Source organism: Lactuca serriola, chromosome 8, assembly GCF_051521515.1.
Source record: "Lactuca serriola cultivar US96UC23 chromosome 8, Lser_US96UC23_V15, whole genome shotgun sequence".
In the NCBI taxonomy this organism is placed as follows: Eukaryota; Viridiplantae; Streptophyta; class Magnoliopsida; order Asterales; family Asteraceae; genus Lactuca; species Lactuca serriola.
In genome coordinates this window covers 83,482,239-83,554,327 of record NC_136415.1, presented here as the reverse complement: position 1 = coordinate 83,554,327, position 72,089 = coordinate 83,482,239, and the positions used below count along the sequence as shown (strand labels likewise).

Below are 72,089 nucleotides of genomic sequence, written 5' to 3'. Positions count from 1 at the left end.
CTGACAAACTCGTCGAGTCCCAAAGTGAACTCGTCGAGTAGGATGAACTCGGCGAGTCCCTATGGGAACTCGGCAAGTCATGCTGTCAGAAAGAGGGATTCTCGGGATTTCATGCCTATTTTGCTGTGGGATCATTGCCAAATCGTTTTTAATTGATAAATTATGAATTTTATTGATATTGGATGATTATCCTTACCAAAATAAAAGATAATTTCAAATCAATCAAATGTTTACTTCCTTATATGATAAATGTTAATTTTTTGGATTATTTGATCATTATCTTGCATGAAATTGAATTAGGTCATAATTAGATAATTACCAATTAAATGTTTAATTGCCTTATTTGTATTTTGATCTAATAGTTTTGAAATGTTTCAAAACTTGCCCTCAAGTTTTGGAATTTAAATTTTTAATTAAAAGTTTAATTTTAAATTGTTAAATTCTAAAACCCAAATTTTTGAAAAAGTTCAAATTGTACCTTTATGGTTTTATTAAATTAATTAAGTGTATAATTAAAAGAGAGTTAATAAATCCATAGTGATATGGTTTACATTTAATTAAATTAAAAGTGTAATTTATTAAATTAGACCACCTAGTATTTTAAAAGTGTAAAATACACCCTTATACAATATATAACATTAAAGGTCTAATATTATATTTGTATAACTTAAACTGCTAGTCTTACCATTAGTAGGCATTCATTCACGAAGTCGGTCTATAAGAGGGTATAAGGTTATGGCCTATAAAATGGTCGTTTAATGGGTGTCCACTCTCACCCACCGCTTCCTTGATTGGTGGAGGGTCGTTAGCCGAACGGGTAGGATAAGGCAAAAGCTTTCCATTAAAAGTATAATGAAGTATAAAGTAACTAAATGTATTTACAAAATTCCTAATCTTAGTTACTTTAGGAAAAAGTGAATTTGATGCAATTCCATGAAATTAAACTTTGTACCCTTGCGAAGACGTTAGTGGAGCGTGTGAGGTTAACCGACACACTAAATGGTTCTAAGCAAAGGTAGCAAAGGGTGACTCAATGTTTGTCATAGTTTGGTGGAGCGTGTGTGGTTAACCGACACATCGAATAGGTGACTGTAACATTGGGGGCACCATGTAAATTTACATGGTTATTCACACCCTGTTTTGTGATCCTCGGCATCCTAGTCACAAATTGATGGGCATATCGAGATTTAAACATGCCATTGAAAAGTTCAATGAATCTCAAAGGATCTAGGAGTTTTTCAATACACTTAAAACCTAATCTCTTTTTCGTTTTTCATGGTGGAAAATTAGTGAATCGTCATTCACTTACCTTCAAATGTTCTGCAATTTGGGTTACGGCATCCCTCTCCCAAGTTGTAGAGTATTGTGTTGGGTCCTAGCCTTAATATCTGATTTTGGTGATTTATTAAGGACTCAATCAATCAACTAACTTGATTTTTCTCCCATTTTGTAGATGTCTGAATCTAACCGTGGTCTTCCCAAATCCCATGGAAAAGGTTTTCCTACTCAAATTGAAAGTTTGTTACACAATGAAGGTGAAAGATCGATCCCTACATTGTGGACCAGCTTGGTTTCACTTCCTCCACCTCCTCTTGTTGTTAACCCAAACCCACAAGATCGAAGAATTGAAAAGTTCAAAATCACTTAAGCCCTGTTGGCAATGAAACATGAAGATGGAAAATCCATGTGTGCTCACGTCCTAGGGATGAAATCACACATCGATAGGTTGACAATGTTGGGTGCATCATTTCCAAAGAAGTTGGCTGTAGACTGGGTTCTTCAGTCACTCCCTAAATCATATGATAAGTTCATAAGAGAGTATTATATGATGGATCTTGACGCGACCCTCATTGACCTAACTTACATGTTTATTACTATTGAATCAGAAATGATTTGGCAAAGTAATGGAGCTTATTTGTATGGTAATTCAACCAACCATGCTTCCGTGGTCGCTCCAGGAGAAGCAACCTATTTCTGTTGCCAAGAGAAGGGGCGTTGGATACGAAGCTGCCCAAAGGACCTGAAGAATCTAAGAGATGGGGGAGTCAAGAAGTATGGCTCTACTTCAAGTAAAATCCACTATCTAACTCCATTAAGTTCCCATTCATTGATTCTTAATACATAATGTGATAAGATTACATTTGAATGTTTTGCAGGATCAGGGAAAAGAGAGGAAGCTTGATGGAAGAGCAAGATGAGTCTGATCACGAAGAAATGGATCATGATCGCATGGATTCGAAGATCAGATTTTGAGCTTAGAAAGTTATGATAGAGTTGTTAGGAATATTTGATTACATAGTTTTTCAGTTGATTTTGCATTGTAAGGACTTGTTTTCCGCTACTTTTATGAATAAAATAAATTTTTGATTTGTCTTATATATATATATATATATATATATATATATATATATATATATATATATATATATATATATCCTTGCAATGAAATCGTTGTGAAAAATTGATGTTTGTGTATTTCTATAAATTGATGTGATTCTTAGTTATGTTATTTATGGTAGTGTCAAAAAATTTCTAAGTAAGGAAAGATTCCCATCACCCAAGATTCAATTGGAAAGAAACTTGGAATCATATGATTCAAATCATGTGATGTATGGAAATCTTGGTACTTAAGAAATTAAGACTAATTCCTTGATCACAAGTATGTGAGTCAATTGAAGGACTAAAGGACTAGAACACAATGTTGTGCACTAGTCAAGTCCACCACAGAAAACAATGAGACTATTTGTCATGATTTACTAAAAGGTCTAGTAAATGTAGTTATACTTACAAGATTGATTGTAATTCTGAATCATTGAAAAGTTTCAATGAATGACAGAACGAATAAGAAGAATCAATGACGGCCGAAAGATAAAAAGTTTCTCAAATTTAAGAAGAAGGGAGAGTACTTTTATATCAGTTGTATGTTCATCTTAATGATTAAGAAGCATATCACAATTAATCCTCTATGGACATCTTAGTGCACTAGTATGGCTAAGAGGAGGAATCGTAAATTGTTGAAATGGTTAAATCAAAAGGATGAGTCATACTTCGTTCCAAAATCAAGTCTTAGAGTTATACTCCAAGATTGTGACTTGAGTGACATAATCTTAAGTAGGAATGTTCTTACACCTGCACATATTGGTAAGTTGTGATGTCTTGAATAAGACAAAGACCAACTAATACCAAATTGCGTGTAGGTTTTGTCTTGATATAGACACACTAACTCTTGGATATTTGCTTTGTCAAGAAATGTTTCTTGATAAGAGAATCTAATATGTCAAGAGGTCAGTGGGAGTCTAAAGATCTTGAAAAAATTTCAAGAACGAATCAAGAAGTAAACCGATTAAACACTAGCACACGACTTGAGGAATGTAACCTATCGTGTTGACAAAATTTTATTTCTGTGCCAATCCAGTTGAGTGATTACGTATATGAGTTCTACGAGTTCTCTATAGGTTGCATAAACGCAAACACCTTGTTCAATGAAAGTACATTGACTGGCATAGGTGAGCTGCTAGATAACTTGGAAGCAATGGTAGGACCCTTTACGACAAGAAATTAAGAATGAACAAGTTCTGCCCATAAGAGTTTGAATTTGTCACAAACATTATCTTTCGATTATGGTTATGGAAAATTCACATGGATAGGAACACATACACCATAAAATCTAAGTTTCATAAGGTTTCTCTCCTTCATGAAAATGATTGTGATGAAACGCTTTCACTAAGAGAGATTTTAAGGAGATAACGATTATGTAAATTGCATTCTCAAATTCGATTATGATTACGGCATCCCTCTTCATAGTTCGAATTGTGAGATTTGGCAATTAGTCTGAACATTTGGGACTTAGTAAAATAAGTCATGAATTAGTATAGACACACATGTGAGCTGTCAAAGGAAAGGTGTGTGATTTTGAGAAGCTTAGATAAAGGCTTATCGAAGCATATCATATTAGAAACAATGAAGTTTGGAAGTCAATAAGTATTGTTTCCTAGAAGTTTAGTTGATTTCTAAATACGTGTCAAAGCTAGTGGGAGCATAAATGTTATGCTGGAATGCATATAATCATCATGTTAGTGAGAGCATGATTATTATTTAAGTATTTCAAGTTGGCAATATTAATTATAGAAAAACAAAAGTCTCACTTTGCAAAGTTGCATAGGTAGAAAAGTTGTTTTTGCTATAATTAAGGAAGAGAATGTTATACTTCGTTTCCAATCTAAAAGCTTAGATCGAGAAATTTTAATTGAATTTAGTCAAGGGTATATTTAATATTTGCATTCTCAGAGTTCGATTATGATTACGGCATCCCTCTTCGTAGTTTGAATTTTGAGAACACGACAAATAGAAATATTATTACGATATTATAGTAAGAAATTGGTAAAGTATCATGTTTTCATTATGAATTGTATCACATACGCTTCAGGTATAGAATGAATTGCATATGTTGTAATATTCGACCGTTCTAAAATTTTCCAAATGCCTAGGGCATTTAAAAAAAGGAAATGGAACCGGTTTTGACTAAAATAATTAAACAACTGCCAAGGACAATCTAAGGTTCGCCAAGGATTGGTCGCTTGTGGACAGTTGAAAGTATAGTCATGGATGGACCATATTGACATTATTATGTAAATAAATAAGATTCTATTTAGGATGAGTTGTCATATGGAAAATATGGAAATGTTTCCATATTGGGAGTTGGATATCGAGAATAAAAGTCTAGATTAGAAACTTTTATGCAAGAAGGATGTTCAAAGGAATGTACTTTGAATATAAGACTTCATGACTATGGAATTGTCTTGTAACAATCTCCAATAGAGTATTTTGTAATTTCATTGGTCGAGTCTTGGTGACTTTTGTGCCATGACATTACGAAAGTACTGTTGCATAAAATGTTAGAATCTAACATATTCTAGTAGTGGCGAGAATTTTGTATTCTTACGCTAATGGATTAGGAATTATGAAATGAGTGTGATTTAAAATGTTATTCAATTATACTATTTCACAAAGTAAGGACCATAGGTAAACATAGTGTGCATGCTGAGAGCATGAGACAATGGTTGTTATAATTCAAGTAATAAGTTGATTACCCGAAACATTATACAATGAATAATGTGTAATCAATATGGTGATTAAATAAAATGAGTTTTATTTATACTCAAAGGTTTGGGGCCATATTGGGTTCAATTATTTTTGTATTTCACTTTGCATGTTTTGACTTCCCGAATAATAAAATTATTCAAATCCTCCACAGTCGCTCATTATTTGGAAGTAGGAATGAAAGAAGATTGTCATGAATCTGATTGTAGATTGTCTATAGTGTTTTAGATATACGTAGTGTCTAAGTCCATAACTATTTTGGTATGTACTTGACCCGATAGTGCATGGTCCTTTTGGGTTGCCTTCACCAAAGCAACTTGATAGGATGAATTATGGAGAGAGAGGATTAATTATGATTTATTAATATATTATGAGAATAATATATTAAAGGAGAAATCATATTGTTTAATTAATATTAGTCAATAATTAATCAAGAATTAATATTGTGGTTAAAAGAGATTAATTAAAATTAAGGGACTAGAACTATCAATTGTGTGATAGTTGAATATTGGGCTAATGGACTCCATATTAGAGGAGTGGACGAATTCTATGGGGAAACCCATTAGAAATCATACAAGGCCTCTAAGGAGGGAGTCCATGGGCTGCTTAGGGCCTAAGCAGTCACATTAGGGTTTCCTTGTTAGATAACCCTAATAGCCTCACTATTTAAGGACCCCTAGGGCACAAAAAACATAGCTAACTGATTCCTTAGGGTTTGTAGACGTTTTTGGGTGCTTCTTCTCTTTTCTTTCTTCATCCTCTTGCTCTTGGTGTTTGTGAGCCATTAGAGGTGTGACATTTGTGACACTAAGCTTTCTAAAGCAAATTACAAGAAGGAATAGAATGTTATTACTACATAACAATCAAACGTAATTTCTAAACCCTTAATTCGGTTCGTAGTATGATAGATCTAGGGTTTAAAGTTTTGGATGAATGCATGTATAATAGAGAAACCTAGATCTAAGCATTAGGGTTTGCATGAGCACATAGGATGTTCTAATGGCCAAAACCCATCACTCATGAACCGGGTTTTCAGGCCAATGTTGGATCGGTATGTGATTATTTTCATTGGTGATATTTTAGTCTACTTTAAGTCCAAGGAGCAACACGAGCAACATTTGTGAGAGGTGTTGGAGACCTTGAGGAAGGAGAGGCTTTATGCCAAGCTTTCCAAATGTGAGTTTTGGTTGCGTGAGGTGCGGTTTTTAGGGCACATCATCAACCAGGACGATATCTTGGTGGACCCGGCCAAGATTGAGACTTTGATGCATTGGGAAGTTCCGAAGAACGCATCTGAGATCCGGAGTTTCTTGGGTCTTGAAGGGTATTATCAGAGGTTTATTCAAGACTTCTCCAAGATTGCAGTGCCTTTGACCCACCTGATCAAGAAGAATGTGACCTTTCGGGGGGGGGGGGGGGTCCAGATCAGCAGTTGGCCTTCGAGACTCTAAGGCAGAGGTTGTGCGAGGCCCCGATTCTTGCGTTACCCGAGGGATTAGATGATTATGTGGTGTATTGTGATTCTTCTATTTTGGGTTTGGAAGTTGTCCTTATGCAGATAGGGCATGTGATTGACTACGCCTCGAGGCAACTGAAGCCTTATGAGTCAAATTACCCGACACATGATTTGGAATTGGGGGTTGTGGCGTTTGCACTCATGATCTGGAGGCATTACTTATGCGGCAGTGGGGTGGTTAGATGTGGTGAAAGACTACAACTGCGAGATTTTGTGTCACCCCGGGAAGGCTAATGTGGTAGCCGATGCTTTGAGTTGTAAGGAGGTGTGCTCACCGCTCCAGGATATTTGTTTGAGGATGAATGTTACTTCACCCTTGATGGACTTGATCAAGGAGGATCAGGTAGAAGGATTGAAGAAGGAAAGTTAGAAGATTGAGCGGATTAAAGGGCAGATTTCATTGTTTGTTAGAGACATTCGGGGATTATTAACTCGGTGTGGCAGGGTTTGGGTTCCGAAATTAGGTGGGGTGAGATAGACAATTTTAGAGAAGGCACACAAGTCTAAGTTTTCTATCCATCCGGCAGCCAAAAAGATGTACCAGGACTTGAGATGAGTTACTGGTGGCCCTGCATGAAGAGACAAGTTGCTTGGTTTGTTGAGCAGTGTTTGACATGTAGGAAGGTCAAAGCTGAACATCAGATACCTCACGACAAGGTCCAGTCGTTACCCATCCCCATGTGGAAATGGGAGGAGATCACTATGGATTTTATCATGAAGTTTCCAGGACGGCGTGAGGTGTTGATTTTATTTGGGTCATTGTGGACAGGTTGACAAAGAGTGCACACTTTATTCCAATTACCGAGAGTATATCCGTCAAGAAGTTAGCAGATATCTATGTTCTGGAGGTGGTAGTCAGGCACAGGGTGCCAATACATGTGGTCTCAGACCGCGATGTTCATTTCACCTCAAGGTTTTAGAGGAAGTTCCATGAGGAGTTAGGCACTCAATTGCATTTTAGTACAACGTATCACCCCCATACCGACGGTCAGAGTAAGCGGACAATCCGAAAACTCAAGGATATGCTTAGGGATTGTGTGCTGGATTTTGGAGGGAGTTAGGATACTTACCTTCCACTAATAGAGTTATCCTACAACAACAGTTATCATGCTAGTATTGATCGATCACCGTTCGAGATGTTGTATGGAAAAATGTGTAGGACCCCGTTTGTTGGGGTGAGCTTGGACATCGGGTCATAGGAAGCACTAAGTTAGGGCTTAAGACCACTGAGTTGATTCAGTAGGTACGCGATAGGTTGCAGGTCGCGCAGAGTCATCAGAAGAGTTATGCTGACCGAAGCCGTTTGGATCTTGAGTTTCAGGTGGGAGATTTTTGTTGCTAAAGGTGTCATCCGGTTTCGAAAGAGGGGCAAGCAGGGTCCCGGATTCATTGGTCCATTCAGGATTTATGCCCGTGTTAGCAGGGTTGCATACCGGTTGGATCTCCCTGATGAACTTAGTCAGGTCCATAACACTTTCCATGTATCTCAGTTGTGAAAATGTGTAGCCGATGATTATGCAGTGATCTTGTTAAATGATATTCAGGTGAACGAACATCTAAGCTATGTTGAGAAACCCATTGTGATCCTTGACAAAAAGACTAAAACTCTGTGTGATAAGGTGGTGAATTTGGTAAAGGTGCAATCGCAGCACCGAATAGGCTCCGAGTGGACCTGGGAGCCAGAGGATGAGATGATAGAGCACTATCCAGACTTATTCGCATCAGCGGACTCCGGGGACGAAGTCTAGTTCAAGTGGGGGTGAGTTGTGATATCCGAATCCATGTATGTCCATTTCTAAGTCTTTGATATAATTAAAGTTGGCAAGGAGACCCTCTGTACGTTGGGCGTACGTGCATGTACGCTTAGCATACATGGGCACGTTTGAGCGGGCAGCTGAGCCTCGTACGCGGGGCATATGTGGCCTGAGACTAAAACCCTAATATTTGGATTTGTCCCTATTGAAACCCATTTATGGCCTTTAAACCCTCACCTTTATCAGCCTCCTCACGTTTAAACGTCCCTAAAAACCCTAAGTTGCCATTAGAGGTGATTTTGATCTTGAAGTAACAAAAATGAGCCATTTTTGGTGTGTTTTCAACAAGAAGAACTTGTGGTGCAAGCCTTGGACATGGTTGAGCTTCTAGATCCAACATCCACATCATCTTAAGGAGCATTTGGAGGTATAAAGTTCATACCTTGCTTATCTATTGCTTAAATCTCTTCTTAAGCTTGTTTTGGTCTTTTTTGGTTGGTCTTGAAGAGTTAAGACCATTTGTGATGCCAATCTTGTAGATCTGGATGTTTAGTGGACTCCTTAAGCTTAAAGGTACAAACTTTGGTGTTTGTGACCTCCATGCAAGTACTAAGTCATTTATTAGGCTCTATTGATCTTTAGGATCTCATTAAGCCTTGCATGCACGTAAAGTTGGCAACTTTACGTGATAAACCACTTCAAGAAGATCAGATCTGAGTCTTGGGGCTAATGTCTTAACTGATTAAGAGCTAAAAAGAAAAGTTGGCACATCAGAGGAGTACGTTGGGCATACAAGCTTGTACGTGCAACGTACATGACCTTAAGCGGATACGCTTAGTGTACAAGTTGAGTACGCCCTGCATACTCAGCAGTGGGCTGTGGTGTTTGGGCCTTCAATATTGGGCCTCGTTTTGGACAATGGGAGTTTAAGGATGCACGTTGGGCCACTAGAATATTGTATTGGGACTTAGCTAGCTCTGGGCCTTGGCCTGTTTAGGATCAGGGCAATCTTCTTTTATGGGCCTTATGTGTCATGATTTAGGCCTTGTGGTCCATAAAACCTGTTGTTATGAATGGGTTTGTTTTGATTAGGCCCATTAAAGGAGAAAGGCTTTGGGCCTTATTTTAGGAGTTTGGAATTAGGGACTTTGGACCCATAATTTGGGTTTTTGACCTAATTATGATTAAGGTAATTGTGTTCAGTCAGTGTGAGATTCTCGGAGCGGTAGCTAAGCAGTTATTATTTATCAGCAGATCGAGGTGAGTTTTCTCACTATATCAATGGGTCGAAGGCACCAATGTCGGCCCATTACTTGATATATGATATGTTAGTTCTGTATGTGTTTGATTGTCTGAAGACCTCGGGGGTACCCATGGCACTTACATGGAAGACCATGGGGGTAGCCCATGGCATTCCAGGGAAAAGACCACGAGGGTAGCCCTTGGCAATTATATGCATGTTGCATGGTAATTTATGATTATATGTTATGTGGTATTTTGTATCTCACTAAGCTTTTGCTTACAGTTTGTATTGTGGTTTTAGGGACTAAATGGAAGGATCCGGCTTGATAGCGCAACATTCACTCTCCACCATTTTTCGTATTTACTGATGTTGTTACTTTGATAATTTGACGTGTTTATGATGTAATGTATTATGGAAACTAATTATGATTGTAATTCCTATTTTTAAAAATGAAAAATTTTATCTAGTTTTTGGGCTATTACATACCTCATGTCATTAGGACAGTTTTGAAAAAACTTTCATGGTTTGTTACCTATAAATGTAGTAAAATGTGTTAATTAATGTTTTAGAGACATTTGGAATAGCTTGTTGGCTAAATTTGATTTTTAATGTAAGTTTATTTGTCAAATTTATAAATAAATAAATAAAAGAAAGTGTCTAAATGTGTACAATTGCAAAAGTTAATTACCCTTATAATTTTATTGGTCGCTAGAGAAGTTGTCGAAAACTAGGGATGAGCTTTAGAACTAGACCGATTCGGAACCGGAACCAGTTTTCCTATATTATAAGAACCAGGAATCGGACCGCCGGTTCTAGCGTCGGTTCCGGCTCCGGTCTCGTTTTTTTGGTTATTTTTCAGACTATAACCGATTGAAATATTATAGATGATATGTTATCTTCTGGAGCTTGTAAATGATTCAATATTTAACCAAATTATGACTTTTTACATTCTAAATTGATGTACAAACACTAAATTACATGATGAAAAAAGAATCAAATAGTTCCGACTTCATATTAGTGATTTATGTGCATTTTAAAAGCGGGACAAATTCCAAAAAAAAATGTTGAAACAAAAAATATGCAACTTTGATATGTTGTCTTCCGAGGTGTATAACTGATTCAATATCTAATAAAAATATGTGTTTTTATAGTCTAAAATGAAGTACAAACACCAAATTACATGCTGGAAAAAATTAAATAATTCTAACATCATATGAATGAGTTATGCATATTTAAAAAAATGGGACAGATTCAAAAAAACAAAAAAAAAATGTTGAAATAGAAAAAACGCAACATCGATATTGTTTCTTTTGGGGCATGTGTCTGATTCAATATCTAACCAAAATATATTTTAGTACAGTAAAAACTGAATTACAAACTCCAAATTATATGTTGGAAAAAAATCAAATAATTCCGACTTTATATAAGTGGGTTATGTACATTTTAAAAAACGGAAAAATTGTCAAATCGGTTCCGTTTTTTAGAATCAGGACCGGTTTTCATAAAAATGAAGAACCGGTAACCGGACCTAGTTATCGGTTCCGGTTCCGTTCCGACGGTCCTAATGCTCATCCTTATTGAAAACCATAAAAACATTTAGTCGTCGATCATAATAACATTTTTCCAAACATTTATATAAATTTGTTGGTCATATGTGTATAATTTTTGAACCTTTATTTTAACACTAATTGTCATCCCTATTTAAAATGAACCTTTATTCGTCTTACTATTTGGATTCATCCGTAGACAAAATTACAACCAAAATAACCTAATAAGTGGATGGAAAAAGACTAATTGAACAAGTCAAATTATGCATCTTTGTTCCCAAATAACTTAATGAACGAAAAAAAAAATAGTAGCGAAAAGAAAGTAAAAAAAGTTTAATGTTTATGGATTTCGTTAAAAGAAAGAAATGAACACTCAACAGGACTTGAACTATGAGATGAACTTTAACACTTATATCCATTTATGTCCACAACGGAATCTGAACCCTCAATCCCAAAGAAGGAGGGCAACACCCGATATTGCTGATCTAGAAACACTTAGGTAAAAATTGAAATAAATGAAAGGAAAACTTTTCCACTAAACTTTTCTTCTAAGTTAAAAAGATTCGAAGAGAAATGAATAAAACGTTTTAATATTTATTTTAATTCGTTCTAATTGGGAAACACAACATTCAATTTTCTTATACTTCTTTTTTATCTTTCCTTCATATTTTTTTCTTTCTTTGCTAAAACTCAAGAAGTAGATGTAGCCGTGTAAAATGGCCTATTTGTGTATTAGTTATTTTATTTTTTTCATTTTCTTTATTTTTAAACTATATATTTTTCTATATTAAAATCCCACTCGACCTAAGATTTAGTTTTATGGAATATAATGTAAAAATGATATATGAAGATCCTATCACAAAAAGCTTTAAAAAATTCAACATGCTTCGTACTAAACGGTAATTTCATAGTTCAACTTTTGAATATTTTCAAAAATAACATTGTTTTTCGAATTGTCGAATTGGACAAATTGGATTGGACTATCTGGTTCGGATTTTTGGATTATTGAATTGGTTTTTAACAAAACCGAATTACTATTTTAGATTTCGGATTGGTTTTGGTTTATAAAATATGAACCGAATAATCCAAAAAAACCGAATAACAATTTATTATTTATTTATTTTTAATATAACTATAACTATTTATTAATTTTATAATTTATTTTATCAAATAAGTTCAAAAAGTTTCATCTAATAAAAAACATTAATATGCATTTTCTCTTAAAAGTCCCTTATCTATTAAATATTACTCCCTCCGTCCCATTTTTATTGTCTACCTTCCTATTTCTAGTTGTCCCAAAATTATTGTCATTGCTAAAATAAATGTGCACTTTTACAATTTTACCCTTTATTTGAGTCATCTATCATATCTTTAATATTCTAATTTTTGAGAAGGAAAATAAGAATAAATTAGAATATGTACTTTACGAAAACAAAAGATAAAGTGGCAATAAATTGGTGAGCTTCAATTCCAAAAGAGAAATATCTTTACGTTTTCATTACAACAAAATCAAAACACAGTGAAGTGTTTTTTACAAAAACTTTTGATAAGCAATTTTTTAATGGTTCAAAAACATTATAACATCATCTATTAAACTCTGATCACACTCAATTTGGAATGACAAGTTACCTTGTCGTTCTAACCTATTTTTACCAATATGCGGTACATGATAGTTGTTGCCACCTTGAATCTTCATGATCTCTTTCATGCATGTTTGTAGAGTTAAAAAAACATTGTTAAGTTGTTGCGATTGCATTCTTTCAAAAGATGTTTGAACCGCATCAACCAATTCATCAATTGTACGCAAAGCCTCTTGTTCTTGAAGTGATTGTATTGCCCGATAAAATCCAAGGTCTAACACATTCAAATCCGGGCTATTTGGGGGCTGAAAACAAAGTCGAATATCAAACCCATCTCGAGATGCCGCTTCAAGAAACTCGCTATCATTAACATCAACATGGGGCTTTGCGTTGTCTTGTTGAATAAATATGGGACCCGTATGACCTCACGGCCATTTAGCTCTAATATCCGGTAGAACTTTTTCTATCAACCATGACTTTGTTATCTCTTTGTTTACCGATAGAATAGGCTTTGTCTCCAATGTTCCCGCAACACGGTTTTTGCTTGAACGTTTAGCGGGTTCCAATGTTGTAAATGGATAGATACCTATTTTTCCCGAAAAAACTTCATTGCCCGATGAATCAAATCTCGGTCTTGCTACCGCCGCTAGAAACATAACCTTTGTGATAAATTTTTTGCTTTTGCATGTTCTTAATGGTTCATCCTCACCGGGGACTAGATAGTAACGTTTTGATGGTTTTGACATGTAAAACCATTTCTCATCAATATGGACAACGTTAAACATATCATAGAATGTAGGAAGTGGACTAAATAATGATGACAACGTAATCTTTGATAAACAAAATTCTAACCTTGCTCTTTTATTCTCATGAGTTAGAGTCGGCTTGATGGCATTTGTATGCGGTCGAAGCACACCTTCCTTAATCCGTCTATGCATAGTTGATTTTGAAACATTTAAAGATTTTGCAAGAGATCGTATATTGGATCGACGACGTAACGAAATTTCTGAAACTTGATTCAAATTTATTTGTATCCTTTTCCGCCCGACAACCATTGACATGTTTGAAGATAAATCAACCGGTAATCCTTGGTCAACTTGATTTTACCTTGACGCCAAATACGACTAACGGTCCGTTTAGAAACCGAGAATAGTGAAGTTACTTCACTTGCGGAACCTTTCTTTAACCGTTCATCCAAACTTTCTTGCAATAAGACTTGGAATATAGCTTGACGTTGTGCAATGGTAGTGTTTTTTTTAGTGAGTGGATTTGTGGAATGCTCCATATGAAATTTAAGTGTGAAATGAAAATAAACTTGAATATGGTGTATTAGGAACTGTTAGATGCAAATAAATACAGCCAAATTTATTGTTATGTACGTAGTTATGGCGGCATATTTGCCACCAAAAGAATATGAAATTTAAAAGTGATTGAAAAAAAGTTGACGATTAAAATTCTTATACGGAATAGTCAAAAATTTAGATCATTTTGACATTAAAACATGGCGGCACTTTTACCTCCATTTGTTTACCAAAAGAAAACAAAATTTTTAAAATAGGAATATTACTTTTGTTGAGTAAATATTTTACCGCAAAGTTTTTATTGTATATAGAGTAATTAAAAATCTAGAATTTTAAAAGAAAGTAATGTAAGATTTAAAAAAAAAGGGTATAAATGTCATTTTACTGATTAAAGTAATCAGTAATTATTGTTTTCTTAAACTTTGTATTTTTTGTCTGTGGATAATAAAAATGGGACGGATGGAGTAAATAATAATATAGTTTATAAGTTTTAAATCACAATTAAGTATTTGTTTTGCTTCTTCTATAAAAATTGAATAATATTATAATTATATGTCATTTTAAAATGTTTTAGTTTTTGAAAACCGAATTATAAAAACCGATCCAACCAAATTGTAATTGGATCGGATCAGACCTGATTTGAATTTAGTTAGGATTATTCGAATCCATATTTTGAAATCCGAAATTAATTTGGATTTACTTAATTGGATCGGATCGAACCGATCCATCCAAACGAACATCCCTAAGTCAACTTGTGAATTTTTTTACCATATTTTTGTAAAATCTCTTTTAACATAAGACTACGTTTTAAAAAACATAAAACTATATTTTGCTGTGAAAATAGTTTTTAAAGAATTTTATCACCAAAAAATATTTTTTTTGACTAAAAAATCTTGATTTTTGTAAAAATTCAAGCACAATAATTTAACAATGAACAATAATTTTGCAAGGTTAATCTATGAATTTTTTTTAAAGACTTTATTTTAGGCATTTTCGTTGGTCAACTTTAGATTTTTTATTAAATATCCAGAAACAACAACACTTAAACATTTCGCATGTTAAACGATTATTTCGCAGATCAACATTAAAAACTTATAGTTATTTATATAAAAACTTTAATTTTCATAAAAAAATGTTAATAAATTTAGCTAGATTTGTTATTTTCTTATACTTTCATCCTAAATCTGTATTTATGTCACCTATCATTCATTCAAAATCTTTTAGTTTCATTTCTTAAAATCTTACGTCTTAAAAGGTTATCAATACTATTTATCTGATTTTGTAAATAAATAACCGGTAAAGTAAGTCAATATCTTTATTGAAATTTGAAGTTTACATTTGAATTTAATCAATTTATCAATGTTGTATTCTCTATAATTGTATAATTTTTTCATATATATATAATCATAAATTAGTATTTCGTATTATGTGCATTTAATTGGTTAAAAAAAAGTTAGTAATTAAAAATATATATTAGGTCACATCATATGATACCTGACAAAAGTCACGCCACGAAAATTTAAAGTGATTGGGCCCTGCTTTTACATGATTCGAGTGTTCATCAATGTTGTAGGTCCCATTTGCTTTACTTTCTTATTTCTTGTTTGTGTTTATATTATTTTGATACATCATTAAAGATGGGGATTTTTTAACATATATAAAAAGTATTAATTAATTATAATTATTATCATAATTAAATGCGATATGCATTAACTATGGAGATTATTAATGAATTTTATATTTAATTATGATAATATTTCTTATAATTAATGTGTTTAACATTTAATTATGATAATAATTGTGTTTAATTAATACTTCTTATATGTGTCTTAGGACACATATTAGAAAATCCTTTAAAAAATAATCACATAAAAGCTCTAAAATAATAATTATATTACATAGGATTAATAATATAAAAGATCTTAAGTTTGCAAAAATATATGGACTTTTTTTTTTAGATTTTAGGTTTGTCAAAACAAATTGTTCGATTTTTTTTTTTAAATTTTCTCAATTTTTTAGATTTACATGGTAAACTGAACATTTATACAAAAATTAAGGGTCTTAATGAACCAAAAAAAATGATTTATGAACAAAAAAAAAAAGGAAAATAACTTATTAGGGTAACAAATTATTGTGTTTGTTTTCGTTTGGTCACTTTTTTTTTTGTATTATATTTACCATTCAACTTGTTTGTCATGTTCACAAAAACCATTATGACCGGCTATTATAGGTTTAGCCGGTCAAGTTGAATTTTCCGGCCAATACATGAACTTTCTGGTGGATATATGAACTTTTCGGCGAAAATTGAAGTTTTTTGAAGAACTTGAACTCAAAGCTGATGAAGGTTCATCCATGGAAGAAATGGGGCTGGTCTCATTTCTGGTTTTGTAGATCTGGAAAATAAAGAAGAAAATCAAGTACTCATTTCAAGGATTCTACCATGGATGTAAAAACATAAGCATGTGTGTGTCAGATCTAATAACCCAGATCTATTCTCATGTTCACCATCTTCCTAATCACCCATTACTTCCATCGTCACTTTCTCAGTCCACAAGACATCAAAACAAGAAGCACCGGTTGCCTTCCACTTTAAAACGAGCCAAACACCACCTCCTTTTTACTTGTTCATCATCTTCCTAATCACCCATTACTCGAACCACCACATGATACAAACCTAAACCCCTTTTCCAGTCAAGCAATAACCAACATAAATCGTTTGTTTCTGAAATCCTTGACATTGTGCTAATCGATTTGTGTGTGCAAGTCTAAGAGAAAATCCTTTGATTTCGTTAATGGGTTTTTAGATCTGGGATTGAAGGTTTATCTTCTTTTTCTTTTTTTGAAATGGTTTGAAGGTTTTCCATAGAAGAAACAAGTTCAAGATGTGCTAGTCGGTTTCTGATATGTATGTTTTTTTGGTTTACATCATTTCAGTAAAAGATTTAAACTCGCCGGAAAAGTAATGTTCGCCGGTGACCTGCCGGAGAAGATGACCGGAGAGTCGTCGGGATTACCTAGTTGCCGGAAACCTTCAATATCCGGTAACAAGGGTATTTTTTTCACTTCCAACAAGTTGAATGGTAAATAAGATACAAAAAAAAGTGACCAATCGAGAACAAAGCTAATAGTTTGTTACCTTCATAAGTCATTTTCCCCAAAAAAAAATTGAACATTTATGTCAAACGTAACGACTTTAAAGAATCAGATTTATACAAAATGGTAAAACTGAACAAAAAAAAAAGTTGCAAACATTCGATTTTAGTGAACCTAAAATCTACAAAAAGGTAAATCTATATATTTGTGTCAAACTTAAGGGTTTTATGTCATTATTCCTTTTATATATTATTTTGATATTGTTAGTTGCATTTTATGCACCTGTTTTACATGTTTAGTTATGTCATTTCATTGCATTTTAGTTATTAATTATTGCATTTAATTAATAATTTGGGCACTTGCATGTTTTATTCATAATGTCTGATACTTCATCATTTTTGAATGGTTTTGGTAGGAATTACGGGTATGCAGAGTAAAAGAGCTATGGAGCATGTAGCATGGAGAGAAGATGGACCGGCCGGGTCATGGAATAAAAACTTGAAGACATAGCCCAAGTCGTTGCATTTAAAACTCGGTCTGTGTTACACCGACACAGGCCGTGTTTGTCATTTTCATCATATATTTAAGCAACACGACTTTGGTTGAGTTAGAACGAAGACGAAGTTAAGATTGAAGGTCAATTGACGTTTCAGCAAAAAGTGTGGTTTGGTGCAAAAACTTATGGGCGTGAGTTCAAAACTAACGGTCTGATCCAAAACTCACAGTCTGAAAACAAAATCTGACAACAAAACTCACGTTCTGGTCCCAAAAGCTCATGACCGTATTTGTAACGACGTGAAAATTTAAAACAATTTTTCATTTCCAACCATAATAAATTTCATAAAATAATTTCAAAACTCATTGTATCAAATATTATCTCAAAAAAACATATCCCAGAATCTCAAACACATAAATCTTGATCAGTGTGTACAGATCATGTCGGCGCCTTCCCGCGATCCTCACTGGTACCTGAAACACATATCACACAACACGGTAAGCATAAATGCTTAGTGAGTTCCCCAAAATACCACATACGCACATACGCCACTCAAGGCTATAACTCTACAAGACCTTCTGGTCAATGTGTCTTAGAGGACTTACGTCCCATAATCCTAGTAGACCTTCCGGTCCATATCATCTTGACCTTCCGGCCCATACACTGTTGACCTTTCGGTCCATATCATACTACTCATAACATAATATAGCACAAACATATCATATAACAGCATACATCACATACTCATCATAGCACATAAGACCTTCCGGTCACACATAATTACCACTCTAGGTAAAGTATAGTGAGAAGACTCACCTCGTATGATGTCGGATAATCTCTCGTGCTCGATAACCCAACCTAGCCTCCTCCTATCAAAATGATAACATCTCTAATCAATACTTTCTCTAGTCCTCACCTCTAAAGAATGGGTAGAAGACCATTCTACCCTTCCCTGACCTCTCTTGAGTCAACTTGACCAAAACCTTCTGGTCAACCGAAGTCAACTATAGTCAACGGTCAAACTTTGACCAGACTCGTCAAGTGCACTCGGGTGACTCGGCGAGTCCATGCGTGTTCTCAAAATCCTCCTAAGGCCTCACTCGACTCGTCGAGTTAGCCTTTCACTTGACGGGTTATAACTGGTCACGAGTTGCGGGGCAACCCGACTCGACTCGTCGAGTCCTCTTATGGACTCGGCGAGTTTCCTCCATAGCAACACACAAACGATCTTCTGAGGTCAGATCTGTTTCTCTAACTTATAGATCTGACCTCCTAACACCCAAAAATCACGTAAAGGTCCAATCTTTAAGCTCATGCAACACTCATATATCCTTATTTGATGAAATAGCTCCTAAAATGGCAACCAATGTCCACAACTCCAAAGGGACTGCATAAAGCTGGAAGGTTGGGACCCTCTAGACCTCTTAAGGTCCAGATCTAATGCTTATTCCACATTGGGACTTCATATACACCATATTCCATTGAAGAAAAGGGTCAAGAAACCCTAGATTCATGCAATCTACACCATACAGCAAGAAAGGGCCGATTTGTTACCTCAAAGTGAAGCTCCTTGCTCCAGAGTCTCAGATTGACAACCTCCTTTGGTCCTCCTTATTGAATCCCTTCTATTCCTTTGCAAAATCACACCAATAAAGCTCAAAATAGCCCTTCTCTCACTCTCTATGCTCTCTAGTTCGTAGGGATCTCTCAAGGGTGAAGGTGGCTGCCAGTGAAGGCCATAAGGACCCTTAAATAGGGCACATGCCCAAAGATTTAGGGTTTCTGCCCACATCACGGACTCGTCGAGTCCATTCATTAATCCGAGTCATCAGTCGCGTTCCTACTCGACGAGTTTAGGCGTCAACTCGTCGAGTCCCTCTTCTTAACTCAAAAATCAATACTTAAATTATGATACCTGGAAATCCGGATGTTACGGTGTTTTTTTTCTGAGATTGGTTACCACTTATGTTAAAATAGAGAAAATGGGTTCATTATTGACACAGATGATTTTCGAAGCACCAGTGGGTATTTTTGAAGGCTTCTAATCATTGAAAACACTAGTAATTTCAGTTTGTAAATATTAAATGATTCCATTTCATTTCTTTGTTTGATTTGTTTTTAGCCATGTGTAGTTAAAAAACCGTAGTTTCTAGTTCTTGTTCAAAACATGTTGATCATTTGACTTGAACATATGAATTGATATTTGATTTATGATTCTATTCTAGTGATTGTGTTCTTGTTTTAACTAGAATCCTTGAATTTGACTTGTGTTTGATTGGTCACTTATATGAATTGAGTTCATGCGTATTTATTTGACTTTGTATGATACCTAATCGCCTTGTAAAGTTAATGTTAGGTAACAAGCAATAAGTTTTCTTATCGTAGAACATATGTCACATGTTTTCACACTTCTGAGCGTATAATAAGAAATGAACATTATTGGGAAGCTTATACAAATCTTAATGTAGTTTTCAATGCAATCTAAGGCCGTATTTAGGTTGAATTAGACAATTAGTAAAGCTAGGTATAATCAAATAGAGTGTTTTGATTAGATAAATTGGCAAGCGAGAGGTATATAGAGTGTTAATATCTTTCAATACCAACATAGAATAGTAATTATAAAGTTCCTTAAGGCATAATCAAGTTAAATAAAAACATTGAGAACTACAATTGTAACTGTCTCGAAAAATTGTTTACAAATCTATTTAATTTTGGCATGCTTTGAAAGTATATTGTTATTTATATTTTCAAACAAACCCCCTCCTTTGTGACCAAAGTACATTATGCAAAGAGGTATACATCATTGCCATGTGTCTCTGTGGTTCGACCTTGCTTATCATCTACTCCATTCAATGCATTAGACCGGTGAATTATAGTTTTTTTTGTACCCCTTTATTTGTTGGGTTTAACATCTTAATAAATTGTGTATGCCAAGATTTTTTTCCGCATAGGTACCCTTTTCCGGTCAATACGAAAATCAAGAAAACACTCAAAATGATTAAAAAGCAAGCCAAGCTTCGAAAGAAGCAACCGACTTCTGAGACTTCTTCTTCATCTACATCTTCGATGATCAACATTGGGAGGAAGTTCCTCTTTCAAGTGATTCAGATTTGTAAACCCAATCACTCTCACCTCAACCCTCTTCATCTAGAAACATCACTCCACCTTCCTCACTTACTCATAACATCACTGAACCCACACCTACCGAAACACTAATTCCTTCAAGCAACGTGGACGACAATCCACCCAAACAAACCCTTCGCCAATGGGGCGAGGCAAGAGGTTACTCAACAACCTCTTTGCATCACCTATACAGATGCAACCAACCTTAAACTTAAATCAGCGCTCACATACTAACTACCTACTTTCAGAGGACTCGAAAATGAAGATCATTATAAGTTCCTTATTGAGTTTCATGTTGTGTGTGTTCGGATGAATCCACATAATGTCACAGAGGACCAAATCAAGCTTATGGTATTCCTCTCCGTGGTGTAATATGCAACAAAATATTGACTTTATGACCTCCCAACAAGGACGATTACTACATGGGTAAATCTTCCACTGTTGCTTGTAGAGAAATGTTTCCCTAAAATGAAGGCTTCAGCTTTGCGCAGGGAAATTATAGGTATTAAGAAAAACAAGAATGATGCCTTGCACACCTACTGGGAGCAATTCAAGAACTTGTTCACCTGATGTTTTAAACATGGTATTTCCGGATATAACCTTCTTGAATACTTTTATAAAGACATGTTACCATGGGAAAGACGACTCCTCAATGCCTCAAGTGGAGGGTCAATCGTGGACAAAACTCCAATAGAAATCCAGGAACTAATAAAAAACATGGTTGGAGATTTCAAGCACACTTCTCATGGATATATTTGGTACATGGACCCACCACAGGAAGTAAAGGAAGTGAGCACTCCACATATCGAAGCTCAACTATTTGAGTAGACAAAGGCGGTCACGGTAGTCGCCAAAGATAAATATATTCAACCCACACCCCGTCCTTGTGGTATTTTCACTCAAGTGTGACATCCAATAGATATGTGCCCACAACTTCAAGAACATATGGTGTGAACTATGGAAGAATACTTATATACCCTAAAACATCAATTTATACTATTTTATATCACCCATAAACCATTAGAAGGGTAAAAGAAGACTATATGTGATTGGACTTAGTATGCAAAAGTTACAAAGTTTTAGTGACCATTACAAGGGGGGTCACATGTGAATTAACAAATAATTTTACCACGACCCATGTGAATGTCGTATGTTACAAGTTTGGACAAAAATGTTTTTAAAGCATTGTTAAGCCACTAGATTAGGTCCAAACCAATCATAACTTTGATCCAGCCAACTATAATGACTTATAATGGTCAAATAACATATAAAACATGTTGACACTCTAACGGAAATATAAATCCATACTTAAAACTAGAACTCACAAACTTAACATAAAAATCAAGAGTTCACGTTTCATTATTCTAAATATGCATTCATAGGTTCCACTTTAATGTTCAATGAATCAAAACACTCTTTTAAGTCATCATATATGAGTTCCACCTGATAATTTCAAGATTTTTTTAGTGCCATATATTAATTCTCCAAATGATCCAATCCATTGTAAAAGTAAAACTATATTTAATGCATCTAACTTGACATCTTTATATAAACATGAAATCATAATAACGATCACTTTGAAGTTATTAGCAAAATATTTTGGAGCAAAATATTTTGGTTACATAAACTTCATTTGAGATTAGAGAACATATTTCTAGCATAATATACTAACAAATTTGTGATCTAAAGTTTTCAATCAATGATTTAATTAATATAGGTTTCATGATTTCTCCAATTCACTCATATGATCAAAACAAAAACTAGATACTAAATCAAATTATGAAACATAAACTAGATACTCAATCAAACATCTATAACACCAAAGGATTTCATATTTGGGGTAAATCTAAATCCTAGGCTATAATTTATAAGAAAGCAACTAGAGTTTTAAAACAACTGTCGCTAGGATAGTTTTAAAAATCACTAACTTATAGAAAAAGATTTTCATCGAAATTTATATGGAAAATACAGTCTCAATATGTTTTAAAATACTGTAAGTATTAATAAACCAAATGGTGGAGTATTATGACTCAAATAACCTAAGGAAAAGGGTATATGTACCCATATTCAAATCCAATGATAAAATCAATAAATCAAAATAAAGAGTTTAGTAACTCAAAAATTGTATCGAGAGAAGGTAGTAACCAAATATAATGTCAAGGGCTTATTAACACATATACTATAACAACGAACATTGTATTCCATAATCCAAAACAAAAGAATTAAATAATAAGTATCTCAAACTAAATCAAATTAGGTTTCTAATGAGCCAAACCAATCCAAAAGGTATCATATGACTTATAGTTCCAAACATATCCAAAAGATTGAGTATTAATTATCAAATATTTACAAAATCATATCAAAATCCTAAAAGGGTAATTATGGATAAATACATAATAATATGTGATGCATGCAACTATTCTCAACCACTGTCATTCTCATAAAGTCTAAACTCCCGAAATGGATGTTTTGTTGGGGTTTATGTACTATAACACTCCTATGGTGCACATAAAACCCTAAAGCTTTGGATCTAAGTTTTCTAGAATTATACATGCAATATTCATTTCCAAAGCATGAAGCCTAACTAGAATACAACATTGATATTTAAAAACATAAAAAAAAAAAAAACTAGTTAGAAGATTACCATGAACAAGTGGAGGATAATGAGAGAGAGGCTAGGATCCCCAAAAACGGCTAGGTTTACACCTTGGAGTACTAGTTCCAATTTTTCAAGCTTAGGGACCCTATTTATAGTTTGGAATCTTTAGGGTTTAAACATGTAAACCTTAATTCACTTGGGCTTTTAATCCATTAACTCATTAGCCTTATGGACTAACTCTTCATGGACTCTCACAAAGATTTAGTCCAATCCCAATCAACATGGATCATTAGCCCAAACTATAAACATCACTGATTTACATAATTGGTCCCCGTAAATTTAATCAGTCTCTTTTGAACAGTGAATTAATTCCAAATTAATTATTGATCAATACCAATTAAATAATATGATTTCTCAATTAATATATTATTCTTATAATATATTAATAAATCACAAATAACTTCTTTCTCAAATATCCATCCTATCAAATTGTCCTGGTGAAGGCAACCCGAAATGGACCATGCTACTCTCAGGTCAAGTACATATCAATTATAGTTATCAGTTTGACACCTAATCCAACATGTTTAACTTGAGATTTACGAATGGTGAACTCTCATCTAAATTTTATCTCAAGCCTTAGACTCACGAGTGGTGAACTACCACCTGGATTTTGTCTAAGATCCAACAAGAACTGGGATGCCATAAACCGCAACTGACACAAGGGGTAGAGAGTTTATACTTTTACATGTCAGGAATATCTAGAACTTTATTGCTAAAAAAAGTATAATTGTAACATCCTAAAAATCTCAACAAATTTAAACTTTTCAAAACAACCCATTTACTAATAAAAGTGTTTACAAAACCATTATTTCCAAAACATGATTTAAAATCAGAGTCTCCCAAGATCCAGTCAGTTGTAAAACCAAGGATGTGTACGGTCACGCCTTTGCCTTGCCACCACCATTTGAAGCACCCGAAACAATAAACTGAAATTGTAAGCACAAAGCTTAGTGAGTTCCCCTAAAGTACCAACACACAAACAAATAACATATACAAATAACAGCGTGTACTAGGTCCACAACTAAATACCGGGTTATCCATGAGCCTATAGTATGGGTCTGGCTTGCCTATCAGGCCCACAACTCATATATGGATTGCTCCTGAGCCCAAAGCATAATTCTGGGTTGCCCTCGAGGCCCAAAAATTATGTCTGGCTTGCTCCCTGACCCAATTAGTCATCGGAATGGAATACCAATGTTCAACGCTCAATACGAATCTGGCAGACCAACCAGTCCTCAACTCGTATCTGGAATGATATTGAGCCCTCAGTATGAGACTGGTATGCCCTTCCCGACCCTTAACTCATATCTGGAATGCTCTAGGGTTTGTTGGATACATCATAAAGCAGCACAACCTCAACTCAACACAACAGGTAGACATACAACAGATAACGGACATATACAGATAATCAGGCAGACAAGATCACAGGTAGTCCTACAGATCTACCAGACTAACATATCGACAACTAGCATAATCATGTAGATATATTATATGCTTAGCATATCAATGTATAGCAGGATATCAATCTAATGGGTCAGCCTTGGTGCCTTCGACCCGTAAGTACAGTAAGGAAAACTCACCTGAAGCGGCTGAATATCTCAGACAAATGCTCGGAGCGTTGATCCAAAAATCCCCGCACACTAGCACCATCAAATATCACCCAATTAATAATTAAATCTAGACCCATACTCAAGAATGTGAATTGCTTGTCTAATGACTAGAGTAAAAGACCATTTTACCCTTTTTATTACTTTGCCTAAAACCAAGTCCCGATATGGCCCAACTTCCTAATTGGGCCCAAAAACCTTCATGAATCAAATCCCAAGAAATCTCATACTCAATCCAAGGCTCAAGGTTATAAGTCCAATGGTCCAACAAAGCCCAAACCAAAGGGTCAAAATTTTCACCTCCTGGGGAGTACGCCCTGCATACCAAAAGTGTACGCCTCGTGTACTCGCCCTCCATGCGCAATATACAAGTCCTTAAAGCATGAAATCCCATTTGCGATAAGCGTACATCTAAGTACGCCCATCGTACTCATCAGGGGAAAAAAATTCACATTAAGCTCTTATTTGGTTAAGTCAAAGGCATCCAACCATTTCTATTAACCGTGAATGATGTCTTAACCCATAAAGTCGAAACCTTTAAGACTTTGCATGGCTAAAGAGGGCTAAATATCCAAAATCCTTTCTTTCACAAGACTCAAAACCATTCAAATCTTGCATGGTGCTAGAGAAACAATCAAGTAACCATCTTTATGACTCATTACACTTTAAGACCTCAAAAAGGTCAGCTAAAATGCTTTGGATTGCTGCATACTTACAAAGATCCAAACTTTAGGACAAAATCTCATGAAAATATGCTACGAAAGGATCTAAGAATAGAGTCATAAATTTTGAAGCTTTATACCTTTAGAAGATAGATCATGATGCATTAAGCCTATATCCACAAGCTCCAAGCCATCCCACACTTCTCCAAGAAGCTCCTTCTTCTTCTATGAGCACCAAGATGCATGAAATAGCACCAAGAACTCAAAAACTACACCAATGGAGGCTAGAGATGCATTTCTAGGGCTAAAGAGGATGGAGGCTGAAGATATTAGGGTTTGGTGGGGAGTTAAGTGTTGGACAAGGTGTCTAAGTCTGTAGCTATATTTGGTATGAACTTGACCCGACCCGACATGGTCCATTTGAGTTGCACTTCACCTAACAATTTGTATGGATATATTTTTAAGAATAAGATATTTATGAGGTATTAATATATTATAAGTTATAATATATTAATATGAAATCATATTATTTAATTAGTATTGATCAAGAATTAATTTGGAATTACTTTAGTGATCAAAAGGAGCTAATTAAATATGGACTCTTACATAAATATGGATTGGGCTAAGATTTATTTAGGATGGGCTAAGAGTGTATGGAAGTCCATGGATAGTCCATGCAGCTTTTAACCCATGGATCCTATGTAAATTAAAAGTCATGGGTATTAAGGTTTACATGCATGTAACCCAAATCCCCCATACTATATAAAGATGTCCTTGGCACTTGTGTGTGTGAGAAAAAAGGATGGGCCAATTTCTAGAGTGCTTCATATTCTCTCAAAGCTTCCAACTTGTTTTTGGTGATTTGTGATTCCACTTGAGGCATCTACATTATTGGTGCTAGGCTCTAAAGACTCAAATCAATCAACCACAAGTAAATGTATGTTACTCTACTAAAGTTTTATATTACAAGTACCCCATAACATGCTAGTTAGGTTGAGAACCTTGGAAAATCAAATTTGCATGTATATTAGAGAAAACATAGATCTAAGGTTTCTAGAGTTGCATGTACATCATAGGAGTGTTAGAATGCTCAAAACCCATGAGTGGTATCAGAGCCTAGGCTAGTTTTCTTTATACTTGATGCAAAATGCTTGAAAAATCAGAAAATTGTTCACTGTTCGTGTGAACTCGCCGAATCCATGTGTAAATTCATCCTACTCGTCGAGTAGGATCATGCACTCGACGAGTAGAAGGCCTTATGTGCAGTTTTTCGAGTTTTGCTGCTGGAAATGGACTAGAATCATTGCCTTAAACTGTTTTGGACTTATAAAACCTGTTTTTGATGTAGTAATGATTATGTTAATCCATTTTCAATAGTTATTATCAGAATTTCAAGTTTTATATGTGTTTATATGATTCTTGAAATTATTGATATGAGTATTCATACTTATGAGTTTTAGTAGATCATAAGAATTATTTGTAACTTGTTTGTTAGTGTAATTCTTGATCTAAATCCATATTGATGGAGTCCATAATTTGTCCTCAAGTTATGGATTACCAAAAGTCATTTCTTTAAAAGAGTTATTAAAGAATCATAGGTTACATAAAATGAAGAGTCTTTATTTTAATAGACAATTAAACTCATAAGTTATGAAATTGAAAAGTCTTGAATAGTTTCAAAACTTGCCCTTGAGTCTTGGATTTTTTAAAGTCTCACACCTTATTGCTTTAATTCCAAATTGAATCTTAGAAGTTTAAAAGTTTAAAATTCAATCCTTATACTATTATTATATTAAAAGTTCAATTATATATATATATATATATATATATATATATATATATATATATATATATATGTGTGTGTGTGTGTGTGTATGTGTATGTGTATGTATAAGAATAAGTCAGTCTTACTGTAAGTAGGCCTCATTCACGAAGTCAGTCTATAAGAGGGGTATAAGGTTAATGCCTATAAAATGGCAATTTAATGGGTGTCGACTCTCACCCACCGCTTCCTTGACTGGTGGAGGGTCGTTAGCTGAACGGGTAGGATAGGACCTTAATCCTCATTAAAAGTATAATGAAACTATAAAGTAACTAAAACTTTAATAATTCCCAATCTTAGTTACTTTAGGAAATATGTGAAGTAGGTGCTAACCCATGAAATTACACATTGGACCTTACCAAGTCGTTAGTGGAGCGTGTGTGGTTAACCGACACACTAACAAGGACTAGTAAGAGTGACAAAGGGTAACTTGATGTTTATCATAGATCGGTGGAGCGAGTATGGTTAACCGGCACATCGATTAGGTGATAAAGTTAAGGGTACCAAGTCAATTTGCATGGTTATTCACACCTTGTTTGTGATCCTTGGCATCCTAGTCACAAACTTGAGTGGGCACAATCAAGTTTTAAACATGCCATTGAAAGTTCAATGAATCTCAAAAGATCTAGGAGTTTCAAATCCAATTAAAACTTAATAATTTATTCTGTTTTTCGTGTTTGAAATTGGTAAATCGTCATTTACCTACCTTCAAATATTTTATAGCTTGGATTACGGCATCCCTCTTTCAATTTATGAAATAATTTGTTGGGGCCTAGCCTTAATAATTCATTTGGGTGACTTATTAAGGATTCTTTATCTAATCTAAAATTGTCTTTCTTTCTTTTCAGATGGTTTCCAACACTGCTACTGGCTTAAACCCTACATGCTCCTTTTCCCACATGAACTTGTGTGGGAAATTCACTTTTCCCTCATGAATTGAGTACACTACCCATGAGAAAGATGCCACTAAGGTGTCTTGCATCATGTTGGCCACAATGATAGCAGAACTCCAGAAATCCTATGAATATTTCTACCCTTTTGAGATGCACCAGGACCTGAAGGAAAGGTACCATCAGAGTGCTCGTTAGGAGATGTATGAAATCATTTCCTCCATGATAGCAGCTAGGATGAAGTATGGTGAACCCATCACCGGCCACTTGCATAAAATGCAAAGGTTCGTGGACCGGTTGCTAAAGCTTAATGTGGCCTTTCCTGAGGACACGACGATTGATATCATTCTCCATTCCTTACCTCCAGGTTATGATCAGTTTCGCATGACTTATCATATGAAAAAAGAGGAAGTTATGCTTAGCAAACTTCAAGGACTTTTAAGGACCGCTGAAAGTGGCCTTAAAGGTAAATCGACTGTTACTCCTACTCCTACTACAACCCCTGTTCTGGCAATTGGGCAGGGAAAGGGGAAGAAGAGGAAGACCCCTTCGAATGGTACCAAGGGAAAGTCTCTTGATGGCTTCTCTTCAAGTGGAACCAAAAGTGGTTCCATTCCTCCTTCTTCAAGCCCAAAGGAAGCACAATGCTTCTACTGCCATGAAAAGGGGCACTAGAAGCGAAGCTGCCCCAAGTACTTCAAAGATGTTAGGGATGGGAAAGTAAAACCCACCCATGCAGGTATTCACATTTGTACTGATTTGCAGGGCCAAAGAAGAAGTGAAGAAGTGGAGCACGGGAAGATAAACTTAATCATGGGCAATAAGAAAGCATCACCTGTGACCAAGATTGGAGTTTATTCTTTATTTCTTAGAAATGGGTTAACTTTATATTTGAATAAATGTTGTTACTCGTCTGAAATGGCGAAAAATATTATTTCCTTTCATAGTTTGTACAAGAAAGGATTCACATTTTCATTTGATAATAAAATTGGTGCTATTAATGCTTTTTATAATGATGTGTTTTATTTTAAAGCATTACCTTGTGATGGTATATATGAAACTGTGTCGATTGTAGACAACCTAGGAAATAATGTATTACATATTGATTCTTCGATTAGATTGGATAAATCATCCTTGTGGCATTACCGTCTTGGACATGTTAACAAGAAGCGCATAGGCAAACTCCAAAAGGCTGGAGTTTTGGAATCATTTGACCTAAAGTCGGATGATAGTTGCTAGTCTTGTTTACTTGGAAAAATGACAAAGTCACCCTTCTCTCGTACTTGTGCTAGGGGTGAAGGTTTGTTGGACCTCATACACACAGATGTGTGTGGACCCTTCAAAACCGCCACAAGGGATGCTAACCGCTATTATGTGACTTTTATTGATGATTACAACAGATATGACTATATCTACTTAATCAAGCATAAGTCAGAAACCTTTGAAAAGCTCAAAGATTTTAAGCAGGAAGTGGAGAATCAACTGGGCAGGAAAATCAAGATGCTCCGATCCGATCGGGGATGAGAGTATCTTAGTATCGAGTTCCTTGACTATCTTAAGGAATGTGGAACTGTTTCACAATTGACACCTCTTAGGACACCACAGCTAAATGGTGTGGCTGAGAGGCGCAATCAAACCTTGTTGGACATGGTTTGTTCCATGATGAGTCGAGCTTCGTTACCAATCTCATTCTGGGGGTATTCCTTAGAGACTGCTGCCCATATCCTTAATCTAGTCCCTACTAAAAAGGTTGCCAAAACACCTCATGAGATGTGGACTGGGAAGATTCCCAATTTATACCACATCAAGATTTGGGGTTGCGAGGCTTTCGTGAGGCGCGAGACTCACGATAAGCTCGAACCTCGAAGTGAGAGGTGTATTTTCGTCAGCTACCCACAGAAATCCTCTGGTTACCTCTTCTACTGACCCAGTGAGAATGTGGCCTTTGTGGAAAGGAGAGGAGTCTTTCGAGAGAGAGAGAATTTATAAGCCAAGGAAATAGTGGGAGGCAAATTGAACTTGAAGAGCTTCAGGAGTCAAGTAGTGAAGGAACCTCAAACACTAGCGATCAACCTGAGAAGGAAACTCTTGTTAAGCCGATAGATGAGTCTGTACCTCCGAGGCGTTCCACTAGGGTTAGGAACACACCTAATTTTTATTATGGTTATCATATCACCACAGAAGGTGATACATTTATCAGTGATAGTACACTGGTAGATTTGGGTGAACCTAATAACTATAGTGAGATAGTACACTGGTAGATTTGGGTGAACCTAATAACTATAGTGAATCCATGGCAGGCCCCGAGTCTGCTAAGTGGAAGGAGGCTATGGACAGCGAGATTCAATCTATTTATGACAATTAAGTTTGGAACTTGGTTGACAATGTACCGGGTCGTAAGACAGCTGGGTGCAAATGGTTCTTCAAGAAGAAGACCGACATGGATGGGAAGGTACACACTTATAAAGCGCGACTAGTGGCGAAGGGGTTTACTCAAACTCCGGGAGTTGACTATGATGAGGTCTTCTCACCAGTAGCAAAGATTAAATTTATTAGGGTTGTGCTAGCCATTTCTACATTTCATGATTATGAAATATGGCAAATAGATGTCAAAACCGCTTTCCTTAATGGGAAGTTGGCTGAGGATGTTTACATGGCTTAGCTAGAGGGTTTTGTTGATGAAAAGTACCCTAATAGAGTGTGTAAGCTTGATAAATCCATTTATGGGTTGAAACAAGCATCTCGCCGATGGAATCTTTGTTTCGATGAGAAAGTCAAAGATTTTGGCTTTTCGAGGAGTGAGGATGAGTCATGTGTATATGTTAGGGCTAATGGGAGTATAGTTAGCTTTTTGATACTGTATGTGGGTGACATACTACTCATAGGAAATGACATCCCAACTTTTCAAGAGGTTAAGTCCTGGCTTAGGAAGTGTTTCGCCATGAAGGACCTTGGAGAAGCTACCTATATCCTAGGGATAAGGATACTGAGAGACAGGAGTAAAAGACTAATTGGACTTAGTCAGAGTACCTACTTGGATAAGGTGTTGAAAAGGTTCAACATGCAAAATTACAAGAAAGGGGACTTATCAATCCAAGCACAATGCCAAACTGAGTAAGACTCAGAGTCCAAGTACACATGCTGAGATAGCTGAGATGAGTCGATTACTATATGCTTCCGCTTTTGGCTCGATCATGTATGCTATGACTTGTACTCGCCCTGATGTGGCCATTGCTTTGATCATGGTCAGCAGATATCAGGGAAACCCCGGAAAGGCTCACTGGACTGCGGTAAAGAACACTCTCAAGTACCTATGGAGGACTAAGGACTGGGTTCTTACTCTCGGTGGGAGTGATGACTTGAGAGTAGTTGGGTATAGTGATGCTAGCTTTCAGACTGATAGAGATAATTTCCACTCTCAGTCAGGCTAGGTCTTTACCCTAAATGGAGGAGCAATTACTTGAAAAGTTCCAAGTAGGAGACAGTAGCTGATTCTACTAGTGAATCAGAGTACATATGAGCAAGTGAAGTGGAAAAGGAGGCGATATGGCTGAAGAACTTCATTAGAGACCTTGGAGTTATGCCAGCTATACTGGAGCCTATGGAGATTTTCGGTGACAGAAATTGTGCGGTTGCCTTAGCCAAGGAACCAAGAGACCACAGTAGATCCAGACACATTGACAGAAAATATCACTTCATAAGACACAAGATAGAAGAAGGACACCTCATGACAAAGAGGATATCATCATAAGAGAACCCTGCAGACCCCCTCACGAAGGGACTTACTAGGGTTAGGCATTCGCAGCATGCAAGGAGCATCGGGTTCAGGGACGATATTAGTTTTAATAATTAGATAGCTATTTTCTGAAACTTGTAAAATGTAATTGACATTTGATGATTAAATATAATTTGTTGTTTATTTATGAGTAAGGTGTTACTATCTTGTGTTAATCGTTTACTATTGTTTCAATTTTGCATGTTCTGACTTCCAAAATAATTATATTATTCAATCTCTCCACAGTCAGTCATACTTTGGAAGTAGGTAATGAATTAAGATTGTCATGAATTGGGCTTGTAGGTTTGTCTAAGGTGCATTAGACATAGCAATGGTTGTTGCAACATTCATGAGTACTCATAAGGTCTAAGTATTGGATTAAACCCACGCTCACTTGTATCACTTCGTGGAATTTATCTCGAGTGATCGTGAGACGGTAATCTCATATAAATCTTCAAACCTAGAGATATGAGTTTTTGACTATCAGTTGGTTATCCACTGATTGTACGAAAACGCATCAATAACTTGATGTCATAAAACGTGCTTTTGTGCATAATTCAACAAGTAGTTAGTACAAGCATATGAGTCGAAGTTTATATGTTCCTTCTAGGAATAGAAGCGATATATGGGCCCCTCGATGATTTGGTTTTGACTAATGTGTCGGGCCCGGTCAAAACCTAATTGATGTGTTCAATTTAGTTCTATGTCAAACAAATCAGAGATCGAGAAACAAACTGTGGGACGATAAGTATGACATAGTTCCATGTATTTTTCCGGTTGATATCTTGATAACAGAGGATTATATGATCACTTATATAAAATGGCGCTTCATAGTTCAACAGAGTTTTAAAGAGCTACGATTGTTGGTTGGTTCCGGAAGTTGTACTTGCAACTATATTTATCAGACTTATCCAAGTGGGAGACTGTTGGATAAGGTATCTAAGTCCATAACTATATTTGGTATGAACTTGACCTGACCCGGCATGGTCCATTTGGGTTGCACTTCACCTAACAATTTGTATGGATATATTTTTTAGAATAAGATATTTATGAGGTACTAATATATTATAAATTATAATATATTAATATGAAATCATATTATTTAATTAGTATTGATCAAGAATTAATTTAGAATTAATTAGGGATCAAAAGGGGCTAATTAAATATGGACTCTTACATATATATGGATTGGGCTAAGATTTATTTAGGATGGGCTAAGAGTGTATGAAAGTCCATGGATAGTCCATGGAGCTTTTAACCCATGGATCCTATGTAAATGAAAAGTCATGGGTATTAGGGTTTACATGCACATAACCCTAATCCCTCAAACTATATAAAGATGTCCTTGACACTTGAAATGGCACTAGTGTGTGTGAGAACAAGGGTGGGCCGATTTCTAGAGTGCTTCATATTCTCTCAAAGCTTCCAACTTGTTTTTCGTGATTTGTGATTCCACCTGAGGCATCCACATTATTGGTGTTGTTGGATAAGGTGTCTAAGTCTGTAACTATATTTGGTATTAACTTGACCCGACCCGGCATGGTCCATTTGGGTTGCACTTCACCTAACAACTTGTTTGGATATACTTTTGAGAATAAGATGTATATGATATATTAATATATTATTAGTTATAATATATTAATATGATATCATAATTATTTAATTAGTATTGATCAAGAATTAATTTAGAATTAATTTACTGATCAAAAGGAGCTAATTAAATATGGACTCTTATTTATATATATGGATTGGGCTAAGATTTATTTAGGATGGGATAAGAGTATATGGAGTCCATGGATAGTCCATGGAGCTTTTAACCCATGGATCCTAGGTAAATGAAGATTCATGGGTGTTAGGGTTTAACCCTAATCCTCCATATTATATAAAGGATTCCTTGGTTCTAGAATTGGCACTAGTGTGTGTGAGCATAAGAGTGAGCCGATTTCTACAAGTGTTCTTATTCTCTCAAGAGCTTCCAATTTGTTTTGGTGATTTGTGACACCAATTGAGGCATCCACACTATTGGTGCTAGGCTCATTAACTCCAAGCAATCAACCACAAAATAAAAGGTATGTTATTCAACTTAAAGTTTTATATTTCAAGTACCCCGTAACATGCTAGTTAGGTTGTGAACCTTGGAAAATCAAATTTGCATGTATATTAGAGAAAACATAGATCCAAGGTTTCTAGGGTTGCATGTACACCATAGGAGTGTTAGAATGCTCAAAACCCATGATTAAGGTGCGTAAATAGGGTCCAAGACCCTAGATTAGGGTTTGGGACTGTCTGGAGTACGCCCAACATACCCCCTAAGGCTTCCGCACTCATCAGTGTAGTATGCCCAACATACACCAAAGTATGCCCAACGTACTAGACTTCTCCCTAGTACGCCATGTGTACACTTGTGTACGTCCCGCGTACCCGGATAAACCCTAAAATCACCCCAAACTTCCAAAGGCCATAACTTCTTCATTATAAGTTCGTTTTTGACGATACTTATATCTACAAAAATGTAAGGAGAAGCTCTACACCTCTATCAACTTATCCTTTCCTTAAAACTTTCCGAACAAAAATATAAAATTCATAAAAGGCCTGACTGCCACTTTACGGTTATACCCTTGGGTTCCACATCACAAACCGAACTTCCAGAACCATCTATCCTACCTTAACTACACCCAAATAGGTCTAAATCTCCCTTTCTCAAAGGCCCTAAGCCTTTTGATGACCGGTCTTCGGGTCACAGCCCGGAATTAGGAAACGGTTCGGGACAGGGTGTTACAATAATCAATTTGGGTACCCGAGATCTCTGAGTCAAACCCATCATTAGATGTATGTAATAACTAATATGATCAAATTCATTTCAAACTATGCATATATTTCTCAACACAACAGATTCATAAAATAATTTCATGAATACAATAAATATCATTTGGTACACAGAAAAAAGGTAACAATAAGCATTATCAAGTGATATCAAACTCTAAACGGGGAAACATAATTCAATTACAGCATCAAAAATCAAGTGCTGAAATAAGATAGACTTGTACTCTCATTAAACTCACCTTAACCCAAAAGTTAGACTTCTAAATCATTTTTTCTTCAAGAATGATTTGAGAACTCAACTGTCACCTAAAAATATCAATAAATGTGTCAAAATTCTATTAAATAGCCCATTAAGTTAGTTATTAAACATTTAATTAAAAAACCAAAATTTTAATATTTCAGACCCTCTATTTGTTAAAACGTGAATGTGTGCAAAAACAAAAACTAATTTGAGATAGGGATAATGACTTGTAAGGGTAACCAACTTTACGTTTTATATATATGTACTTGCTATTTTTTTTGTTCAATATATCATTTAACTTATTGAATTTGTTCAAAAAATACCAATATGATCGAGTATAGTGGCTTTTGTCGGAAATTTGCCGGTTTCTGGCGTCTTTTCCAGCCAAAGATGAGTTTTTTGGCCATCTTGAATTTTTCGATCATCTTCTCCGACCAACTTTAAATTTTCGGACGATCTGAAAAAATTAAAAAAAAAAAAAAAGAAACATTCGGTTGTTCAGCCTGATTTCTTCCAAAATTCTTCCTATGATCCACTCAATAACTTGAGAACACACTAATCGACAGAAACACGTATTCAAGAACATATACTAATATTTTTGTTAAAATTTGGGTTTATAAATCATGTTTGAAGCTCAGAAAACGAATTCATAACTTCGAAAATCTTTTGAATATGTAAAAGTTGAAAAACCCTAAATCGTTTGGATATGAAAATCATTACAATATGAAATCATTTAAATACGAACCCTAAACTATTATCTGAAAACCGTAGGAATATGAAATTGTTTAAACAAAAACCCTAAATCGAAAAACCTTAAATTGTTTGAATCTCAAAATTGTGTTTTAACACAAAACCTAACGAAGTTGTTCACCCTCTTGAATCCTTTTGAAATCGGTTTAAAATCCAGAAAACGACATACCTACTTGAATCTTGTTGAAATTGTAGCACTTGTTGTTGCTACTTGTTGAAATCTAAATTCGATTGAACAAAATGGTGTAAGCTCATATCTTATTGACAATTTTTGAAATCTGAAAATGAACTTATGCATCAAATGTATAAACGGAGCGAGTTTTGACCCTGATCCGACCCAAACACTTAAGAATTATATGGGTTTGGAACATAGTTTTTGATATGTTTACCCTTTAACGACCCGTGCCTGTTAACCATTTTATTAAAAGGGTCGGCTATGGATCATCACCGATCTGCTCCATTTATAATTCCCCCGTATAGATTTTAAAAATTATACGTTTATATTTTGTATTGCCTAACATTTAATTTTAATTCCAATCGTAAGTCCAATGGGCGAAATCCAAAGACCAAACTGTTTTTACTTAGGAATCGAGGAGTTAACCTAAAGACTTCCAGTATTCTACCAAGAATCATGATGTCATTTCATTCACATTTTATCAAGAAATCGCCAATTTCATTTATAAATTAATAAATTCATTTATCAATTGGAATAAATTTTGCAATTGCTATTCTATATCACTATAACTGACAGTTAGAAATCAACCGGGAGTTGGTACAATAGTGATTTTTAACTCCAATCGAAAGTCCTCGTAATGTATTTTTCTAAATCAACATTTATTTTTGTAACACTCCGATTCGAATCATTTCGTAATTCGGGCTCGAGACCCGAAGATCAGTTATCATAAGGCTTCGGGCCTTGGGGAAAAGAGAGAATTAGACCTCATTGGATACGGGAATGTAGATTTGGTGATCCGAGAGTTCAGTTGGTGTTTTGGAACCTAAGGGTATAACCGTAAAGTGATAGTTCGAGCCTTTTATGAATTTTGGATTTAAGTTCAATAAGTTTTAAGGAAAAGCAAAGTTGATAGGGTTTTAGAGCTTCTCAACACCTTTACGTGGATATAAAGATCATTGAAATCGGAGTTGAAACAAAGAAGTTATGACCGTTTGAAGTTAGGACGGTCTTGGGTTGAGCCACGTACGCTGGGCGTACTCAACATGTACGTTGGTCGTACTAGGGCATCCCTAGTACGCTAGGTATAAATTGAGTATGTTGGACATATGCGATCAGTGCCCAAACCCTATTTTCATGGTTTAAGTCCTATTTAAGCACCTTAACTCCCCCAAACCCATTCTATTCTCAGCCACCACCTCTCTAACACCCTCTCTTGTAACCCTAACCCTAGATTGAGCCTTGTGAGAAAAAAGAAGGTGTTTTTAAGTGCTTTGGAGTGTTCTTGGTGCACCTTGGAGAAGAAGGAACTCATTGAAGAAGTGTTGTTTTCATTGGAGCTTGTACATCCAGACTTTGTCCACCTTGATCTTTCTTCTAGAGGTATAAAGTTTGAATCTTGATGATGAAATTGTTAGATCTAGGTAGTTTTGGGTGTTATGAGCTTTGTGTCACTTTAAGTACAAAAAGGTTAGATCTTGAAAGTTTGTGACCTTGTTATGGATAAATTTGGAAACTTTATCCATCTAAACATCATTTTGATTCAGATCTGAAGGATGGAGACTTGTACTTAATGGATTAAGTTGAAAAAGATGCACTTTTCGATCCCTTTTGAGACTTAAAGACTAGATCTTGTTTGTTGGGGCCATTCTATTGGATAAAGTTGGAAACTTTATCCATTATGGAGTTATTGTGAACCATAAGAATGTGATCTTGGGCCTTTTATCCCTTACATACAAGAGTTGTGATGTCTTATTGGGTTAAGAACTTAGGGTTTTGGACATTAAGCACCTTATAACCATGAAAAGTCATAAAGTTGGAAACTTTATGACTTAGGACATCATTTTGGGCTTGGATATGAGTTTTGGACGTAAGGGCTTAATGGAATAAGCTCTTAATGGAGTTTCGGGACTGGGTTGCGTACGTTGGGCGTACGTTGCACGTACGCAGTCAGCGCCCCGCTTTTGGTCAACATCAGAGTACGTTAGGCGTACTCTCTTGGCTAGCATAGTGTACTCCGCTATGAAGAAATATTGACTTTTGGACCTTGACCGTTGACTTTGACTTTGACCAGGGTTGACCAAGTTTGACCTAAGAGCATTTTGGGTAATTTGATTTATAGTTTGAGTTTTGGGTTCCTGTGAATGTATAAGTAACCGGTAGATATAACTTTTAGAGTAGTGATAGTTGCAGCTATTCTTTCAAACTGTGAGGTGAGTTTTCTCACTTTATCCTTAGGTCGAAGGCACGAATGTCGGCCCGTTACCTTGTTATGTGGAATGTTTGTTGTCTTTGTGATGCTTGCATGAAAGATCAGGATTTGGCCTCTATCAATTGAATGAAAGACCAAGATCTGGCCCCTAGCAATTGTATGAAAGACCAGGATCTTGCCCCTAGCAATTGTGTGAAAGACCAGGATCTGGCCCCTGACACTTGTATGTAAGACCGGGATTTGGCTCTCGACATTGAAAGGAAAGACCATGGGGGTAGATCATGAAATTTGTATGTTTTGGTATGTGATATTTTGGAGAACTCACTAAGCTTTGTGCTTACGGTTTCATATTTATGGTTTCATGTACTTTGGGTTCAAAAGGGAAGGGCTCGGCATAACTGCACAACATCCCCCAGAGTTTTCCGCATTGGCGATTAATGATATTACTCTGATGTATAAATAATATACTTACTTTAATGGATTTTGGAACACCTCATCGTAAGATTATTGTTTTAAAAACAAAAATTTTACCTTGGATTTTCAGCCTTGGTTTGAGGGATTCATGCACACTCTCGGGTATGTCTGAACTCAAACTGAGGAATTGGTAATCTTTTGAATGAAAATAAGTTTCTAAAAAGATTTTTCTAAAGAAAATAAGTTTTTGAAAAGATTTTCATAAAGAAAAAGAGGGTGTGATCTGTGCAATCAGTCAAGCTTAAATAAGTGATTCTCATAATACCCATGCATGTTGATATAATATATTATTTGAATGATTGCATGCTAGGATGAGGCTAGGGATACTTTCAGGAATTGCATGATAGATTGGTCTGATATGTGATGCCTTGTAGCCTAGGAGAATTGGATGTTATTCAGATTTGGAATCTGTATTGGTATAAGTGATTGCTAAGTGTATGCTTTAAAAATTGTATACAATTAGGATCATATAGCCCTAGAATGACTGATTTGGCCTTATTTCCTATTCCTTGTTTGGTTGTGGTCTTAGGGTAGAGTATTTTATTCGACATTCTATTTGATCATGTATTGTAAGGATGAAAATGGGTCCAAACCCGGACCGGATGGACCCGGACTCAGAAAACCCGGAACCGTTTAACGAGATTTTTTAGAACCAGAAACCGAACCGGTATATAGGAACCGGTTTCGGGTACGGTACCGGGTAAAGTGGGTCTAGAACCGAAAAACCTGGAAATAAGAAAGTGGGTAAGGTGGAACCGGGTAAAATGGATTTAGAACCGGAAAACCCGGATTTATTTATTTATTTTATTATTATTATTATTATTATTATTATTATTATTATTATTATTTGTAATTACCTCAATCGCATTATGTTTCAACCGTTATAAAAAAATTAATAAACAAAAATTTTCATTTAGGTTATTGACGACATTGATTTTTTTTAAAAAAAGTAATGTGATATAACAAAGTTGGTTTAATATTACTGTAAAATATGAGCTTTTAGTTATGTGATTGTAATATATATTGTATATTGATATGGATGAGTTAATAGTAACATGATTAGAGGTTCTAATTAAAAAAAATAGTTAGAATAATTAAACAACAAAATGAATATATAACCTTTTGTAAAAGATCCACTATCAATAGACTAAAACCTTATAGAACTTTAACTCATTAAGCCAACAAAAAAAGTTGATACTAAAAATAATAAAACTTTCGATTTCACTCTTTTTGATCAAATACACTATTATATAGTCAAATTCACTCAAATAAAACACCATAACATATTACAAAAGTTATTACGGTATAATGGATTGAAACGATTGCATAAGCCAATTTTTCAAAATTTCCTACAAATGACGAAATCACCCTTTTTAATTAAATCATTGTTTAACATATAAAACCAAACTTATAACCACTTATCTAATATTAATATTACATATAATTATGGCTCTTACAAATAAAGTTCACCAGAAAGGGGAATGAGAGATAGGCTGAGATTTTGTTAGATGAATGTCATGCTTCATCTCTGTGAGTTTTCCATTACTTAAATGTTTTCTTTTTTTTTTTATTATTATTATGATAGCTCATATGAAATTGAGATTATGATAAACAACCATCTCTAATCCTACATCCATTTTCTTTAGATAAAAAATGTATAAATAATATTTAATCTTTAACCGACATTATTTTTTATATAAATTTCTATACCAAAAATATATTCCTAGTATATTCATTTTTTAAAACTTATATAGATTATGATAAAATACTCATCAACTTATAAGCTTTTTTACATATTTATTTATATTTCATTATTTCCTATATAAAAATTATAAAACGTACAAAAATCGGTTTCGGTCCATTAAACCCGGTTCCGTTTTTTTTACATATCCGGTTCCAAAAACCGGTTCCGGTTTTTTTACCCGGACCCGTTGGACCCGTACTCGAAATACCTGGAACCCGGATAAGACTAAATTTGGAACCCAATACTCGGACCGTTTAAACATTTTTCGGTTATACTAGTTCCTGTCCGATTTTTCGGTTTTATAACTCATCCCTACTGCACAACATCCTCCAGAGTTTTCCGCATTGGCAATTAATGATATTATTCTGATGTTTAAATAATATATTTACTTTGGTTGGTTTGGAATAACTCGTTGTATGATTATTGTTTTAAAAAAGAAAATTTTACCTTGTGTTTTCGGGACGTTACAACTTTATTTAAGAAATATTTTTTTAAGTAGTAAGCTATAGTAGACATTTTTTATTTAAAAAATGTTATTTTTTAAGAATTAAGTAAAATGTGATTCATAAAATATACGGGTTACGAGACGAGTTTGGATATCTGTAGACTCGGTAGATGAAGGTATGAGTTTAATTATTCAAAATCCTGCAGGTTACGGAGCGGATTTGAATCAGATTTTTGAATTTGTTAAAAGTGTTTGGATCAAGGTTGATTCGTGTTAAACCCGTCTCATTGTCTAGTCTAATCATATGTCTTTTGTTGCTGAAATATGAAGATTGAACAACATGGTGTATGTGCATATCTTCTTGCCAATTCTAGAAATGAATTTATACGTAAGGGTCTTTTCTTATTGAATCTAAAAACGAGTTTATTGGTTAATGTTTATATATTCTTGAGGAATCCATAAACTCATATTTGCACACATAAACGCTAAGAACTTAAAGTTGGTTGGGGAAGATGACCAGAAAATTCAAAAGTTGGTCAGAAAACTCATATTTGGTCAGAAAAGACATATGAAATCAATAAAAACCCACTATACTCAGTAATATTGGTATTTTGTGAACAGTTCCAACAAGTTTAAGAGTATATCGAACACAAAATAAGTTTAACGACTAAATGTATACAAAACATTTAGTTTGTTACCGTTACAAGTCATTATCTTTTTGAAATCTAATCTAATAAATAAGTTTTTTTTGTTACATGTCACACTCTCATTTAATTTGTCAAATGTAATTTTTTGTTACATTTTATTTTAATAATATTTTAATGTAATAATTGCAATAAATATAATAATAAATGAATATCAATTTCATAATAAACTTACATTCTTATTTCAAAATTCTCAAATTAAAGCTCATTGGTTTATTTTGTTTATTTATTTAAATTTAAAAGATAAAAAATTTCAATTATTATAATTCATTATTTTTCTTATAAATTCAAAATTTTTAAATATTTTGACAATTCTATTTTTTTTTTTTAAATTAACCTATATAATAGATTGTCTCACAAGTGACAACTAATATGTATACATCAGATATAAATTTCAAAGTTTTGTTAGTATTATAAAAAAATCAGATATAAATTTCAAAGTTTTGTTAGTATTATAAAAAATCTTTATCGAATACATTTTAAATTGTAATTAGAAATTACGTTATCTAAAGTTAATTTGACTAAAAAAAAATTTATAGGTGCTAAATTTGGCCTATGTTTTCTTTTCTTTTTGTTTCTACTTTTTGAAGCTTGGAAAAGTGAGCCTTTTGATCAATCATTGCATAAAACCCATGAAGGGTATGAACAAATTTCTTGCCCTTTGTTTGAATCCATTTCTTCTCGATCCATCTTCTTATTGAATTAAATTCAATCGAGTATTGTCATAACACAAAATCTTCGAATTCAAGGGATCTTCAATTCTATGGCTAATACTAAAAACCCCACCAAACCGATTTCATCTTTTCTTGGTTCTCCAAGGCTATTCAATGTCTTCATGGCAAAAACCCTTTCTGATGCAGAATCATCACCAACCTCAGTTCTTGACACCAAGCAATTCTTCACAACTTTCAGAAGTAACCCATTTCAGTTTAAACAAAGCCCAGAAAAATCCAGAAAGATCTCTGAAGAAATCAAAAACCCATTTGAGAAATTTGAATGTGAAAATGGAATTGCTCTTGCTCTTCTTCAAGAAAACCCTAATAATACGATACACAAACCTAATTCCATCAGCCGAAAGGTTCTGTTTGGATCAACCCTCAGGATTCAAATCCCATCACACTCTGAAGATCCTTGTGATTTTGGGATCAAGTCCAGGAATTTGCAGTCGCCGGTTCGGGTAACCACAAATGGACCCGGATCTCCTCGAGCTTCTATGGATGCTTTGTCTTTGAGTGAGATGGAGCTCTCGGAGGAGTACACAAGAGTAATCTCATATGGTTCTAACCCAAAAATCACCCATATTTACGACAATTGTGTTGTGGGCAGTTGTTGTAATGCTTTTCATTCGGATCATGGCCCGAAATCGCCACGGCAGAGCTTTTTAAGCTTTTGTTATACATGCAAGAAGAATTTTGATGAGAATAGCGACATTTTCATGTACAGGTTCGCCGAAATTTGAGTTTTTTTCTTCAATTTGCAAAAAATGGAAGTGATCTGTGATGTAATTTTACCAAAAAAAAAACAAATTTTGTTGTAAATTTGCTTTTTATTTTGGTTGAAGATAATGAAATAAGCTGTCAATTTCTTTGATTACAGGGGTGAGAAAGGGTTTTGCAGTGAAGAATGCAGATGCCAAGAAATGATTTTGGATGAATTGATGAACTCAGAGCAATTGTGTCAATGACTACTTTACCCTTCTATCTTTATCTTACGGAGGTGGATGCAAATCATGCAATGTTGTAGTTTCTTCGATAACGATGAAGATAAATTAAGTAGATAGCTTGTTGTAACATCTTTGATGGAGTAAATATAGCTCTCTTCAGTTAAATAAAATGCAAAAATATTAACCTAACTTCTATTGCATATGTTATACTTCAACAAATATAACGACAATATTCTTGAAGAGAAAGGCGTGGTTCAGAAAAATATAGAGAAACCAAAAAAAGTTTGTGTTTTATGTCTTTCATTGGGAATATAAACGAACACGAAAATGCTAAAGCGGTTCTTTTCCAGAACTTTAATCCTTGATATAAGGATATTTGATTATTTGGAGAGAAAAGAAAGAAAAAAGTTTGTTGGATATTTGGAGAGAAAAAAAAAAAAAAAACAAAACAAAAATTTCTATTAAAAAATTATTTTTTCTTCCTTCTGTCTATAAAATAAAATTAAGAAAAAAAATTCACTCCATTACTAATCCGATTAAAACCAATTATTTATTATAAATAATAAATTAAAATGAGATAGGAAATATCTCAATATTATATTCTATTTAAATTAAAGAGAATTTTTCTATAAAATTTGTTAATTTTTATTATTTTTATTGAGATAATATTTGATTTCAAAAATTACAAATCAATAAAAGCATGGGATATAACAAATAAAAAAAGAGAAAAAATTGAATGAGCAATTTGTGAGCTTGGTTGTAGACTTGTAGTGGTGGTCTAGTTTATCATCAGTCATCTAATTTGTATTTTCTTTATTTGAAAAAGTGGTGAGCTGCTCGCTGAAAACCTCCCGTAGCCTAAGGGCGTGTTTGAAAAGTGTTTTTCAAACTTCTTGTTTTTTTTGGAAAACCAAAGATTTCTGATTTTTTTAAAATGTTATTTTTTTTCTAAAAAATTGAATCTTTACCAAATATTCTTTTAGCTTATAATAAATCATTAGGTGTGAGACTCATGTATTATATTAATTTAATTAAAAAAAATAAATATAAAATTTTAACAATTTGAAAAGTTTGAATTTATAAGAAAAATAAGAAAAAATTTGAATTATTAAAATTAATAAGACTTTAATGTATTGAATACATTATATATATTAACATTTTCTAATAAATATTTTACATATATATTATCTTACATATTAAATGTAAAATTTTAATTTAATAAAATAAAAAAACAAATGGCAAAAATAGAAAATTTAAAAATTCTAAAAAATATCATGTGTCCAAATGAAGGAGAAAAGGACAAGTGACAAAAAAAACCTTTAGATTTTAAAAAACCTCTCAAACACCCTCTAAATACCCCTAAATGTTATGTGGTGTAGATTTCAATCATTTCATATAAGAGATCTGAAACTCGCTCGAATTACTGTTAGAATCCTGTAATTGATCTCTTTATGGTTGAGAATTTTCAATGCAAAGACTATTGGCTTTTTGAGAAAAAAACAAGTTGCTTTTTTAATCTACTTACTTTTTTTTTCGTTTGTCTAATAAGAAAGTAACCTTAAATTAAGCAAGATAAATATTAATAAAAAAAGAGAATCGTTAATAAAGTCAAAACCATCAAACCGAGTGAATATTGTCAAATTCCAACAACTACTCCACTTTCTGCAAAATTAACAAAACCAACGGCTAGAATCATCATATAATAGGTAACCAATTTTATATCTTTTGTTTACATTTGTAGAAATTTAACATAAGTTGACATTTCAATTTCCAACCATCAAAGTTGTGATGTTTTTTGGACAATTCTCAATCCTCATTATAATTCTTTACATCTAGAAAGGGTTAAATAACAAAAAATGGTATACAACAAAAAAAAAAGATAGAAAATAATTCTAAGTATTTTTTCACCATTCATCACAAGAGAAATTATAAGTTTTTATCGTTTTTAAAAATAAGTTAAACTAAAATGATAGATAGTTTTGCATAAAATCGTTACCTTCTTGCTGATTAAATGACTGAAGATGGGTAAAAAATGGAAAAACGATCAAACAACTTCTTCAAACAAACATAAAAGCATTAAGCATCTCATCCAATACGAGAAAGTTGTCAAGCAAAAAAAACATTCAGTCTAGATTGATTCATCAGACAAAACAAAAACAAACATAACCTTCAAAATAAAGTCTTCTCAGAAGGTTCAAAAACTGAATGTAAAAAAACAGTAGAGCATAACACCAACAACCATAGCTGAAACAACAGCCTCCAGAAAAAGCTTCTCCCATCAAACTGCAATGCATCAAATCATATGCCATATGTTAGAATTAATCAATAGGTAAAACACCTATACTTCAAAGTCATTAACAAAAAAAAATCAACCTTTTTATACAAGTCTTGCTTCAGAAGCTTCAAACATAAACCCAAGAAATTGAAACTACAAATCTACAACCATATCAACAGCCACTTGAAGATGCTTCCCTACAAATGGGCAAATGTGGTATAAACTAGATTAAAATCAACAATATGCATAAATGATACAACTTGAATACAAATTATGGAAATTCAAGATCCTTACCTTCAAGTGGCTTGGCAAGATCTACAATAAAGGACCAAAGAAACAGTGGCAATGACTTTCCCAACACAGTAAAGTAAGACCAAATGGCAGAACAACCAACTATTTAACTTCTTTACTTCCTCTTCCCACTTTCCTCTCTTAAAAACCAGAAAAGATGGTGAAGAGAAGCATTACAACCTCGAAAGGAAAGACTTGAAATTCTAACTCTATCTTAAAGGATATAAATAGAAAAGATAAAAGCAGAAAAAAAGATGATGACTCCACTACTATAACCAACTATAACAAATGGAAGAGATCATTAGCCACTGCCTAAGGCAACCATAGAAACTTCAGCAAGTTATGAATATGTATTTGTGACTTTCAGAATATTGATCCACCACCAACCACCTAAAGCAGTCACACCCTTTTTACACCCAATATCTGCTTCCATGACATTTGATCCAGTATCAACATGTCCCATCAATCCCAATACTTCAATCTCCCAAGAAACTTCAACAACCTATGAATCTGTAACAACTTTCAGAAAATATTGATCTACCACCAACCACCCAACAAGCCATCAGCATATCCTTGAACCATTACACCACCCTGAGCTTAACTACATGGAAACTAAAATGCAAACCCGAAGTAACTACTGATTTATTCATCCTATATACAGTCTACACTAGATTACTGCAAGAAAGTAGATATTTTTATTTACAGGAGTGATTATCACTCCTAGTATGTCACTCGTCGACCAAGTCAAGATTAAGGATGCGACGAAGAGTCTTAGTGGCAAACTCATCGTCACTGTTAAAGAAGTCTCTACGAGAAGACTTGTGATGCTCCCTTGTAGGGGAAGGGGGAGCAGATTTTGCAACAGGGGTCAACAAATCAAGATCAGAAGCTGAAACTGAAGGCAGGTTAAGAGATACAGTCCTTTTTGGCTTGATTGAAAACTTAGGTATAGGTAAAGAACTAGGAGGTGGTGAATTTGAATAAGCAGGTCCAGCCCATAGCTCAGAGTAAAAGAAATTGTCATTCAAAGAGCCCCTTATGTTATCCTTGAGAGAGTAATCAACATGTTTAATATCAATTGGGATAGGAACGGAATTACTTTTAGTGATTCTCTTTGTGTGTTTAGGGTTTTGGTCGGAGTTGAAATGCTTTTTCACATTAGATGGGACTGCGGATGGTGTTTTTGGGGAAGTAGGCAAGGACTGTTTAGCAATAGGTGGGGAACGAGCCTTCAGTGGGCTTGGAAGTATACCTGGCCCAGATTGAAAGGTACGGCAATTGATTTCTCTGAAATCCCTGGAAGGATAAGAACCAAAGGATCCATGGTTTCTGCCACGGCTTCTGCTATGAAATTGATCCTGCTGTGCAACAACTACAAGCGTCTCCATTTCTGAGTCGAACTCTCTAAAAAAATACGGTCACTAGTAGGCGATTAGCTTTCTCCCTCCTAATAGATCTAACGAAATTCAAAATCAGATCTAAACAAACGGTTAGTTTTCTTTAGATCTTCTCCATAACCAACCGAATCTTAGCAAAACGTCGTTAATTCCAGTGAAGCCAAACCATACAGCGAACATAAACTTGTATAAGTCGTCGATCAAACAATCAGATCTATACGGAATCGAATAAATACATCGTTTAGATACATACTCCATAGTTAAAAACAGGAAAATTGACGATAACTTTTCGATTTATGAAGATCAATTACCTGAAGAGGGAAGGTTCGATCCGGATCTATCACTGTGGATCACTCTTACAACCTAGTTAGCAGCAGATTCGATGATTTCAAGTAAAAACGCCAATGAAAACCGTAGCGAGCTTTGGGAAATATGAGAGAGAGAGAGAGAGAGAGAGAGAGAGAGAAGAGAGAGAACATCAGACAAAAACGGATCTGAAATTACTCACAGTCATATTTAAGGGGTGTTTGATGCGTCCGGCTAAAAGTTACCCCACTCGCCCTGTCGCTTTATAACGTGTCTTCATGTGAAATGACAAGTATAACCCTCTTTGGTTTGATATCAACTAATTTAAAAGAAAAGAAAAAAAAATTGTTACATAAATCTCTCATTAATTTTGATATTTGTTAATTTATAGTATTTTTAAAATAAATATTATCTATTAGTTAAATTTTAATTTTTTTTAATTTTTAAAATTAAAGTCATATATTTATTTATGTAAATTATTAAATATGATATATATGATATTAAAATGCAATAAATATGTATCTATCTTATTTTAAAGTTGTACATTGAAAAATATTTTCTATTTACACTTTAATGTTTAATCTTTTTTTAAATCAACATGTGTAATACACGGGTTTCACACCTAGTATAAAATAATTAAACGAAAATTATAAAAAAATTACAAATTTAACCAATTTTCTTAAATATTTTACAGAAAATAACTAAAAAATACAACATTATAAAAATAACCATCAAAATCGTAGAAAAATTAGAGTTACCTGTGATTTTTGCTATTGATCTACGAATATACAAGTATTTAAAACGTAGGCGTACATTGGCAGTTATACGTTCATAGATTGTCTTTCTATAGTTTATTTCTGGTATAAATACCCCCTCACACCACACTACTATCGCAAATGAATTTACTTCATCTGTGGTTTCCTCTAAAGTTCATCTGTGATTTTGCACAATTTTATTTATTTTTTTTATTTTGACTCCGAAATTGATAGGTTTGACTATGAAACAACTATATATATAAAGTCTTGCAAAAAAATATCACTTTAGTTGTTGTTTCTCTAGAAAATTTGTTTAAAACCTCTTTAATAAAATGAATAAATATTTGGCTTGCGTTGTAATTGGTGGGAGATGTGAAGTTGTGAAAACAAATCTTGAATATGTATGTCCACGGGGAGGTATTTCTGAATTCGTTTTGATATTTTCCGAATATAATAGTTATAGTGATTTTATATATTTGGTGAAATTAAAACCGATTTCTTAGATAAATATAAACTTAGTGTTCATTTCCATCATCCTGAATTAAATCATTATATAGTCATGGTTGAATACATTGATGTTAGAATGTTAATCAACGCAATCAAATTGGTTGGAGGAAGGGTTGTGAAAGTGTTTGTGGTGGTTGATAAAGGTGATGCGGTTATGGAGGGTGACGAGATCGGAAATGAGCGGGTTCCTAACTTATCCAGCGATAAAGGGGGCAACAACCCAATATGTACGTTCATGACTCCTAGTGTACCTCAGTTTCATAGTGTTGCTGAAAATGTTAATGTGAGGTATTCACTTATTCACTATGTGGATCCTGAAAATTATAAGTACGTTGGTGATGATGATGTTGGTACATATCTTAATGACGTGGGTGGTTGTTATGTTGACGTTCCCCAACAAAAAGTTAAAGTTATCAATATGGGTGGAGTAGATGATAGTAAAAAGAAAAAAGTTATGATTCAGAAAGATGGAAATCTACATGGTTACGGGGATTTTGTTGTAGATTTATATATATATATATATATATATATATATATATATATATATATATATATATATATATATATATATATATATATATATAACCGACTTATAAAGCAATTCTGATGGAGATGAGTTAGATGATGAACGTAAAGTTAAGTTTCCCGATAACCTTTTCTACGGTATGCCCTCTCTACCAGCCTGTCCAATTGATGTTAATGAAGATATCTCATCACAGATGTTACACCTCAATCAAAAGATTGAATGTCTTTGTATATTTAATAACAAATACCTTCTAAAATGGGCGATTGGGAAAAAAATGTCTTCAAGAATGTTTTCAGACGAAGACAAGTAGATTGACCAAATCAAGGTATGAGGTTGTGTGTGTTAGAAAAAATTGTTCTTGGTTAATAAGAGCAAAATGAATTAAAATTTCTGACAGGCTTTTGCAAGTGAATATATTTGTTGACGTGCACACATGTTCTTCAACAATGTTGCAACTTAATCATCGACAAGCAAACATATATTTTTTGGGTGAATATCTTGCTGATGTTTTGGCTGAAGATTATAGTAGAGTATAGTGGGGACAATATATTATTAACGATATGAATGCACAATTCAAAATCTGTATATCATACCATCATGTTTGGCATGAGAAGAAATATGCATTGTTGTTGCTAAGGGGTGCGAAAGAGGATTCTTTTACCAAACTTCCGCCTTTTTTCCACAATTTGGTCAAACATAATCCCGACACAGTGACACATATTCAAACAGATGGTGGTGATCGATTTGAGTACTTATATATCGCACCTGGTTGTCCGGTTAGTATTATTATATTTTAGTATTATTATTTTTATTTTTATGTACTTAACTATAATCAGTATATTTGAATAGATATACAATGTATTGTAGGTACTCTCTTTTGTCAATTGTTGTAAGTCGACCCTTGTAGTAGATGGAGCCCACCTAAAGGGTGAGTTAAAAGGTACCATGTTACCTGCAGTTACTGAGGATGGACAAAACCAAATATTATTGGTTGCATATGGTATATGCAAAAATGAGTGTACATATTCTTGAACATAGTTTTTTCAAAAACTATGTGATTTCATAAGCAATATGGAGGAACTTACAATTATATTTGATAGGTATCCATCTATAGCGGCATATGGCGTGTCACGCCCTAATCCGAATCGTTGCCTATTTGGGTGTAGGTGGTGGTATGTGGATGATTCTGGAATTCAGAGTTAGTTTTAGAGCCAAGGGTATTTTGGTAATTTGTCAGCCCATGCTTTTATGAAAATTGGATGTTCGTACGGGATATTGTAAGGCAGGTATGATTTGTTTAAAGCATAGAGCTTCTTGTTACCTTTTCATGGATATAAGGATGGTGGGAATCAAAATTGTATCAAAGAAGTTATGGCCTTCGGAATAAGTTAAGGTTTGAGAGAAGACCCTAGTGCGCGGGGCGTACTTATGAGAAGGGACACACCAGGCGTAATGAGGAGTACGCTTAGCGTACCGCGAGGTTGGGAACGGGGTGCGAGACCTCGTACGTTGGGCGTACGAGGGTTAGAGTGAAACCCAAATTTCTAGTGATGTACCCTATATAAGCTTTATGTTAGTCCCTTTGGTTCATTTCTAAGCTAGCCTCCATACCCTAAAAAACCCTAAATCGACCGTGTAACCTCTTGGTAATGTCCTTGAGCTATTGGAAGGCTTTCATTTTTCCCTTGGGAAGGAAATAAGAGAAGTTTGAAATTGTTTGGCTTGGTGGAGAAGCTTTAGATCCAAATCATCATCTTATGAGGAAGCTTTTTGAGGTATCAAGTTTTCATCTTGGCTTGTATATGTCTAGATCTTTTCTTGGTTAGTTTGTTATGATTTTGGTCTCCTTTTTGGGTCTATGGATGGGTTGGGTTGTTAAAGGGCTTGTTCTTTTAGATCTGAATTTGTTTTGGTATCCTCGAGCATAAAGGTGCATGTTTTATGTGAAGAACGGTGCCATGCATGCATTAAGTCATCTATTAAGTCCCTTTTAAGCTTAAGATCTTCATTTAGTCATGTACGGACGTAAAGTTGGCAACTTTACGTGATAATCCATCTTTAGGCGGTCATATCTGTGTTATGGAACTTTGTCTTAATGGATCAAGTGAAAAATCAAGTTTGGGACGACTCGACGAGTCCAAGGAGGAACTCGGCGAGTCCAAGCGGGATCCGGGTCGAGGAGTAAGTGACCGACTCGGCGAGCCGGCCAAGGAGACTCGGCGAGTCTGGTCTGTGCGAAGAAAACCCTAAATCCGGGACTTTGGGTGCTATTTAAGCTCCTTATTCTCTCCATTAGGGTTCCTTAGAGCCTTCCTCATTCAGAAAACGAACCCTAAGCCTCCATTGTTGTGCATTCAAGCTTCCAAGCCATTTTTGGGTGATTTGAAGGAAGAAGAAAGAGGGGAATCAGTGAAGCTTCAAGGATTGGCTTCAGATCTGGAGTTTGTGGAGCCTTTCTGAGGTATTGAAGGTATTAAGTCGTTTCCTTCCTTTAGATCTTCTATGGTTGTGAGATTTGGGGCTTTTTAAGCCATGATTAGTTGTCCATTTGAGTTAGAAGCCGGATTTGGAGTTGCTACTTCAGATCTAAGCAGATTTTGGTCTTAGGAAGCATAAAGTTTCAGCCCGTGAGTTGATTATGGAGCCCCTTGCCTTAAACCCTAGTTTATGGTGTATTTTGCCTAGATCTCCTTCTCTACACGTAAAGTTTGCAACTTTACGTGAGGAAAGGGCTTGGGAAGGGTAGATCTACAGTTTGGAGTCTATGCATGACTCAAAAGTCCTCTGCATGTATAGAGATTTGAATGGACTCGGCGAGTCATTTGAGTGGACTCGGCGAGTAGCATGAAGATAAGGAGGAACTCGACGAGTGGGATGAACAGCTCGTTGAGTCAGATGAAGTTGGGCAGGAACTTGGCGAGTTGGATGAACAACTCGATGAGTCTGTTGAAGGTTGTCTTGGACTCGGCGAGTATATTCTTGGACTCGGCAAGTCAGGTCGCGAAACCCCAAACCCTTCGAGTTGAGACTCGAATCAATGAGTCGAATGGAGACTCGGTGAGTTGGACAGGTCAGGACTCGGTAATCGGTAGACTCGGCGAGTCATGGACTGACTCGGCGAGTCGAGTCGTGAATAGAAGGACTCTGAACATATGAACTCGGTGAGTCAATATGGTGACTCGGCGAGTAGGGTTGACCTGGAAGGTTGACTTTGACTTTGACCATAGTTGACTTGGTTGTCTCTCGGGGGTCAGTTAGACTAAGTGTTGCGTTGATGTTGATAGCTTGGGGAGCTAGTGGAGCAGGAGTTCAATGAGTTGTCGGGCAGTAGCTAGTGGGATCATCAACGAGTTTAGCCAGTGCAGGTGAGTTTCCCTTTGTGTGAATGGGTCTACGACCATAATGCCGACCCATGTAGTTATGAGTAGAAGACCCGGGGGTTAGCCCTAGGCACAGTATGCTAGTATGATATTCAGGACAAGGTCCAATGATAGCGGACGGGTGCCCAAGGAATGGTTTATGTGATAGTTTATACTTGTTGTCTGTGTGATACTTGTATGTGCCTGGTAGGGAGGTGAGTGTGGGCGAGGTCTCGTACCTCACCAATAGCAGAGTGTGGATGGTGTTCCACATCTCATTAGTAGCAGATCAGGGGCGAGGCCCAAGATAGGGAAAAAGTGAGGGAGGGTTGGGCCCATATCTCACTATCAGTAGGAGCATGGACGGGATTCCCTGACTCATCAGTAGAGTTCGGTTGTTAGGACCGGAGAGTAGTCAGACACCCCAGATACGTCTGACAGTATGTGATGTTATGTTTACATGCTAGCATGATCTGTTATATGAGTTAGAGGTAGTAGGAGGGGAGCAGTCCCCAAGTTCAGTTGTTAGGACCGAAGGGTAGTTCAGACACCCTAGATATGTCCGATAATCTGTTACGTTATGATATGTATATGTGATAGTAGTAGAGTTCGGTTGTTAGGACCGAAGGGTAGGTCAGACACCCCAGATATGTCTGATAATATGTTATGTTACGATATATGTGCTAGTAGCAGTAGGGGTGAAATAGTCCCCAAGGATCGGTTGTTAGGACCGATGGGTAGTCAGCACCCCATAATGACTTGACAAGGGTAGTCAGCACCCCAGAATGGCTTGACAAGGGTAGGTCGGGCACCCCAGAATGGTCGTATCGGGTAGGTCGGGCACCCCAGAATTGCCCGATAGTATGTATGATATGTGATTGCATGGTATGATGGGGGAACTCACTAAGCTTCGTGCTTACGGTTTTCAGTTTTGGTTTCAGGTACTTCCGGTAGCGGATGATGGAGCTCGGGATGATCGCATGACACACATCATAGATTAGTCAGTCTGGGAATGTTTTACTTTGATAACGAACATGTGTTTTGGAAACTATTACTCTGATTATGTTTTGAATCGATGATTTTGCTTTAAGTGATGTTTTATTAAAAGAAATTTTTAGCCTTGAATTTTGGGATGTTACATAAAAGCTACTTCTAGTTTTTGTATTTTAAATTTCTGTAATACATGGAACAAACTTCATTGAAGATGGTGTTCTTCGTCATATTATGAGTCTCCAAATCAAAAGTTTATACAAAATCAAAATTAGAAGCTAACATAAAAAAAAGGAAATTGAATTATTAGGGTAATTATTTTTTCGTTTTGTTCATATTTTGGTAACTTTTTTTTGTACAAATTTAGATAACGAATTTGTTGAAAATGTTCACATATGACCATCATAACCGATTGTAATGTGCTACAGCCAATTATAAATGGTCATATATGAACACTTCTAAAAAATTCATTACCTAGAAGTGTAAAAATAAATACTCAGATACAAACAAAATGAAAAAATAATTACTTTGATAAATCAATTTCTCATTGTTTCTATAACATAAGTTACAAAAAGTTATTATAATAATATTCAGAGTGTAAAATAGAAAAAATTTTGGATTTATTTTTAATCATGTTTAACGTTAGAGCATTCGTAATGGTAAATTTAATAATGGTAAGTTCAATAAAAATTAAATGATGTGACAAGTCTATTTATTATTCATTGATGAAACTTTATTATAATAAGATAAGAACTGAATGATGTGAAAAATCTATTTATGATTCATTGGGGCGACTTATGTTCCGATTTATAGGGGGCAGAAGGATGTGGTGTGTCCTTATTGTAGTTCGCATTTTGTTGTTTCTCAAGAAGGGGAGATTTGTGGTCATTACTTTTAATATAATAATATTCAGTATGATCTAGTTGTAAATTTGTATATATAAAAAGTGATAACCAAACACAAAATTTATATCAAACAATATCGGAATCGGAACCGGACTTTAAATCGAATCCCTTATAGTCACCAATTTAGTAATTACCATTGTATCAGTGCAAAATAGCATTAATAAAGTCTTTTAAGACTTACAATCTAAAATTGTAAGAGATAAAGTGTAAACAGGTCATTTGAGAATCAAACACCATGAAATCGACAAATTTAACAAAACCAAATTACAATATAACTTCTAACATGGATTCCAAAAAAAAAAAATTATACTTACATCTAATGAATTTCGAAGAGGTTGAGATTGTTCTTTGCACTATCTACTTTGAGGAGGATAGAAACCAGTATGAAAATGTAATGAAGAAAGCCCTTTGACCTAGAACTTGAGTTCACAGTACCTGCACAAATAACAATCCCAAAAAATGCAAGTAAAATCGAACACATTAGATGCTAGGCCCTTATGAAATCAGATTGTAGCAAAAATTGAAAGCCCCAAATCATTTTTACCTTGAACTTAATTATAGCTTCCAAAATATGAAAATCAATGTCTACTGCTCCGGTAAACCCTTGCCAACTCAGCCGCAACTGACCAATACAGGCCGATCCTACTTTCATTCGTGGAATTCTAGGGTTTCTGCCTGGGGGTAAGAAATTGATTACGATTTCGTCAAGTTTTCAAAAAAAAAAAAATTGATCGCAAGAAGGGGGCACGGAGGTTGCGGAAGGGCGATGAGCACTTTCGTCATACCTTCCTTCCATTATGTTGTCGATACTAGTGAAAGCGGTTACCTATTCACACACCCAGCTACAATCACCACTATCAATGTACTCAGGAAGCACCGAAACACTTCCGACGACGACCAATCTGAACAGCAGAAGACGACGAAGCACCGTCGTCACGGGTCCGCTTGGAGGAAGCGGACATGATATAGATAGACGACAACACAACGGAAATAAACAAAGCAATCAAACCACAGAACAGGAAAAATAAGAAGAAGGGACGACAAATTTTACCTTACAGAGAGAAAGAGGGATGACGATGAAAGAAATCATTCAGCAGAAAGAAACACAAACGGAGAAGAAAGAAGATGAGCAAAGAACGAGAAATATCCATAAATTGACACGTCCGTTCGATAATATCAACAAATAAACACCCTTCAGCCACGTTGACACTGGTGGAAAAATTTACAAAAAACCCCTGCAAATCAAATAGACTGGCGACATAATACGTAACAACAATAGAGGGACCAAACTTGGATAAACTTTCGACAGTTTACTGTTGAAATTTATCACAAGTTTAATATATATATATATATATATATATATATATATATATATATATATATATATATATATATATATATATTAATAAGATGACATCTTGATATTAATTAGATTCGAAGTTGAATCATCCATTGAACTCTTTCATAAATAAAAAAAAAAAAAAAAAATTCTTAGATATATATATTATAGTGTAGTCTTTGTAATTTTCTATTAATTTTTATAGATTTAAATGTATTATAGTAAAAAAGAAAATTTGACAGACATATAAATATAAAAAATACAGTGCAATACATTAAACTCGAAGAGTTCGATGCATAGTATTAACGATATAATTTATTCATTGGCAATTTATGATGTAAAGCCAAAAGGCCACGTCTATTTGATTATCGACAAGTGTTGATCACTAATCGTACGTAGCAGACCATAAACTGACGTGGCTTTCCTACTCAGTTTCCACGTGCCAATCGTCTGCCTTGCAATTTAAAAACAAATTCTCCACTTTATAAATATACCTTTTCAGTCACGCTTAACGACTACACATCAACCGTCGTTTTATTTTTCCTCAAGACGAAAATGAGTCAGGAACAACCAAGACGACCACAACCTGAAGACCAAGAGCCCATCAAATATGGCGACGTATTCCAAGTCTCCGGCGAAATAGCCAACAAACCCATCACCCCACAAGATGCCGCAACCATGCAAACCGCCGAGAACATGGTTCTAGGTAAAATCCAGAAAGGCGGACCTGCCGCTGTCATGCAGTCAGCTGCTTCGGTCAATGAGAGCCGCGGCGTCGTAAGCCATTACGACGTAACTAGCGCCACCGGAGATCAAGGTGTCACTGTATCCGAAGCTGTAGTCGCCGGTCATCACATCGTAACCGAGTCTGTCGGCGGAGAGGCAAAGAATATATAGAACTTGAACTTTAATTCACATTTTTATTTATAATCGAGTACTTCCACACAATTAAGTTGAAGTTTTGAAATTTTACAGGTGGTGGGACAATACGTAGGAACCAATAAGGCGTCATCTCCTGCTCCGCCGATCTCCGGCGGTGACGATCAGGTTACAATTGGAGAAGCACTGGAGGCTGCTGCCATATCTGCTGGAGAGAAACCGGTAGACCAGAGTGATGCTGCAGCCATACAAGCGGCGGAAGTCCGAGCAACCGGTCGTATGCAGGTGGTACCGGGTGGCGTGGCAGCGAAAGCTCAGGCTGCGGCCTCTCAGAACGCCCGAACTATGCGTGATGAGGACAAGACAAAGCTTGGAGATGTGTTGATGGTAAGTATTTGACTTGATATCCGTAAATTAACAGGAAGAAGATCAGTTGAAATGAGTCGATATAATTACTATGGATGCAGGATGCGAGTACATTGCTGCCGAGAGACAAAGCAGTGACGAGGGAGGATGCTGAGGGGGTGATTGGGGCGGAGATTAGGAACCAGCCGGAGTTGGCTACGTACCCTGGTGGGGTTAGTGCGTCGATGGCGGCAGCGGCCAGGCTCAACCAGAAGTGAAGTGTGTATGTATATATATGTGGTGCACGTCAGCACGCGGTTGTTTTTGTGTGTGATATGAGGTCGACATAATCTGACTTGTATGAAACTATATATATAAATGTCATCTTTAAGCATAAACATACAACTATGTCTTTTCCTTAGGGCTGTTAAATCGGGCTGTCGTGTTGTGTTTTTGTCTGACACGATACGACAAAGTTTTGGATGACATGAATCGAACACGACATGATGTCGTGTTTTTTTCATCAATACGAAAACGAAGCAATTAAAACACGACAACACGACAAAGATAATATTACATAACTATTAGTGTATTTCATTCATACTTAAATATATATAACACGAAGAAAACGAAAAACATATGCTTAATCATGTCAATTTTGTGTCGATTTATGAACACGACACGACATCGTGTTTTTTAATTTTGACACAAACACGAACACGAATTCGAATTTTGATTTCGTCCCGATTTCGTTTCGTTTCGTGTATTTTTGTCGTGTCGTGTCATAAATTGACATCCCCACTTTTCCTAACGCTGATAACGTCCGATAACTTTTCGCTATTAAATATTTATCTTTATCATTAATAAGATAACCTATTAAATATTTATCTTCATCATTAATAAGATAATCGATTCATGTTTACTTAATTTAAAGGGAAGTGATTTTTCCACATAGGATTATTATCCATCCACTGAAACACTAACATATGGACAATAATACCCTCATCTCATTTAGAATATGTTATCCATCCACTGAAACACTAACATATGGACAATAATACCCTCATCTCATTTAGAATATGTTACTGACACAGACAAGTCAAATTCTTCCGCCTCCCTTTTTTTTAACAACTCTTCCACCTCCAGTCACCATCTCCGGCGCCAATATCCTCTAAACTATCGCCTCCTTCCTCCCACCACCACTAAACCTCTGCCTCTCTCACTCAAAAGTCGGAACCCTGCAACCATCTACTATCTTCCCTTCTCTTTCCCGTTCACCATCTCCGGCAACCACTCTCTCTCACACACCCACAATTAGCGATGGCACTCTTCGGAGAACCTGCAACTCATTGAAACTTTTCGGAAGGAATCTGCAAACGACTATCTCTAGCGAACATACAACTCACTATAACTATCGCCATGCTCAGTAAATGATCTATACTAAGCTCCACAATTATTGTAAAAGCATCGCTACCAAGATCAACTCCGAAAACTATTTTCTTCCGTTGATGTTATGGCTTTTAGAAATGAAAGTCCTTATATGTATTATCATCAGATTAAGAACAAAATTAGCAGTGGTTCTTTTGAATTCGAAGATGCATTTCATTCCAGCTCTTGAAGATGTGTTGGGAATCAGGATGAAGAAGTAGCCCTGTGTTGTCTGGAGTTTCCAGATGTTTGATTCTTCTCTTTTAATTAACAGATGATGGTTGAGGGTAATTATTCTTCTATGTTTTGAAAGCTTAAAAAAAGCATTCACACTACAAAGATAACAGAGGAATATAAAATACTACTAAAACTTAGTGGGGATGAGCCTCAAACCCACGATCCTCAGAAGGGGATAATATCCCGATTAGAATGTCAATTATCACCGAAAAAATAAAATGGTGTGTCGATCTGCACTCCAACCCCAACTACCAACACCGAAACTTGCTTTTACGGTCTCTAAAAATCAAACACCTACAACTGCTTTGCAAATCGTGTTTGATGGACGGATTAGAAAGATAAACATATTCCCTAAAAATGAGTCCATCACCATTGCAAATCGACAATGCACTGATTCTTCCATTGACTTTTTATGATTGTGATAATCTATTTAATGGCAAAATCTGAAGAAAGAAGAAGGAAGAACGAAGAACGAAGGAGGGGGCATGTCCATTTGGAAACAAATCGGATTTTTCTCTAAACTAAAATGAGGGGCATTATTGTCTATATTTTAAATTTTCATTGGATCGATAAAAAGCCTCAATGGCAAAATCAGCTCCTTAATTTAAAACCTCGTCAAGTTTTCAACTAATAATTGGTCAAATTTAATGTCTATTTTAGTTGTGTGCTATTAGCTAACTTTTAGTGTTAAGGACCAAAAAAAACTATTATGTTTCGTCATTTCTTTGGTTAACCATCTAATTTTTTTGCACTAAAAAATATTGATTTTTTACAATTATGACTTTTATTTTTTTTAAAAAAATCATCAATTATCGGTATTAAAAAACCACCTATATAAGTTGGTGGTTAAACCGATTTTCTGAAAAACATAAGTGTTTAAAATCAACTATTTTTAAAAAACATAAGTATCTAAAATCAACAATGACCGTGTGTTGAAACATTGTTTTTTCAGAACTTATTAGACCTTATGGTATATTCATAAAGAACATCGTGGTCTATTGGTCTATGTGGCCACGAACAAAAAATGTGAACACCACCCCATACTCTTAGTGGTGGCTAGTGGTGTAAAAATTCACGGTCAAATGTGACAGAGAGAAAAGAACGGACAACAACATCCAATAATTTTTTTTCTCTCTCCATGTCTCTTTATCTCTCTGCCTCTTTCTACATTTTAATTAATATATATATATATATATATATATATATATATATATATATATATATATATAATTTAAAAATAAAAAATAAGAAGAATATAGTGGTGGGTATCCCATAGTTTAGTGGTTGAATATGGTGATGAAGTGAGACTCATCATTATAATCGTTAGTGGTGGGTATAACGGATTGAAATGTTTTACCAAAATTTTGTGGTTCTTTAAGAAATTATTAATAATTATGTTTTACCAAAATTTTGTCGGTTTTTTAGAACTTATTAACAATTGTTTGGTTATGGTTAACAAAACTTTTGAAAATATATTATGTTTTCGTTTGTAATTATTCCTTCTAAATTATATATGCAACAATTCAAACCTGCGCTTTTATTAATTATAAAGATAAACTATGTTTTATAATCCGCGTAATAAACAATTTTAAATTAAAATAATATAGATAATAATTATAACAAATAAGTGGAATAGAAGATTATTTCATGTAATTTATAGTTTATGTTTATATTGTTTTTTTATATTATTAATATAAATTAATTAATATTGGTGTTTAGTTTAAAAAATATAAATTAATTTATATACATTAATTTAATATTTTAAAACTTTTATTTTGCTCAAAATTGAATTTTTTAATTACTTTTTCTTAATTCAAGTCTTCAAACTTTTGGCAAATATTAATGGATTATTTATACATAATTGATTTGTACAAAAAACTTTGTAAATTATATCTTTTAAAATTCAATATATGACTATATATATATATATATATATATATATATATATATATATATATATATATATATATATATAGAGAGAGAGAGAGAGAGAGAGAGAGAGGTTCAAATGCTTTTTACATCTATTGTTTGTGCTAGAATGGATCAATAAGAATTTAGTAAAAATTAAATTATTATTTAATCAAATAAATATATGTACTAAACGATTTTCATAATTATATATATATATATATATATATATATATATATATATTAAATGATATCTGTAGTTATAATTATTTTTTTATAGAAACTAATTAAATTCTTCATTATTGTCAGCAATAATATTCTTTCAGAATAAATTCATAACAATAAGAATGAGATTGTATTCTAGCAGAATATGATTGTATTTTAGTAGAATACACTCTCGTTCTTTATATTCCTTACAACTTTATTATATTTTTAGTGAGTGTCTTGAAACAAAACACGAATTCATACATAAAAACCCAAATACGAATAATTCTGAAAGAATGTTATTGTTGATATTAATGACGAATTTAAATAGTTTCCAGAGAATTATAATTATGGATATCATTTAATATACATACAACTATGGAAATCATTTAATATCTATTTTTATTAAATTAACTAATTATTTAATTTTACTAAATTTTTATTGGTGCATTGTAGATTGATTGTGGACCAATCATTTTAGTTATTTTAAGAAAAAAATGATTAATATTAATGAATTAAAGATAATTGAAAAATAGAATCTAATTTATTTTAGTTAATTAAGATAAATATAAAAAGGAAAATTCTAGATTTTAGCGGACAATTAATACTCTTGATTTTGAAAAATCTGATTTTTTTAATTAATTCAATTTCAATTATAACGTAATTTAGAAGCATAATTTATTTTATTCTTTTATTCTTTTATTTTGTAAGAATGTTATGTCAGAATGTTATTCTTTTTAGAATGTTATCAAGAATAGTATTTTTTTAAAGAATACATATTTTAGATGAAACATATTTTATTCTTAAAGAATCACCAATTACATTAATTTTAAAGAATTAGACTATAAACAATAATTAGATCTGAAAAAAAATGTCTAATAATGGTTAAGAATTATATTTACTCTTAATTTCTTAAAGATTAAAACTAAGAATGGTTAAAAAAACATCACAATATAATAAAAACACTAATCCATTCTATAAGAAGCTAAGAATTGTTTTATACATTTTGACAGAATAACTGCCATGAAATCAAATTTTGTTATAATGATTGTCGTGAGAATAACAAGTTTTTATCTTCTGTTCATGACCTCCAAAAATAATAAGAGCATTATGTAAAAAACATATATAATAGTAATAAACATTTCTAACCTATAAAACATTTCTGAATACAACAAAAACAATAAGTTGTAAAAAATATGTTGTTTTGAGCATATGTTAGCAATGAGTGAACTCGGTTTATATCCTTTCTTTTTGGAGTTATCTGAAAAAATACATCATAATTACATCAATAAAAAACAGCACATATAATAGCAAAAAATAACTTGAATAATAGTAATAAGCATTGCTAACCTCTAAAACATTCAACATAAGGTGAATGTTATGACTCTTTTGGTGAAAAAGTTTCATTTGACCAGCAAGACTCGCATTTATGATCAAAGATAAATCTCAAAGTGATGTTATATAACATATATTACAAAAACTACGTAATCGGAAAGACTTATGATTAAATCGAATATATTGTTTTTTTTTTATAATTTAATGAACTTCACCTCACACAACGCTCATTTATTTTTAACCAAATGGAACATTATAGAGACGTACATCTTTACTAATTGAGTCATTTTATATACATGACTTAATTTAACAAATAAAAACACATAGGCGAACTCCAATTTCATGTAATGTAAGATTAACAAATCGTATATAACTAATTTCCATACAAACGACATAAACTAAAATCTTATCTAGTGGAAAAATATAATCAAAACAAAACAAAAAAAACAACATGCTTACACTCTTACACTTAAAGAGGATGGGTTCTTGACTCCTCAAGAAGAGTCATTTGTCTTATTCTTTCCTTTATCTAATACTAATTTCTGAACCAATTCATGTCAATGAAACACCCCACAAAAAAAAAGGAATACTTTTTTTCTTCTGTGAATGAATCAAAAGTAGTATGGAAGAAAATTAAAAAAAAAATAGCGACTTCCTATTTGATTACACTTAAAACCACACAAAAGAAAATTTTGGGTTCTCCTTTTGGACACGCATATAATGAGGAAAGAATAAAATAAACTACATGGATTTGGGAGAAACAAATATGTGTCTAGCAGGATACAAACAAAATTTTGGAAAAGCAAATGTGTACCTTATAAAATGGACATCACAAGAAGCCAAGAACTATAGAATTTTTTGAACCCTAATCGCAACAGACGGAAACGAAATGCAGATGCTAGTGGTAATATAGTAGGAATCGTTCGGACACATCATGGTTGATGAGTCTTGAACAAAGAGACACAACATCATTGAAGGGAAGAGGAGTATTCATTAAATGGGAGTGGAGACGATGAGGATGGTTGATGATTTTGAGATTATTGGTATCCAACCACCACAATAAAGTTTGGAGATAAGGTGAGGTTTGTATATGCAATTTTATATGGATATGATGGGATTTTAATTCATTTAACAATTACCATAAATAATTAATAGTTAAGATTACAAAATTAACTTTATATAGCTTTTTGAAATGATTAGCCCACAATCATTACTACATCCACACATCCACACAGTAGTTAGTTAGAATATTTGAACATATATATATATCTCTCTCTCTCTCTCTCTCTATATATATATATATATATATATATATATATATATATATATATATATATATATATGTGTGTGTGTGTGTGTATGTGTATGTAGAGGTATCAATCAGTGATATAAAAATGAGATTCAAATTAGTATGTGTGTCGTGTACTGTACAAGAAAATATGTGTTTAAATTTTGATAAGAAATGGTCAAGTGTTTTTTCTAATTTTAAGGATTATCTTATAAATAAACAGAGTTTAATTGGATCGTTTTCATGTTAGTTTTATTTTCATGTTCGTTCGTTAAAGCATAGTTTTAATTAGATCGTTGTCGTATTAGTAAAATAAATACAATATTATGTCGTGTTATTGTTTCATATCAGCTAAATACATTATAGACAAAATTTTACGAATTATTATTATTATTATTATTATTATTATTATTATTATTATTATTATTTTTAGTAGTAGTAGTAAATTAAATAATAAAATTTTACATATACGTAGCGGGTAAACGAACAACAAGTTATGTCACAACTCCTTTTTGGATGACAAAACTATTTTTTTAAAAAACATTAATGGATCTTAGGGTTATAATATTATCATGCATGACCCATTTGACTCTATTGAGGAGATCTACGACATTTGACGAATTGTCCTTATGGTTTTAAATGTGTCCATAAAACAGTCATTGTGAAACATTTTTGCATTAAATGTCTCTTTCGACAAAACTTAGCACACCATCAGTTCTTATGACACACTGTTAGTTTTTTTGTTAAACATAAATAAAAAAGATTATCTCTCTTCTTTTAATTCATTTTTAGGACTCTCTCTCTCTCTCTCTCTCTCTCTCTCTTACCTTTACCTTTTGAAACCCAAAACTTCATGGCTACATCAACAAGAATAATTAGGTTCCCCTTCCGTTCCTTTCACTTTTCTCCCTCCATATATGTTTTTGAAGGTTTTCAAAGATCTGTTTATGAAGGTTACAAAAATTGTTTGACAAGAAATCGCTCTACATCAAAACCCTTATCACACCCACGCCCAGACACCATCACCAAATTATTTCACCTTCATATCCAAACAGTTCCCCACCCATGTACAAACCTTGTGTCTTTAATCATTGAATCCAATATTATACACTCATTATTGTGTTCTCATCCCTTTATTTTATTTTATTTTTTGCTACTAGATGTGGTTGTACTGGAGGGTGGAGGTAATCAGTGGAATGCAAAGGTTATTGGTACTCTTGTTAGTGATGAGTAGACGGTGGTTGTTTAAAGATAGATAAATTCTAGATGGTCTGTTGGTGGTGAATGAAGAAGAATGGAAAATGGATGCTCTTTAAAACTGACTTTGCTACAGCTTATGAATCGTTTGTTGGGAATATTTAGATACGGTGATGAAATGTATGAACTTTGGAGAAAAATGGCGATCTTGTATACATGCGTGTTTGATTTCTGCTAGAGCTTTTGTGCTTCTTAATGGAAGTTCGTCAAAGGAATTTCTACTTCAAATAGGTCTTAGACAAGGTCACTACAAGAAAACAATCCTTTAATGACGCGCAAACAATGACACTCGCTGATAGAGGATGCGCATTTGTGCGTGCCCTAAAAAATAATGTCAGTTTTGAAAAATCTGAAGGATAGAGGGCACGTATTTGTGCGTGCCCTAAAATTAGTGTCAGAAAAGAAAAAAAAAAGAAATACGGAGGGCGCCTTTAATAAAATGTGCGTCATGTAAATGTGTCGCTTTATAATTTATAAGTGAAACACGCGTTTTAGGCGGGAAATGAAATCAACAAAAATTACCCCCGCCTATTGGATCCCAAAAATTAATCCCCCCGCCTCTTCTACTTAGCAAGAAAAAGCCCTAGGGCCCTCATCTTCATCTTCAGCGGTGGGAATACCTAGGTCGATTCTTCAGTGTTCAACAACAGATTTGTAAACAACAAACGTATACTATTCTGGATCTCGACATGATTATGGCGCTTTGGAGCCGGCGACGTGAACATCATTCGTGAGAAAAGTTCATACAAAACGCAAGAATTTCTATGGTTTCGATTATTGAGTGAGGTACAGGGAGGTGTAATCGTTTTGGACTCTTTACTAATTGAGTTGAAATTGAACACTAAAAACTCAATCCACACTTCGAACATCTCTGATTCTCTCTTCTTCTGCTCCCCAATCTCCATGGTGGCGCTCTTTCCATTTCCATTTCCAACCTCAAACCACCACTAAATGGAACCCAAGAATTCAATCAATCAAATTGATAATCACATCGACGATGATGGTGATCAGAACTCATTTCCAAGCCACCGTCATCAGATCATCACCTATTCAAGCAAGAGAAAACACTCTCAATCTCAGGTAATCACACCAATCGATTCAACACAAGTAAAACCTCTTTTCGAATCATCAGTTCTAGGGCTTGTTCTCCTTGCTCATACATTCTCATACGATATTCAAAACCTCACTGAGTCTCTCCTTCTCAAAATCCTCACAAGATTTCCCCTAAAATCAATTTTTAGGTTCAAATGTGTTTGCAAACACTAGCTAGACCTAATTTTTCTGCCTTCATTTGCCCATTTCTATTGCTCGCATATGCTCACAGCCAGTGCATCGTCATCATCCTTACCGTTCAGAATTTTGTATAGGTACATTTATGTGTCGAAATTCACAGATTTTCTTGATGGATTCCGTCCCGAGATATACAATTCCTCAAAATTCTCGGTCCTTCACTCTTTCAAAAAAAAATAAGCAGGTATTTTTCTATGTTCTTGTGATCTCTTTACTTTATGCTCGTATTGATAATATTGAACATATGTTTTGAGAATAGAATATTAAGCCCTAGATTCTGGGAACTCGCAAAAAATGAAGAAGATGAGCTATGCACTCCAAGTGTTCGAAGAAATGCTTAAAAGAAGAATCTTACCTAATTCATACCTTATAACATTACATGATGTACACAAGACCAAGTGATATGGTACCTAATCTATGGATTCTTTTTCCAAATTTGTTGGACTAAAATGGGTCATGATCACACCAGGTAGGTACTGATTTGTATAGATGATTTGTTGGACTAAAATGGGTCATGGCAACCTAACTTGTTATAGCTGGTTAAACAGTTTTCCATGCCAACATGGCATCCAACTTAATTATACATTTTGCTTAATTGTTTTGTACTAGTAATTTTAATAGTTTTTTCAGATGATGGTTTATAAAGAAGATATAGTAAACTACACTTTTTGAGTGCAGCTAGTTTTTTTTTAGTTTGGTCCAAAATGTCCTCTTTCACTTGCTAAAGATTTAGGCTTCCAACTACTCTCTGATGATATTGATATCACAATGCCAGTAACAAATGTTCAACCTGATGATCATAAGCTGGAAGAACTTGTGGTTCGCGAGGTATATCAGACATTCAAGGAATGGTAAGGCGTAGATGGCATTTGTATTTTCATTTGGTATAACTTTCTGTTTAGCTCCTTTCACCTGTTTACTTTTTTTTTCTGTCCACTCATTGGTTTTTATTCTTCTTTGACCCAGTTCCAATGATCTACATGATGGATTGCACAGAAAATGACTGTAGTTCACTACTCAAGTCATCAACTAAGGTACTTGATATCCCTTGATTTTGGCTAGTGTATGTATTTGTAAATTCAATTAAAAGTTTTGATATGTGTATATCATGTTCCATGTTAGAGGCATGGGATATCATGTTTACATCTATGAAATGTTGACTACATGTTCATCTCAATGGTTTACTTAGATTTCATGTCTTGTATCTGTATCAGTTCTTAGTAGAACTTTTTTTTAACAATGGAGAAGGATGGATAAGCCAAAAAGGAATCACGGGTGGCTATGATTCTGTTTTCCATCAGATTTATAGTCATTTTGTAAAAATCATACCTTGAGCTATAGAACTCAAACGGACCCCAAACCAGTTCCCAAAGTTCACAAATTGAGTTGGCTAACTTTCTTAAGCAGGCCAACCTCACTGGTAAGGACTTTATCTATGTGCAAGAATGGAATCTTTGTTGTTAGGTCTGATTCGGGTCTGTTCTGATATGTCATTTTGTTTTCATCATTTATAAGGCTTGGAAAAGGATCCAGAGTGATTCCAAGTTTCTATATGTTCCTGATATTATGAATTTAAGATCTGGAGTAGATGGGGTGTTATTTCCAATTATAAATTGGTTAGAATTGATCCAGACTCCAGATCAGTGGGCAGTCACCAGCTTTTACTAGTGTTGTGATTGTCCACAATGTGAATTTTATATCCGGAGCTTGGGAAATGCTTTTCATTCAATTCCAACTCTGAGACTTTCATTTGTATGTCCTTTACTTCTCTGAATTTTGGTATGGACGAATTCTACTCACAAGTTGGGTAGAATTGGCCAACCTCACTTGACTGTCTTGTTGGAGACAGAAGTGATACACCTTTTTGTAAAATTCATATTTAATTCATCCTTTGGAGTTAGAAGGAGTTCTTTATAGTTCTGGAATCCTGAACAATCATAGTTTCCTATAAAATTTAGTTAAAGCTATGTTTCTGTTTTAGATTTTGGAGTAAATCCGTTTTGAACAACAGGTCTGTTTTAGAGACCTTGTGTGATTACTCTTTTCTCAACTCATAGCTTCATTACTTCTCCTTTCTAACCTTTAGTCCTTCTAAGATGGGTTTTAAAAGTTTAAAATTTTTGCAAATGTGCTACTGAAAATGAAGATAAACCCAAGTGTGCTGCTGAAAATGAAGAGCTTGTTCAGGTATCTCAATTTCCAGACATACCCTTTTGGGTTTTTCACTTTCCTGAAATACCCTTTTTGATCTTTTACAATTTCCAAAAATACCCTTCTTGGTGCCTGGGAGTTACAGTGTTGTAACAGAAGCTTTGGCTGAGATTGCATCAAGATTTAAGGCAAAATATCTTAGAGATACAAAACCTGGAACAGAGGTGGTCCCACGAGGTGGTCGTTATGAACCTTTTAAGGTAAAATTTAAAATCGGGAAATGGGAATTTATTAATTTAATAATTAAATATTTGTTTATGTTTTTATGAAGCGCAAATATAATCCACATCAGCATCAACATCAACATCCTCCTCCTAGTTATCTTGCTCCTCCCCCTCCTCCAAGAGAGTATCAACCTCATAGTTGTCATGCCCCTCCAGTGGAATATGCAACCCATGCTTATCCAGTTCCTTCAGACGCATCAGGGTATTTTAGTCATTTCTCATATTTCTGTACTTTGTTATACATTAATATCTATATTTTATTTTAAATCGAATATCCAAGTGGTGTTGATATGAATGTGGCAAACAGTGGACAAGGTTTGGTTCCGGTTCCCCCTGGAGTTCACAACCCTAGTGAGGTCGGTTACTTAGTTTTTTCTTAATCAGGGGTAATTTAGTAATTTTCCCACTTGAAGTTATGAATTGTTGTAATATATATATATATATATATATATATATATATATATATATATATATATATATATATATATATAGGTTGCAGGACAATGGTGAACAGTCAAGATTCGTATGCACAACCAGTTGCAGTTGCAGCCACACATGGTGTGGTGGATGTGTACCAAGCATACGGTGGGGCTGCAAGCGGACAAACCCTTCCTGTTCAGGTTACTTATGCTGAAAACTATGGTACCCAGCAAGATCCCTACTCTTCTGCACACACATCATATTACACACATCATAATCAAAAAGTTTATAACATCAATTCCGATAATATACAATATTCACTATTGTTATTGTGGCCTTTCAGGTTTTGTTTAAGAATCTGAATGTTGATTTGAAGGAAGTAAGTCCATCATCCCTTCTTATGGACAAAGTGAGAGAAGTTGAAGGAAGCCCTTATTTTTCCAACAAGATGTCGGGTCAACTCAACAACCACCAATGGTTGGAGAAGTTAAAAAAACAAAGTATTATCTTATTGATTAGCGATTACTGGTGTTGAGCTTTAAGCAATTTCAGGCCCTCTATTTATTAATCTTTTATAAGCTAGATTGTTGTTTTCTTTCCTTTTTATAAGTTGAATTGTGGCTAGAAATTATAGTCATCTATTCAAAGAAGGTGTTGGAATGTGAGTTCAAATTGATGACCCTTTTACATATAAATTTGATTAACAGATTGTACAATGAAATGCAAAGAATAATTATGGGAAGGAGGTTAAGTATTAATCTCATGAATGTTGCAAACGTATTTGTTTCTCTCAATTCACCTTTTGAAGGACCTGGCACGTGTCTATATTACAGAACCTGTAAGTTTTTTTTTCCTTTCTTTTATGGGTAAACTACAGGAAATAACCTCCTACTTTATTACTCTGTATAGGATGTATATGTAACAATTCTTTACACATGATATCAAACAGGAAAATGAGGTAGCTAACTAAACTAACTACTTCAATTTTCATATACTTCAATAAAAAAATAAAATATATTATGTTTGTTAATGATTTTGTATTGCAGGTACCTTTTCAACACTTTGCTGATTAAATTGGTGGCTATCTTTTGAAGATGAATTCCACCTCAATGCGTTCCTTTTATCCCCATCAAATACACCCCAATACGTTGTTATTATTTCATTTCTTCAAATTTTGTGTTTGTAGGTAATGTTGGTTTTTGTCAATTTTTACAGAGATTCCTGAAAATACATTTCTAGTGTAAGTTATCATCATTAGTTAAAGATCATCATTTGATGACATCATCTGATTTTTTTTTTCAGATCTATGAGTGGAGTTGTAAGTGTTGTAATAGGAGGAGTTAGTAGGTATTTAGACATGCATACCAAAGATAACAAGTATTGGCTTTATCTCATAAACCATGTCTCAAAACCCAAGTTCCCCTTCCTATTTCACTTACAGGTATGTAATTATTTATTTGCTTTACTTTTTTTAATTTCAAAACAAACATTTACAATTTCTTTTACTAGGCCCTTTTAGTTGGTTTAGCATCTGTGTTGGTGTACCTGTCAACATCTCATAGAACAGAAAACTGTGAACTTCAACATCTCTAAGTTTAACAGCCTAAACTAATGACCAAAATTGATAGAACAGTATACCACAGGGGTCAGATTTGTAATTCTCATATGTTTGTAAATTAAGGTTTATAACATTTTACACGTGCATAATACTCTTTTTAAATTTATAATATTTTTGGTGTATATTGTAAATTGAATCATTTGTTAATATATTAATATAAATTTATTTACTCTATAATTATTATAAATTTAAGAAAAGAAATCAAACGCACATAAAATGCTTTACTTAGAAGATAAGAGAAAATTATATATTTGGTCCCTATGGTATACTTATATGACATTGAGACCAGAGTCGTTAGGAAACTTCAAAATTAAGGACCAAATTTGCAAAAGAAATCTTTTTGTGACCAAAATTGCAAAAAACAGCTATACTTAGGAACCAAAAGTGTTATTTACTCATTTATTGTGTTTGTGTAGGTTTATCATAACTTCATAATCACAAAAGCCAAACAAATTGTTATATTTTTACATATCTATTCAGAGCACAAGAATTGGGTTCTCTTTGTTGCATGGTCACCAGATGGCAAACATCTAGTAAGTGGAAGCAAGTATGGTGAAATCCAAATCTAGGACCCATGGACGGGAAAAGCTTCTGGCAATTTGACTCCTTTGCTGTTAAGACAAACAATACAGAAGCATAACAATAAGAAGTAGAAACAAGTTGATAAGACTACAGATTATCTTTTGGATCCCCTTCAAAGGTGTCTCAAGGTAACATAACATATCTATTTATTGTTGGAGTCTTTATATATTAAGTACATGCAATCAGAATATTGAAACCTTTATATGTAGTGTGTATTTAAATAGTGATTTGTATGATCTTGTAGGACCTAGATGCATTCTCTGCAACTATTGTTGTGAGTATTGCCTTCTCTTTCATTCCCGCTTCGTTAGTTGTTGCTATTATGAAGGTAGGCCACTCATCAGTTGTATTTTTCACATAATTGACAAGGAGCTGTTGTATCTATTCATACTAGGCTTAGAGCAATGGTTGCAAGAGATGAACTCAGAAGAAGAAGAAACAAGGCTAGCTACAACTATAGTTCAGGTACTATATATGGATGAATTATGTTTGTAAAGTATTTAAGAAAATGATTAGAAACAAGGGTGAATTTGTACAGATTAGTTAGCTACTTCCAGGTTGATCTTGAATAAGCAAAGGGGCAATGGATTGTATTTTTTGTATCTAATTCATTTGTAAATTTTTGTTACAACTTCTATTGATTTGTTTTGTCTTTCCATGGAACGATTATTTGTATGACATTAAATTTACGCAATGGATTCTATGTTTTTTATAATATATTTTAATTTCTATTATGAAACATTAAATACAAATTTAATTTGAAAATAAGTAAGCCTATAAATAATATTTTTTTAAACATTTAAAATTATGATACGCA

General features: G+C 34.3%; 3 protein-coding genes and 1 long non-coding RNA gene across 6 annotated transcripts; 2 read left to right on the top strand and 2 right to left on the bottom strand.

Moving 5' to 3' along the window:
* The first annotated feature begins 42,299 nt into the window (after positions 1–42,299).
* Positions 42,300–43,585, top strand: LOC145070541 (FCS-Like Zinc finger 8-like). The gene is made up of 2 exons (XM_079017479.1): positions 42,300–43,176; positions 43,330–43,585. Exons 1-2 carry the CDS (start codon positions 42,497–42,499, stop codon positions 43,415–43,417), a joined length of 768 nt encoding a protein of 255 aa, XP_078873605.1. The 5' UTR covers positions 42,300–42,496; the 3' UTR covers positions 43,418–43,585.
* A 1,864-nt stretch (positions 43,586–45,449) lies between these two features.
* Positions 45,450–47,852, bottom strand: LOC145065781 (flocculation FLO11-like protein). Its single transcript, XM_079012859.1, has 4 exons — positions 47,671–47,852; positions 45,966–47,573; positions 45,770–45,868; positions 45,450–45,679 (listed from the first exon to the last, which is right to left on the bottom strand). The coding sequence occupies exon 2, from the start codon at positions 47,348–47,350 to the stop codon at positions 46,691–46,693; it is 660 nt and encodes a 219-aa protein (XP_078868985.1). The 5' UTR covers positions 47,351–47,573; positions 47,671–47,852; the 3' UTR covers positions 45,450–45,679; positions 45,770–45,868; positions 45,966–46,690.
* A 7,029-nt stretch (positions 47,853–54,881) lies between these two features.
* On the bottom strand, positions 54,882–63,476 carry LOC145070373 (uncharacterized). Of its 3 annotated transcripts, none has more exons than XR_013689921.1 (4): positions 63,197–63,459; positions 55,534–55,916; positions 55,252–55,382; positions 54,882–55,142 (listed from the first exon to the last, which is right to left on the bottom strand). It is a non-coding gene; the product is annotated as an uncharacterized LOC145070373 (long non-coding RNA). The 3 variants fall into 3 exon arrangements; XR_013689919.1 differs by having other exon boundaries at positions 54,883–55,142; positions 55,493–55,916; XR_013689920.1 differs by lacking the exons at positions 54,882–55,142; positions 55,252–55,382; positions 55,534–55,916 and adding an exon at positions 62,132–62,308 and having other exon boundaries at positions 63,197–63,476.
* Positions 56,528–57,668, top strand: RAB28 (responsive to abscisic acid 28). Its single transcript, XM_079015344.1, has 3 exons — positions 56,528–56,928; positions 57,022–57,312; positions 57,393–57,668. Exons 1-3 carry the CDS (start codon positions 56,602–56,604, stop codon positions 57,546–57,548), a joined length of 774 nt encoding a protein of 257 aa, XP_078871470.1. The 5' UTR covers positions 56,528–56,601; the 3' UTR covers positions 57,549–57,668.
* Positions 63,477–72,089: the final 8,613 nt, after the last annotated feature.

What these genes read in the sequence shown, in the direction of transcription:
- LOC145070541 (XM_079017479.1), top strand. Translation starts at nt 42,497, where the DNA reads ATGGCTAATACTAAAAACCCCACCAAACCGATTTCATCTTTTCTTGGT. An exon ending in AGCGACATTTTCATGTACAG is followed by an intron (nt 43,177 to 43,329) that starts GTTCGCCGAAAT and finishes CTTTGATTACAG; the next exon opens with GGGTGAGAAAGGGTTTTGCA.
- LOC145065781 (XM_079012859.1), bottom strand. Translation starts at nt 47,350, where the DNA reads ATGGAGACGCTTGTAGTTGTTGCACAGCAGGATCAATTTCATAGCAGA.
- RAB28 (XM_079015344.1), top strand. Translation starts at nt 56,602, where the DNA reads ATGAGTCAGGAACAACCAAGACGACCACAACCTGAAGACCAAGAGCCC. An exon ending in CCGAGTCTGTCGGCGGAGAG is followed by an intron (nt 56,929 to 57,021) that starts GCAAAGAATATA and finishes GAAATTTTACAG; the next exon opens with GTGGTGGGACAATACGTAGG. An exon ending in AGCTTGGAGATGTGTTGATG is followed by an intron (nt 57,313 to 57,392) that starts GTAAGTATTTGA and finishes CTATGGATGCAG; the next exon opens with GATGCGAGTACATTGCTGCC.